The sequence below is a fragment of the Crotalus tigris genome, unplaced genomic scaffold (assembly GCF_016545835.1).
Source record: "Crotalus tigris isolate CLP2741 ecotype Arizona unplaced genomic scaffold, ASM1654583v1 scf7180000023639.2272817, whole genome shotgun sequence".
NCBI lineage: Eukaryota > Metazoa > Chordata > Lepidosauria > Squamata > Viperidae > Crotalus > Crotalus tigris.
The window spans coordinates 1,156,900-1,223,076 of NW_024100096.1; the positions used below are offsets into that span (position 1 = coordinate 1,156,900).

The 66,177-nt window shown below is 36.5% G+C and overlaps 1 protein-coding gene across 5 annotated transcripts; it reads right to left on the reverse strand.

Moving 5' to 3' along the window:
* Window positions 1-2,929: 2,929 nt before the first annotated feature.
* On the reverse strand, window positions 2,930-60,031 carry TASP1 (taspase 1). 5 transcript variants are annotated; one of them, XM_039320479.1, is made up of 14 exons: window positions 59,831-60,031; window positions 58,245-58,458; window positions 57,618-57,685; window positions 55,246-55,314; window positions 50,552-50,672; window positions 49,434-49,518; window positions 46,940-47,019; window positions 42,283-42,389; window positions 34,835-34,954; window positions 33,131-33,209; window positions 28,257-28,367; window positions 18,073-18,183; window positions 17,064-17,137; window positions 2,930-9,748 (listed from the first exon to the last, which is right to left on the reverse strand). In XM_039320479.1, the coding sequence occupies exons 2-14, from the start codon at window positions 58,384-58,386 to the stop codon at window positions 9,656-9,658; spliced, it is 1,260 nt and encodes a 419-aa protein (XP_039176413.1). In that variant the 5' UTR covers window positions 58,387-58,458; window positions 59,831-60,031; the 3' UTR covers window positions 2,930-9,655. The 5 variants fall into 5 exon arrangements, with proteins under 5 accessions (XP_039176413.1, XP_039176412.1, XP_039176414.1 ...); XM_039320478.1 differs by having other exon boundaries at window positions 59,782-60,031; XM_039320480.1 differs by lacking the exon at window positions 59,831-60,031 and adding an exon at window positions 59,543-59,758 and having other exon boundaries at window positions 17,064-17,134.
* Between the last annotated feature and the right edge of the window lie 6,146 nt (window positions 60,032-66,177).

Sequence of the window (66,177 nt, forward strand, 5' to 3'; positions counted from 1 at the left end):
TGTGCTATCTTTAAATAATATTAAATAATAAGTGAAAAATATGCAGGGAGCATACTCAACAATGTCCTAGAAGGGGCAAAGGGGGACTGCTACAAAGTTTAACTTGTTGCAGCTAGAGCATAAAGAGGCCACATAGTAAAATTTGGCTTAAAGAGAGCAATTTGCATCCTAAACATTGCTATTTCTAGACAGCATCACACCAAAACTAAACTATATTTAGGATCTATGTGTTTTATGATGTGCAGACTCAGGAGAATTAGATAGCTTTTATTTAACCTCATTAGAAGTTACCATATTTTAGACACTATTTTTTCCTGCAAACACCCTGTTCAAAAATCAAGTGCGTCTTATACAAGTGCAGTGTCTTATACATGGAAAAATAATGGTAACCTCCGCAGCCCAGGGCATCCCTGTGTGGGTTGCCATGCCACCTGGTGCAGGTGTCAAGCCCCTGTGGGCTTGACACTAATGGGAGGGGGCAAGATTGTCAGCCGGCTGAATTTCCAGATTTGCCGGCTGAGCTGTTCGGCACTCTGCCAAATAGCTGATCGGCGCAGAGAAACTCACATGTCAGAGCGTCTTATACAAGGGTGCGTCTTATAGACAGAAAAATACGGTACGTGTTTGCCTTAAAATTTAGTGACTGCCTGAATCCGCCCACAGAATCAGGATGATTCAGATCTCCAATCTATGCAGATTGTTGTAGTTAAATGCAGTTTGAGTCTAAATTAATTTTGCCAAACTTAATGCTTTCCAGAAAAAAAAGGTAAAGCCAGTATTTCAATTTGGCTAAACTTTGTAAATCACTTTTAATATCTGTACACAGAGGATGCTGTGTAGGAGTTGAAAATGTATAATTGGCTTACTTTATTATATTAAAGCTGGCCTCTGCTTTTATAAAGAAATAATGAAGAGAATGTCTTTCAAATACATCTGAATCCAGATGTGACTTTGAGCTTTATGCAACCATCCCCATTAAGGGAACATGATGTTCTCAAGGGGAAAGTTCAATTGAGGACAGACAAATGTGTTTTAACAGATTTGTTTCCCCCACTAAATACCATTAATCTTTATTTTTTAGGATTTAGCCAGAGTAGAATCATCTGGTATGTAGTTACTGTCTCTCCCCCCCCCATTTTACTTCTAAGGAAAACTGCTTCTAAATGAAAATATGGCTCTCATTAATACAAAATGAATACTGGAAGGGACCAAGTTTGAAGAATGTTTTTCCCTTAACTAAGAAGTTTTTGCCAAACTGCCCATCCTCATCAATTTAATGGATTAAAAATTTGGCCACACTGGCTGGTAATTTTGGTAGTTACAAGCAGAGTATGTCTAAAGATAATCTATCATTGGTACTAATCAACACAACTGATTCCCAGCAATGCATCCACACTATCATCAATACCTACTCCACAGATTATAAACCTCCTTGGAATATTACTCTTTTTGACACTTCTATATCCATGGACCAACCGCAGAATCACCCATCAGCTTCTATATTTTAATTTTTATTCATCATGCCCTGAATGTCTCAAACTGTGCTTCAAGATAAGGTGTTATTTTAAAGAGACAAGTATACAACTACTTTCTTTGGAGTACAGCACACAGTTTCAAAACAACATCTTAACACTGAAATATCAAAAATATTTCAGAGGTAATTGTATGCTGTCATAGCCCTTAGCAGTTGTGGATGTCAGGAAGATTATATACTTCTGCTTTCTCTCCAGGGCCTTGTCAAATATTTCATTTAATTATCATTCTGAAAAAAATACTTTTTCTTCAAGAGATACAGTAGTAAATGATTAGCTTTCACTCAACTGGCTTTCTTCCCTGTTTTCAGCAACTGCAGTTGGTTCCCCTTCCACTGTGGTCTTTTTCTCATAGTCATTATGCTCTGGTCAGAGTGAACCACCCTCAGTTTGGCTACTAGTTTTTTAAAGGGCTGTGAATGCTGGCATTTTAATCCTTCTGTGTGTTTCTTTGCCAGTTTTATATTTAATCCTTCCTCCTCTAGCAGACATGAGAGCCAGTATGATTTTCTTGATTTCTTCTCTGGCTGGGTGTAAGTAAGTGAGCAGATCTTGTTTTTTTTTTTTTCCCCATACAATTGGCTTCCTCAGTGAAAATGCAAACTGTTTTTGTCCAGATCAAAAACTGAGAATGATGTCCCTTTGGAACTTGGACAGACTGAAGCCAGCTTTTTAGATGAAGCATTTAAAGGATGGTGTGAAAATTAAAATGTAATTTCTCCAACCTCCAAATGTGCTGAGATTCCAACTTCCAGAACTCCCAATGGAAGTCTAGCTTCCAGCTAGACAGAATTCACAGCAAATGCTAATTCAGTAAATTGCAGCTAACCAAGTTGCATTCTAGTGACATACATCAAGTCAATATATGTTATGATCTAATGAAATTTTAAAACTGCATTGACTTACTATGATATGTGCTGGATCGGATAACTTGGTAATTCTATTGCAGAAGCTGGTTGCGATACTAATGGAATTCCAGGCTACAAATTATACACAGAGGAGAATATAGTATTTTAGAGTAACATGAAATAACTGTTTTGCTTTAAAAGTTTACCAGAATATAATCATAGCACAGAATAGGTAATACTCAGGACTGGTCTGCTTTGTTATTAACATTCTCTGAGTTAAATTTATGGGTTGCAAATATTTCATTACCATCTTCATCAGGCAGGACATTTGGTGTGTGAGATTCATTGGTTGGGAAGATTTATATGATATAATCTCAAAACATGCAGAAAATAAAACATTTTCTTCTGTGCATCAACATCCCCCAAATTATACTCACTGTTAGAAATATCATTTTAAATAGTATTTTAAAACACTATCATCCATCATTTATGTTTTAAAAACTTTAATATACATTCCATGAGATTTCCTTAGAATTCCATATTATTTTCTTTTTTTAACGTTCACATACATTTTTACTGTAGATAAAATAACATAGATTATATTCTTGTTAAAAAAAGTAACAGAATATTACAGCTCCAACCTGTCTACTGCCTCTACCAGTGTAATTGTTCGATTACCCTAAATCAACAGTTCACAAACAATGTGTATTTACAATGCAACTTCACATATTGTCATTCCTTTAGCATTTCAATTTTCAAGTACAATTTTTCATTGAATTACATGTTATTTGTTTAGAGTAAAAAAAAATGACACGCTATTAGAGACTGTGTGGCTCCCTTCTGTTGGAATTCATTCATCTTTGATATTTTTGTCTTGTTCTTAACATTAAAAGACAATCCCTGGGGGTCCATGACAGTTCGCCACGGCTAACTCACCATGGCCAATTTGCCATGGACAATTCGCCCACGGCCAGGTTGCCACAGAACAATTCAGTGCGGGACGAGAGTTACACTAATATCAAAGAAATAGTGGAATAGATTGTTAAAGAAAGGATGCAAAAGGAGAGACAGAATGAAATGTGAATGGCAAAAATTAAAATAATTTTTATTTTAAATAAGAATTGTTAAATTGTCCTGCAGCGAGTTGTCCCATGGCGAGTTGTCCCATTCCCCAATCCCTGGACCCTTTAACTTAAAAAAACAAAGCTAGCAGTAATTTTACTAATTTTCCAGTTGAAGCTCTATGTATCACAGCACCAGGCCTATTCTTTAGGCTTCCCTTACCTAAATTCGCATCCTGAAGGAGGGTCTAAAATTACTAGTTTCATTTCCTCATTAGCAGAAACAAGTGTCCCTTCCCCATCGCTGGGGAGGACCACCACTGGAGAGACCTCAGGACCTTTGGTGGCACCTTCACTCTTTGGTTTGAGGAGCCTATCCCCACTCTTTGGAACGGAAGTAGGAATCACTGGAGATCTCTGGAGAGTAGCCTTGCCCAAGGTACGATTGTGAGGCATGACACCATCTTTCCTAGCAGCTGTGAGAGTGTAGCCAGCGTTGAGGACCGTTTCCTTCGGATGAGCCTGACCAGGGTTCGAATGCTGTGTTGACGGTCCTGAGAGAGATGCACCGTGCACTTTTGTGTGTCTATGACCGCTCCCAGATGAAGAAGACAGTTTGAGGGAACGGTCTGACTAAAAGTTTACTGAGAACCCGTGGTCTTGAAGGATTTTCAGAGTCAGTGCCAGGTCTGACTGTGCTGTCTGGGCCGATGAGGATTGGATAAGAATGTTGTCCAGATAGCATTGGATGCGCACCGGAATTGTTCTCAAGTGCACGGCGATTGTTGCCAATACCTTTGTGAACACCCTGGGAACTGAAGAAAGTCCAAAAGGTAGGGCCCTGTATTGGAAGTGTTGACCTGTGTGGTAGAACCTGAGGAACCTCCGGTGATCCGGAAGTATGGGAATGTGAAGGTAGGCCTCCGTCAGATCTATGGACGTCAGAAGGTCCCCCTTCCTAATGCTTGCTAATATCGAGCGAAGGGTTTGCATTTTGAATTTTTTATACTCCAGGTGTCTATTCAGACTCTTTAGGTCTAGTATTACTCTCCACCCCCGCCCCCAATTCTTTGGGACTATGAATAGGATGGAATAGAATCCTTGTCCCCACTGATCTCTTTCTACTGGTTCTATAGCTTGAATGTCCAGGAGGTGTTGGATGGCCTCCTTGGTGAGGTTCTTCTTGATCAGATCTTTTGGAGATAGGCAAGGAATGAACCGGTTCGGGGGTGTTGAGAGGAATTCTAGGGATAGGCCAAATCTGATAGTATTTAGGACCCAGAGGTCCGTAGTGGTGGCTTGCCATTTGTGAGCAAAAAGGGCTAGTCGGCCACCAATGGGGGGCCCCCTGGGCCGTCACTTGGATCTGCGGTAGGGATGCCCCCCGGCTCCTCAAAAGGGCCGTCTTGCTTGGGCCTGTTGTCTGAACCTGTCCCTGTTATTGTTTCTCTCACCTTGACGGTCCGATCTGGGCTGATAGGGACGGGAAAAGGTCCCCTGATCCATGCCTGCATCAGGTCGGAAGGCCGGTCTGCGGGAATAGGAGGGAGCTCTCCTCTCCATCCTTTTTGTCAGGTGGGCCAGGATCTTGCGTTTGTCCTTATTTTCAATTAGGTAAGGGTCAAGCACCTCGCCAAAGAGCCGGCCACCCTTATAGGGTGCCGCCGCTAAACGCCATTTAGCCTTCATGTCCGCTCTCCAATGCTTGAGCCACAGCAATCTGCATGCACCATTGTACGCTATTGCTCTGGCAGAGAAATTGGTTGCGTGTAAGGAGGAATCTGACATGAGCTTCACTGCCGCCACTAACTTTCTTAAATTCTGGTGAGTTTTCTCCTCCACTGGGGGAACTCTTGACTGGAGTTGGCGCAGCCAAAGAAGAGATGTCCTGGCGAAAAAGGAAGCAGTGATGCCTGCCTTGATTGCCCACGCCGAGGCCTGGTGTGCCCTGCGGAAGATGAGGTCCATCTTCTTGTCTTCTGATTTCAGGGCCTCCGCTGCATCCCCGGCTATCGAGGGTGGAGAAAAGAGGGTTGAAATGGGTTCATCTATTGTTGGCACTTCTATTATCTCTGATAGTGCCGGATTTATGTTGAACATTTTCTTGTCTGCCTCCCTCCCCATTGGGAGGAAGGAATCTGGTGCCCCCATGTTGTTCTGAACAGAATCAAAGAAGAGAGGTGGACAGGGGACAAAGTGTTGGGTATAGGTGGGCTGTGAAAACACTTTGTTGTTTGTGACCTTACTAGTTGAGGGATTGGTGGAGGTTTCTTTCTGCGGAATCGGGGTCCTCTCTATATTTGCAGTGCCACTGGCTTTATGTAGCAGCGTCTTGAATAAGGACAGAACAGTCCTACAAACGGGAGAGGATCTGGAGATACATCCTCTTCGTCAGACAGTCTCTGATCTGTCAGCTCATGGTCCTCTGCAGGAGATCTCCTGCCTCTGGAGGACCTGGAGGAGGAAATAGAGTCTTGGTACTCAGAGGCTCCCCTTGAGAAAAGCAGGAGCCATCCCTAGAGGCCACAGACCTTGTTCTGGAACAATGGTGTCTTGAGGAGGCCATGGCCTGTGCGACAGCCTGAGATATCAGGGATTGAAGGTGCTCTGAAGACATTGCTCCATGATTATCTGAGCGATGGGTGACTGCTTCTGAACCCAGATCTCCAGGCCCTTTGCTTAGGGGAGAGCCGTCCCCCTGTTCCGTATCAGCCTCTGTTTCCAGAGGTTCCTGGCTGGGCTATCTTGTGCCAAAAATTTCCTCCTCCCTGTAATTGGGTGGCTCCAATTCATCTTCAGTGGAGTTTTGTCTCCTTTCGGCTCGCGAGAATTGTCTCTCTAGAGCCTGGTGATGTCGCTTAGCCTCCCTATCCGCTGTTTTGGAAGGCCTTTTGGCCTTCCAAAAGGCCTTCCAAAGATGTTGCCTTGGCCTTGATCTTCCTAGCCACCTCCTGCTTGGGTGATCTCTGTCTTTTACGAGCAGGTGGGCTGGTGGTGGCAGGTTCCTGCACTGTTTGAACTGTGCTGGTATCTGCCATTCTTAACTGGAATAAAATTCAATTCCGGTCTGGTTCAGGGTAATTGTGAGCTGATCTATGTCTTATGCTCTTCAATTATTACTATTATTATTAATATCAATTTTTTATTTTTTTAATTATTATTATTACTTTAATTATTATTATTATTCCTATGTGGCTAGGAAGAAGGATTGAGCTTGGGTGAGTTGAGGTTGTTATTGGTCAAACCCAAGTCTCTCTCGTGTCTCCCTCAACTGAATTTCCTGGAGACTGCCCAAAGAAAAAAACAACTGTGCTTGTATTCAGTGGAATACGGTCAGCGTGAGTTGCAAGGGAGTTGCAGAGATGCAGGGAAACTCTGTGAGGGAGCTGCGGAGTTTAAAAGTCCTCCGCCGACCAGCTAATCCCCGCTTCAGGCAATGGAAAATAACAGGAACCTTCGAGGTCTTTAGTTGAATTTAGGGCAAGAGCCTTGGAGAGCTATGATATTCCTCTGCAGCTCACCAGCCCCCTATTGTTCCCACGCGGCTCGCCAACTTCCATATGATCTGCGGGAGGTTTAAATTGCCCGCTGATCAGCTATGCTAATGTATTCCGAATTTGCTTTGGCTATCCTGGCTAGCTTTGTGGGACGATTGGTTTGGGGGGGGGGAAATGAGATTGTCTCTCCCTTTGTTCAGGGTCACACTTGGTGACCGGGAAATGGCGTCCGGTTCCTTGTTTGTCTGGTGATCGGCTGGGCTCAGGCCAGCCTCGTGGTTGAACTGCAATCCGGCAGCAGAAAGGGCTCAAATGAACAGCCGTTCCTTCTTGCAGTACCTCCCCCACCACGGATTGACCAAAATATACGACCTTAAAGAAGAATCACTTCAGGAGTCAAGAATTCAGTCTAAACGGGCTCAAGACTAGTCGAGACTGGGTCAGGGAGGTTCCAAGAGGAGAGGTGGAGAAAAATTGGACGACTAGTCTGCGGGCAGAAGACGAAGTTAACCCATTGGTGGATTCTCCACTCGTCACGCTGGAGAATGAACTTTTACAACCTTTATAATGATTTAGCTTTCTTTTTTAAAAAAATGTTTCAGGACCAAATATTTTAGTTCAATGTTGAATAATCTGTTTACTAATGAACAGAGGGGGATAGGATCCTATCACCTACACTTGGTAACTTTTTCTGCTACACATCCATTCCTTTTTCATGGATATTTTCATAATACTATAAACCCATCAGATTATCTACCTTGAAGTGTAATTTAATGACATACATACCAAAGTGCTCAAAACAGATGACGATACTATCCTAGTAGTGACGTGTACATTTTCAATATTTTTAAGATACTGAATAAAAAAAAAATATTTGCCATTATGAGAGTAGAAATATCATCAAAGTAAGAATCTGTGGTTGGATCGGGTTTTCTATGGTGAGTTGTCTTCATATAATGTATAACTGGGCAAGTGATAAAGTCACGATGCAAGAATTAAGCAAATATAGCATGTGTCATATTTTTGGTCCAGAGGTAAGGGCTACTATTAGGAAAATCCAAACTATGTGCATAGTAAATTAAGTAGCATAACATATAATTCTCTCCCTGTCTGCCATCTACATATTTCTAAGGGTGTGTTAAACTAACTACTTTACTTTTGATCAGTATTAAAATAGACACAATAAAGGATCAATCTTTTTTTTTCTTCAAAAACTAGCTTTTCTCAAACTATAAAGAACTACTTCCTCTGAAGCATGAATGATTGAAAGAATGAGTGGCACAGTTGTAATGTACACTTTCAAATGAGTCTAGTGATAAAATATTGAATTTATGGACATACTGTGTTTCTGGACAGCTATTTGTGGCAACAATTTGTAAGCCATCTGTGCCTCTGCTGAAATGACTAGAAATCATAGTGAATTGTATTGCTTAAAAAATTCAGATATCAACAATAAAACGAGTTCATCTTTTTTACGAAATTAGAAACAGTTGTAAACAATATTTTCTTCTAATTATATAAAACTGTTTGTTGACACTTCAGTTAGAGAGGACAAGTACAGTGCAGATGTTTAACAATAGTTTGGAGGTTGTTGAGCAAGTACTTCTAAAGAATGGCTATATCATCTCTTGGTAATATTCAAATAGCTCATTTGCTAGACTTTTTTTTTTTAAGGGATTGTCTTACAGCCATTACACCCAAATACATATCGAAAGAAACCTGAAGATCCTGAAACAATTTCAGAAAAATCCAACCATATTTACAACATACATTATATGAAAATATGTACCATCCATAGATTCTGGCTGCATAAATTATTTAAAAGGCCACTTGTAACACCACTTACATTACATGTAAATTTAATTGCACACATGCATACCCATTTACCTTAACTTTGAAATTTAAGGAACAGAAGAAAGCTAGAATTAGGTTCCTCTACATCACCACTTTAATACATTTTGCATTGTCCAGTAATAGTTTATTTCTATATTATTCTTTCATAATATATTTAAACCAAAGAATAGTACTAACTCTTTCAATAAATGTTGTTCTTATGTACATCCCAATATGCAGTTATACAAAGTAAAGACTGTACGTTACCGTTACAAAGCCTTTCATAATACATAAAAGCTTTAAGCTATGTAACATTTAAGCCAAAATAAGTACAACTGAATAACTGAACATAAAAAGTCTGGCTGAAACCCTGTCCTAGACTGTTTCACTGGAATCAATCCCTCTTTGCTAGAAAGAAATTATTATATCCCATTGGAAAATCAGGGTATGCGTAAGCAATCATGGGACCATCCTGAGACTATCAAATAGTATTGAGTACATTCTGATACTTGTTTATTTCAACTCACTTCGTAGTCTGTATGTTCTCAATATAGCATTTGTGATCAGCATACCTTCTATTTTTTAAAACCATTTCTTTCTGGGACGTTATTGTCTTACAGACTGATTAAGTAGCTCATAAAATCTTTTCTAACATTAAAATATTTCAAGCAAGCGAGAACCGAATTTCTTTTCTCCTGGGAGATGTGTTCTCATATACATTCAAACAAATTTTTAGAATCTAAAGCTACAGCAGCACTTGTTTCAAGTTAGGGTGCATGTGGTTGCAATAAAGTATATAAAATAATAGAAATCTCACTCTCTCTTAAAACACAAAGGATCTTATTATACAAATAGCATTTGTGCTGACCCCATGACATAGTGGTTCAGTTCACTGGGCTTTCCAATCGACAAACTCCTCCTTCAATTGCTACCGACTGTCCTGCCACAGCTCCATGTGGAAGCCTTGAAATGTGAGTCTGTAAAGAAACATGTGAGAATTTGAGAACTTAACAAATAAAACGGGACAAAAAAAAAACCCTGATTAACAAGAATGAACAAATAAGCCTACATTCTTAAATATGCTGCAAGTAACTGCGACTATTCCACTCAAAGCGGCTGAGACGAGGCTGCGTTACAATTCTAGATGCTACCTGAAGGACAATTGAGTATTTGGAGGAATAGGGGACTAGGGTCACCTTGTGAGTGATAAATGAATTGGCAAGACCATCTCAGCCTGTTGTAGTAAATACAAACCAGCTTCTGATATCATGATGATGGAATGCCTAAAAGTAGATGTATAAGAGGCATCCTGGTAGTTAAGGGAGAACAGAGTCATTATGGAAGTGCTTCTTGAGTCCAGGGGATAGGGGAAGCATGAGATAAAGACTCAGAATAATCCCACCTTAATTGCACTAGATATAAGTTGTGCAGGGAAATTATATTGCTATATCTCCCTACTAGCAAAAAAGATCTTTCCAGAAATCCAAATGGTACTTTTTTTCTGAGTTTGCCAATCCTTCAGAGCTTGACAATTCTTCTGAATTGTGTTCTTTTAAGAATTTTCCAATGGTTTTTTTCGTTGTATCAGAAGTAGTGTCAAGAAACTGATGCTGGGTTACTATTCTTTAGCAACTAGGTCATTGGCTTACAAAGTCCCATAAAATTCCAACTTGACTCTCCAGGTTTTGAAGTCAGTGCCATCTAATTCCAGAGAAATACTGAATACTTTTTAACATTGCCTAAATTCAGTGGTGGATTAGATGAGGGAAAATAAGATGAAATTTAATCCAAACAGAATGAAGATTCCTTTGGTCAATAGAAAACTAGATTAGGGGATTGGAGTTCAGCTTGTTCTGGATAGGTTTGCATTTTCCTCTGCAAAAAGAGAACCACGGCCAAGGAGTGCAATTTGATCCTCAGCCCTAACTTGATAAATAACTAAGGAATTATGACAAGGAGCATAATTGCATCTGGCATGCAAACTATAACCATTCCTGGGCTGGTCTCATTGCATAGTAGTTACCCATAACCAAGTTGCTTTCTGTCTTGAGTGCTGCAATGCATTCTTATATGGGCTAGTCCTGAAAAGTATCCAGAACTTGCAATTGGTAAAAAATATAGGAATGAGACTGTGAGATTTCAGGGCGACATAATAGCAACACCAAAATATCAGCACTGGTTGTGAGATGCCATTTAAAATGTCAAACTTTGCAGCCCTAAATGATTACCTGATGCACCACCTATAGAATATAGAGGGAATGGCCATGAGGGACAGGAGGAAGAGCCACCACCTAGGCAATGGTTAGATAAAAGCAGCTTGAGTTTGGGGCAAGAATGTAACATGATTAAATATTTTGGACAGTTCACATGAAAGGAGTGGGAGCACATTCAGACTTGGAATATTTTGTTACTATAGCTTTACAATATAAGTCAGTGGTTCTCAACCTTTTTAATGCCGCGACCCCCAACCGGTCGTAAGTCAAGGACTACTCAACTGGTCGTAAGTCGAGGACTACTCAACCGGTGCAGCACCGTTTGCAGAATGGGACTTTTGGCAGGCTCAGCAGGGCAGAGACAGCCTGGACAATTCCTATTGGATTTTGAACGCCAATAGAATTAGACTCTATTCAAGAGAGTCTATTCTATTGGCTTTCAAAAGCCAATAGAATAAAAGGGAGTAGCACAGCTAAGGAAAAGGGGGGGGGGAAATGGCGGACTGCGTTGTTTGGCGACCCCCGTGAAATGGTTGTTTGACCCCAAATGGGGTCCCGACCTACAGGTTGAGAACCACTGATATAAGTTGTATTAACCTACATGTCATTGGTTTTCTAGTTTGGTCTATCTTGAAAGGATGACATAACCTTTCACATTACAAATCTGTCCAGACAGTAAGATCTCTAGAAAGTCCTTCTGTCCTGGAGAGCAGAAATTGCTCCTGCCATCAAAAATTATGTATTGTGTATAAAAAAACAGACTCCCTCTCTAGGGAAAATGCTATGGAATGCATTCTCCCTAGAACTCACTGCTTCCTAAAAATTTGTAAAAAAAAACAAAAACAAAACCCACCAGTTCTTTAGAGGTTAATGCCTTCATTGTCTGCATTTTGTTCATTTCATTAATTTTACTTATTGTGCTTTTTGTAAATTTGTGTGCAATTATAAATTGCAATCCTTTTAAGGGTTCATTTTAAACATAAAGTTGGCAATAAATAAGAAATATACATGCATTTGAAATCAAAAGGATAAATTTAAGGTTCTGAATTATATTTCCTATTCATTAATACAGAATCTTAAGACTTTAGAATTGAACAATGATTATTCAATAACTATGTAACATTGTAGCTGATTAAAAAAAGCTGAACACACAAACCACACAATTTGTTGTAAGCAATATTAAAAAACAATATTGTTATAGACTTATAAATGCAGATATGACTTGGATGGAATTTTATGGAATTTTCTACTGTAAATGTCTACTTTTCTTAAGGTAAAACAATACGCTAAAAGAATGCAAGTTTTATCAAAGTAAGCACTGGACAAAAAAGTTACACAATACAGTGCAACTTGACAGTTCTGACGCCATAGGGCAGAAATGTAAATGTATTCTGCATATTTAAAAAAAATATGTTTAATGCTTCATGACAGACAAGTCTTTTGGCTGACTTTTGCAGAAGTACAACACACATCCATATAAACCAATGCCAATGCATTGCTGAGAGATGAGGCACTACGTCACCTGCAAGCTGACAGAAAAACAAAGACTTTTGGTGGTTAGCTGTTTAATTGTAGTGTAGTCACATTGGGGCATTACCCATAAATACCAGCAAATGAAAGTACTTCAAAACATCTTGCACTTAAAGCATTCAAAGAACACTGAGGAAAACATTTCGGATGTTTTGATAACACAAATGCCCTTCAATAATAAACTACCAATAATAAATTACCAGTTAATAATACAGAGTACTCATCAAGCCAATCTCGGGTATAAAACCTCCAGAATTAATGATCTATGCATTGTTGTCATTGAGACATTTCCTTTTTCACCTAGTTCTAGAGAAGGAAGCAACTTTATGCCAGCACTCTGTTCATTATATGATCCACCATTGCACGTTTGACAGACCCTCTCCAGGCTCCATATGAAACCCTCTAGTGAAGGGGAACTTAGCACATCATGTGAAATCCTGCTACAATAGTTGACCGTTTATGTGATCAGGAATTTCCTCTTGATATTTACCCTGAACTTCCTCTTCTGCATTTTTAACTTTCTTTGATCCTTCGCTCTGAGGTAAAAGCGAAATCAGTCCACTCCTGTGTAATAGTTCTTCTGATATTTGAAAACTGCTATTGTAGTTCAGCCACTTTTTCTCTCAGCTAACTATAACCAGATCCTTTAACCTTCTTCATAGGGTTTAGTTTCCCTAATTCTAATCAGCCAAAGCTTGACGAGTAAACATTACTGAACCCTGGGCCATAGGGCCCTTAGTGGGTGTGGACATTTTCCCACATCTAGCTTTGGGGCTTACATTATAGTTTTTCTTTTCATGGAAATGCCCATGTTCTCATATATTTTGGTGATTATTCAATCTTCAGTTGTTTGTAGGGATACACAGCTTTCCACTGCAAACACAGTGGCATACAATGTTGTCGTTCATTTGAATTTTTTCAACAGTCTAATATTAAAATTGTTTTGAAGAATGGAAAAATATATACATTTCACAACATAAAACAATTAAAAACTAGGGACAGATTCAGGATTCATAGCATTAGCTCAAAGAATAAGGAATATGTTTAAAATTGGCTATTACATTTAGAAACCCAGCAGTTTTAGTAACTAAGCACTCAAAAATTAGATTCTAAATGAATTAGTTTAGAACTTGAAATTCTAGAGAGTATAAATTTTGGAAAACCAAGTATAAAAATCCAAGGGGAATAAAAGAAGTGAATATGATACTCTTAACATGGATTTTAGAAATTTATCTTATCTTTGACGAAACAAGAGTTCTATAGTTGAAGCAGAAAGTATAAGTTATAAACAATACACATTTAGAAAAAAACACCATTAGAATTCATGAAGTCGTTACTGAATAAATAGTTAAGACTGAAACTCAAAGAAAGTATTAAAGCAGAGATAAAACTGAGTTAGCTCCATTACGATGAGTGATTCTCCTTCTGGCAACCATGTACAGCATTTGAGAAACAAAAGAGTGTGTACCCCACAATAATAAGTACTTCCATTCCTACCACCCATACATAAACCCACAATGAAATTATACCACAAATTCTTCCCTCAAGTGCTCACTTAAGTCTCTCTATAATCTCCAAGAAGATCTGAATACAGATTTTTCTACATTACTTTTTCAATATGGTTTCAAAGAAACACACTGCTAATTTTAGGAAGCATCACATTGAAAGAGAGAAATGGTACAAATGAGTTAAATTGAACTGTGGCCCAAAATAACATTTCTGCAAGCAAATGGATTCTTTCCTTCCAGCCAGCCATTTTTCATCTTCCTCCTCAAAATGTATTTTAAGACTGCCTAAATATGGTTGATGGAAAAGATACAATAGTTACACTTACAAACTCTGTGAGTTATTATTTTAAGTGAAATCATGATTGTGAACCATTTTATAAATTAAGCAACTCTTAATGCCATCTTCTGTTACACTTTCCTGGAAAGCTATTATTGCCAAGTGATAAACTGCCAACCATGGAGAGTCAAAGACAAAGAAAGCAGGTACTTGAAAATAAAGTGACAGTATGGTAAGCATTCAAGAAAAAGAAAAATCAATAATCCTGTGAAGTGCAATTCGTTAATTGACACATACAAAAATTACTAGATTTCCCCCCCCCCCTCTAAAATTCCCCAGTCAGTTCCAGAATGTAATATATATTCTTCTAAGTTACATAGAAGAAAAAATAGTTTGGCTAATAACTCCAAGACATGTTGGTACAATACCTAAATATCACTTTAAGAATAAAAATCCCATCTGCTGAATTTTCAGAAGTCCAGCAAGTACTTGTCTAAGAAACCTGAGAGACGTTAAAGAGTACAATAGATATATCACATATATGGATGGTAGAATCAAATAGATTCCTAATTATATTTAAATAGGAACGTTTGTTCAAATATAAATCACACACACTACATACAGATGGGTGAGAGATACAGGTTCATCATCTGTTTCACAGTAAGTATGTGTTAGTTGCAATGGGAATTAGTGTTTTAAAAACAATTATTGAGCACTATTACGGCAGTCGGCATGACGCTTCTGTTTTATCCTGATATACTTACTTTCTGGGTTTTCATCTGGGGTTTTTAAAATAGTACAGTGTAAGTTGAACCTTCCTTGTTATCACTAAGTTTTCACATCTTCCAAGATCATAGAATTCTACCTTTTCCAAGAGCATCTTATTTGTTGATCTCCATCGGGACCAAGCATAGCATTTGTGGTTCAAGAAAACATTTGCAACCACAGGTTCAAAGAAAGAGAAGAAAGAGGGATTAACACTGCTGAGGGAAGGTCGTAAACATAATTTAAAAGTGAACCAAGAAGAGCAGCTGCATCTTTCAGTCCAATCAACCTGGCCAGCTGGAGAATTTGCCAGCAGTATGAAAACAATGCACACCAGATGTCCAATGAAAGATCTACAAGTAAGAAAATAAAAGATCTCTGGGCATAACCCTGAGCTATTAGTCTTTTTAGCATCAAGGTCGCAGTGGGCATCATCAAAACAGATACAACTTTAGCAATTGCATTACTTCTAATCTAATATTTAATTTAGCTCTGTGCCAATAAAGTATTAATGCTTTTCTCCCACAGCATATACGTAAAACCCCTATTACGCTCCAAAATTAATTTTTTTTTTTAATATCGATGTATACCATGAAATACTGAAAGAAATCATAAAGGGGGAGAATGTGATTTGCAAGCTTTGTTTTCTAAGTTTATGAGAAATAATTTTTAAAAACCCAGCTAAAAACCCAGTGCCTGCATGAGAAGCAATATACAGTTAGTCCTTGATTTACCAGTTTGTTTAGTGATCATTTAAATTTACAACAGCACTGAAAAAAGTGACTTATGACCATTTTTCACACGACCATAACAGCATCCCCATGATCATGTGATCAAATTTCAGATGCTTGACAAATGACTTGTACTTATGCAATATCTGGGTTCATGTGATCACCTTTTGTGATCTTCTGACAAGCAGAGTCAATGGGGAAGCCAGATTCACCTTAACAACTGCAGTAATTCACTTAACAACTGTGGCAAGAAAGGTTGTAAAATGGGGCAAAACTCACTTAACAATTATCTCGCTTACCAACAGAAATGTTGGACTCAATTGTGGTCATAAGTTGAGGACTACCTGTATTGTAGTGTAATACTACAAACAAACAAGGCAATTACAAATGGCCAAATTGAATAATTGGAAACTGAAATGATTCTAGTTTGCAGCTTTAGTAATTTGAACAACAACTTGCAAATCTAAAATTGTGCCTTAGACATGCCCACAATCTGATGATGTTGAACTACATCTTCAGCATCCACAGTATTAGTTATGCTGAGACTGCTGGGAGTTGTGGTTGGCAACATCTGGAGGCCACATATTGTGCATCCATGCTATAAAGAACCTGGCCACAACGGCCTGTTTAATGGGCCATTCTGTGGACAAGTTTATTTTTCTTAGCCATTCTGAAAGCAAGTCTATTTTTTTCTTCACCAATCCACTGTTTCGTCCAGCTCATAAAACTTCATGACCTCAATTTCACCTCAGTTATGCATCTACTTTCGATAGCATTTCCTCCCTCTCATGCAAAGCATAGTTTGTGGTCAAAGTTCTGGAGTAGTCTAAACTTGAGCAAGTAGTGATGGCAAAAAAAAAAAAAAAGCTTTCTGCACAACCCTTTTAGTGTAACCTTTTTAGCTATTCATTTTCCATTTGTTTATTCTAGCTATTTCAATTATGCTATCGAAAACAGGCCAGTTCAAACATCATGGTTTGGCAACTTGGAGTATTCTGTGGGTACAACCATGAAAGAGAGGCGAAACAGCATGAGCCACTTGGCATCTTACAAACATAAACCATAGTTTGGCCATGCTACCTGAGTTGCACAAGAGTTTCTGTGGCCATGGAAAGCCACGTGACAAATTAAACAATGGAATTAATTTTTCTTCAGTTACTTTATTTTTACTTCAGTATAGGAATAACTTAAAACCAGCCTGTTGAATAAAGTAAGGAATTCATTTTTAAGTGGCAACTAGTTTTCACAAGTTATTCTTTGTGGCTTACCTTAGCTTTGCCATCCTGTGCTGACATATATCCCACACACATGCTTTCTGTTGTATGACTCCACAGGAACTCTACTATGAGGAGAAAAAAAAGTGTTTATTTACTAACTGAAGTATCCTGTCTATTTTCCCAATAAATTGCTTAAAAACAAGAAGAAAGAGCCTCTTATTCTTTGAAATAAAATGGATGTTTGTTTGAAAGGTGTATGAAAGACATCCAATTTACTAGAGAGAGAAATATGTGGACTATTGGCTAAAGAAAATCCCCGTTAGTTCCATGTTCCAGTGCTTGAATGCCAGAAACACCAAAGCTCCTTTTGCTTCCCTGTGCCATCCAAGGCAATTTTTAGACAGCGAGGAAATGTTTCTGCTGTCTGCATTAGCAGCTGGGGAGGGCCAAGTCCTTATTTGCTGGAAGGAAAAGATCTTATGGCTCCTTTTTTTAAATGAGAACTTGCCCCCAAATCATCATGCTGTCCCTCCTTCTATTTCTCCCCTATAAAGAAAGAGGGAATGATTTTTATTCTAGAAAAGTGATTCAAAATTATCAGTCTGCCTCAGTCAATGGTTATGTGCGAGTGGCAGGCACACACACCTACCGCTCGCACAAATGAACTTATGTGTATGTTCTCACCCGCCTCTTCTGTGCCCCGGTTCCAAACAGGCTGCGGCATGCTAGTGGGGCACAGCCCAGGGGTTGGAGATCTCTGAGCAAGGGGAATAGCAAACTTCTCCAGAAGGCCTTGGTGATATTCAATACATTAGCTTACACAGTACCTCCCATTTAGTATTCTGTTCTCCACCTCCCGCTTTATACCTATTTCAGAAACCTAGATGTAATTAAAATGTAGTAAGATTTCTTCAGAAAAGAAATTAATAGGCTATCAATTGGTAAGTATTTAAATTCTGCACTGTTTTTATTTTGGTTTTTCAAGTCATAGAGGTAAAATGTAATTATTATATTTAATAATAACTGGATAACTTATTCAAAGCTTACTTCTCATACTTACCTAATAGAGACTGTTTATCCTGTGAAGAGTTAGGCTCTGCAGAACACCTACAAGAGCGGAGAACTATCACTCCTCCCAGAACACCATCTTCATTGGCTAAAAAAGGTGAACCTATGGAGAAATGGGAGGCAAGAAGAGAATCATGGAAAATTAATCTTATTTCTTTTTTTTTTAAATGGATGCTGGCTGTCCCCCATAATATGTAAGAAATATAACCACTGCCTTACTCCACCTGCAATGGATCAGACTGAAAGATGCCCTTCCTCTCACTGATTTTTTTTTTTTTACATCAGATAATTGCAAAAATGAAACCATTGCTAACTAACCATACATTTTCGTTGTGTAGTAGTTCTAAGACAGGCAAGATATTTCAATATGGCCTAAAATTCATCTTGTCATAACAATGTTTGATAAAAATATAATAACAATATTTTGTCTTTTGTTTTCTTCTGTATGTTTAATTTGCCTATTTCAAAAGTGTGAATCAAATACTGTCAGTTACTATAGTATCAAAAAACCCAAGCTTTTCCTGTCAAGATGTACTAAAAGATATGGTCTTCAGAGGAAGATGATAGCTACTATACCACAAAAAGGACAATTCATCTGAAGTTAAACAATAGACTGTAATACACTGGGCCTAGTATGTGAACTTTAAAAAAAGCTGTCCAAAGCCCCTGCTATTTGTAATACTGTGCCCATTATGCTGAGAAATCCCTTTGAAACCCTGGAAAATGAGCAAAACACAACTGCTTAACAAATGTTCCTTTCAAATTTGAAACATACTTTTAAAAGGTGCTACACCAGAAGTTGTAATTAATTTTAAATTAGCCAACTAAAACTTATGCATACCACTTTTTATTTTTGGTTCAGCTTCAAATTAATGTCATATATTTTAAAATGTGGAAAGAATTTTATGGTCACGCCACAAGATTAAATGCAAATGTAACAAGTCAGTTAAGGGCAGAGAGTCTTTGATCGCACATTTGTTTAATATTTATTGCCCACATATCAAGCAACAATAGTAGAAGACTATATATATATTCCACTGATTTTAATGACACTTTTAAATCACAACCAACTTCAGCTGCATCGACTAATTTTACCTGCAGTGGTTAGATTGAAAGATGCCCTTTCACTCACAGTGTGTGTGCTTTCTTTTACATCAGATAATTGCAACAATGAAATTATTGCTAACTAACTATACATTTTTGTCAGGTTGTACTCATAGTTTTAAGATAGGCAATACATTTCAATATGATCTAGAATTCATCTTGTGTTGAAATTATATTTTTTCTTATGTTTGTTTTCCTCCTTATGTTTAATTTGCTTTAATCACTGTATTTTTTTATACTATAGTATCAGTGATGTATTTTTTCTTTGCTACACAAACAAAACAGTCTTGTTATGTGTTATTTACTTACAACAATAGTAGAAGGATGTGCTAAACATTTGACCTTCATCTCATGTGGCTGAGCAAGGAAACATTTCATCATTTTAAAACCGTAAAATGTGCATTAAGAAGACAGGAAAAAGAGGCTACCAGAAGGCCATGGCAGAACATGAGAGAATAAGGACCAAAACAACAGTGATGTTGTATGGAGCTTAGTGAAACCCAGCAGCAATTCGAAAGTATTTTATTAACCTAGTTTTTCAAATATACTCAGTTTCTAATAAAAGCAGTATTTAAACATTTCAAAAATTGTAAGACAATTATTTCATCCACATTTGCAAGAAGTCCCATAAGTCAGGGGTCCCCAACCCCCGGTCCGTGGACTGGTAAAAGGCTGCAGCATGCCGGCAACCTGTCCGCACAAGCCCCATCTGTGGGATGCAGGTAGCACACAAAACCACACACTGTCTGGTCCGTGGAAAAACCTTTCTCTATGGAACCGGTTCCTGGTGCCCAAAATGTTGGGGACCTCTGCCATAAGTTTTAGAGCAACTAGGTTTCCCCAAAGGCCGACTAGGCAATTCTTTCTCCACTATCTATACTTAAATAGTTTATGAACTGAATACAGTAAGGTGTAACTATTATCCAATGATATTTTCTTTCTGCTCCTCTGCAGAAATACATATACAGGTAGTCTTCAAGGTACGAAGGTAATTGGGACTGGAATTTCCATTGCTAAACAGCGGGGTTGAAAAGCGCAGTGTCACACAATTGCATTGCTTAGTGACAGAAATCCCAGCAATCCCCATTGTCATCATTAACCAATTCCCGCTGATCATTAGGCAACGTCCATCCCAATCCAAGTCATTTCTGGCTTGGGACTTCCTAGCCCTGAGCCTCAAAATGTAACAGGTTACCTCTTTTTGAACTCCCACTTACCTATCTCCCCTCGCTCCCTCTGTGCTCTTTTGGCCACCCTGTGAGCAGCAGGCCATAGTGGGTGATGGCAGCACCAATGGTGCTGGAGCTGAAGGGACATTTGAGGCCTTTAGCAGTCTCAGCCAGCTGCCGCTGCCATCCCTCAGATTTCTACTTGATGAATGGGCTGCCAAGAATCTGAATTTTGATCACATGACCCTGGGGTGCTGCAATGGCTGTAGCTTAGAGGCCATTTGCTCAGTGCTGCTATAACTTCAGATGGTCATCAAACAAATAGATATTAAAGAAAGATGACCTGTACTCAATTTTAGAAATAATCACTGAACTATTTTTTGGAAATAACCTCATTCTCCCCTCCCCCTGAAGAATAAAAATGCAATAGAGGTAGACTCTGGCCTAAGGAGGTTATAAACACTATTTTTGAGGTTAAGGTACTAAACATTTCTGGATTGCATTATAAACTATCAGACCAATGAAAAGAAGACACTCAGGTTGCCTTGGTAATGTTGGAAAGGATATTTACTATTTATGTAAGTAAATACACAATCTTTGACAGCCAGTTTGGCACAGTGATTAAGGCATCAAGCAAGAAACCCGAAGACTGTAAAGTTTTGTCCCCCATAGCAAACTGCAAGGACTAGTCCAGTAGCCATCAGGAGTCAACCGTCACTCAAAAGCTCAATATATGTAAATATATAAAATGTATCTACCTCTGAACTCTATATTACTTCACTTTTTCAAAGCTTCTAGGCATATTCAAATCTATTAACAAGGAACCTGAAGCATGAGTATTTTTTGCATCGTGCAAATGTTCCACACTCTAATTCATACGCAAGAGATTATCAAAAATGTTTTTTGCAAAACAGTGCATGCATTATTAAAGCAAAATAGCTGAGGTTTTTAAAAGTTTGAAAATACTTTACATGTAGTTTTAAAGAATTACACATATTTCAATTGTTAGGCTCCCAAATCAGCCTGCAAATAAAATAAACATTTACTGAGAAGCTTGCATTCCACAAACTTGGCTGAATTTGAAAGGAATAGATGAGGTATAAAATCCTCTGTTCTGTCCGAAAGATACTTATGTTTACAGAACACTATTTTCATTCTACATCAGTGTGTGGATTCCATCTTTTATCTTTATTAAACCAAAGGTAACTACACAAAACAGTGTAATTCATGTATTCCGCTTCCAATCCAACCACTACTTAAGTCAAATGTCCTATTAGCTATAAAAATAAGATGAAGAAAACACAGCTGCTACTAGGCTGGTCTTTCATGCACTTTTTAATAAAATTCTGAACATCCATTCAAGTATTCCCAAGAAGGAATATTTAAATGTCTCTCTGGGGAGTTTTATTTTGTGATAATAAGTAGATAAGAAATAAGACTCTAATGTTAAAGAGAACAAAAGTCATAATGTTAAGGGCAGGCTATTAACCTACTTTATTCATCAGAGATGTAAAATTTACACTATAAATTACAGTTCAAACAACTACTGTATCAGTAAAAATCAATATTTAGAATATGTCCAGCATTTTAGCTTTACCATTTAGGTGTACTTTTGCAAAATGAGGTGTTGATTTTGAGATCTGACAGCTCTTAACAAACCCCATGCAGTAGATGTAGGATTTTTTGGATACAGATGGCATGTCTTTAAACACATTAATATTGATTGATGTCATGCATAAAATAACTTTTTTTTAGGCATTTCAGTTCTTTTAACTGTTTACCACTTGTATAATATAGCTCAGGGGTGCAAAAACTCGCCGAGTCACGTGACATGTCACGATGTATCGTGACTTTTTTCCCTTATCAAAGCTGGGATGGGCACAGCTTCCGCGTGACGCATCCAGCCCGCGGGCTGGTAGTTTGACACCCCTGATCTAGCTTACTAAAAAGGTACGGTTGTATTTATATAGACTGAGTTATTTCTCTACAATTACTTTTAAAGCTAGTCCTTGACTATCCAAAATGTGATCACATGACCAAGGGGATATTGCAGTGATTCTAAGTTCCAGGAGTGGTTGTATGTCACTTTTCAGTGCCATCATAATTTGGAATGGTAGTTATACAAATAGCGGCAAGTTGAAGACTACCTATATTAAAAATATGCTAATGTTTGGACTTCCAGTTCCAGGTTACGGCACTCCTAGTCGCACAAAGAGACTCGACTCCTCGTCGGCTAGCCTCCCTCCACCGGTAGACCCTTATGCGGGTCTAAAGTCGCCCTGGAGGGTGTGACTTCTGTCGAAGAGGCTTCGCTCGGCTGTGGAGGAGCAGCGGCTCCTCCAGCTGTCCGGGCCAAACTCTTGAGGGCTGACGGAGAAGAAGATCGGCCAGTAAAATGGCCGATCACTTAGCCGCTAGAAACCGCAAGTCAAAGAACAGCTAAGCTTGAAAACCCACCGTGGTGAATCCGGGTGAGATCTTTTTTCTTTTGTTCCTCTCTTTATGCCTTTTTGCCTTTTTTTTTTTTTTTGCCTGTAAGAGCCCTGTTGGAATTATTTCCCTGGCTTGGAAAGGCAGCTTCTACATGTTTGGGAAGAAAGGCGAACAAAAGAATAGAACAAAGCTTTAAAGACTACATTATATATACATACATACATATATATATATAAATTTTTCTTAAGAATTCTACTATCAGTCTATGCTGTTTTGCCTTTTGTTGAGTATTTCTTCCTCCACCTTTTCCTGAAAAAATAGAAAAAAAGGGAAAAGGAAAAAAAATGACTTTTGAAAAAGATTTCTTAGCTCACTGAGGACATCTACTGGTTAAAAGCTAATACTGTAATTGGAAAGGAGATGGTTTTGGCCTTCAAACTGTTCTTTAAGAGAAAGATAATTTGATGTAGCTGAACAATTTTTAAAATGGAGTTGCACTCATATTTAAATTGTAAACTTATTCTGGAAAAGATGTATGAGGCTAAAGAAGAAATATGTCATACAATGAAAGAGCTTACTACAGGATTAAGAGCCAGAATTTCTCCTTCAAACTTCAAAATTGACTTTCAGACTACACCTGATTCTTTTATAAAACAGATTATACAAGAAGAGGACTTAACTGAGAATAAAGAGAAATTGATTTTGCCTTATAAGCAATTCACTTATGGTGTTGAGGACCAGAAAAAGCAAAGACTGAGACTTGAAATGTTAAAGCAACGAGACTTTATGGTTAAGAGAATCAGAGGGCCAATGCAGAGGCCAAGATGGTTCTCACTGATCCAAATGATACTACAAGCAATAAAGAGAGACTTATCAGCTGGAAGGGAAGCTCTGCTATGGAAACCTACTTGGCATAAGAAGAAACCCAGAATAAGATTGAAAAAAAGTGAAAGTTAACAGTTTTATGTAATGAACTAAAGGCAACCTAGAATTATGGACTGATTTAAGGGCTAACATTATGAGTTAGATGTAAGAGAAATGGGCGACTAATGGAAGATATATAAAGTTTATCTATATGATAAGTACTATTTCTAACAAGATGATTTATTTGTTTGATGCTCAATGAATTGAAATAATTTAAGGTTTGATGCTATCTTGTCAACCTAAAGAGATTGATTGATGGATTAGATAGCTCTAGGATAGATCAATATTTTAGCTTAAAAAGGAGATATTTTTAGGTAATGGATTAAAGGTAATCTAGAATTATGGGTTGATTTTAGGATTAAGACTGTAAGTTAGAAGTAAGAGAAAAAGGGGTGATTAATAGAATATATATTAAATTGATTAAGAGTGTGTTCTTTTTTCTTTTTTAGGACAATAGGGTTACTTGTAAGAAAATTATTATGTAATGTTGAGTTAATCTAATAAAATGATTTGTTTGTTTGATAACACGGATGTTATTAGTTATGACAATTAATTGGATGTAATTTGAATTCTGTTATTGGATCGAAATGACTTAAGGTCTATTTTCTTCTGTCAGCTTAAAGAGATTGATTAATTGATGGACTACATACGTATAGGATAGATTAATATTTTATTTTAATTAAGGGATATTAGTGGAAGAAGAATTAAATAAGATTTATGATAAAATCAAGGAACTAGAATATATTTGGAAGGGATACCCGAATTGATAATGTTTGTCCTTAAAGTTAATTTGATTATGGTAGTGTAAATTTCTAAAGCTTTAAAAATAGGTATAGGTTGAATAAATTTAAGTTAGAATTGGACTATTTTAAATAAATTATGTTACCTAAAGGAAAAAGAGAGGAAATACTAGATGTATTGATTGAATTATGTATATATGTTTTGTTTTTGGATGTTTGTCTACCCTAACACCACGATGTGCCTTGAGCACTTGTAAAAACTAAAAAACCAATAAAATTTCTTTTACAAAAAATATGCTAATGTTTTACAATTAGGATAGAGAACAGCTATTTTATCTATAGATCGATAAATTAATTACTATGATAGTAGATAAAGTAGAGATTACAGATGAGAATTGATATTTCATAGATTTTAGATCATTAGAACAAAAAAAGAGAAACAAAACCACATTTAAAAAGAGAACCAAAACCACATTTAAAAAGCATACTTAGACAAAATAATTCACACATTCATATTATACCTTTTAATTGTTCTTAGCTCTTCTGCCTAGAAAACTTTTTAAAGAATATTTTCTTTTTACAAAGTTTTTACAGAAAATGGAAGTAAAGCATGTGAGAGTAAATGGACTGTGTTCGGAATGATTAGTGCTGAACAGGGTAAGGCAACAATGTATAGTGTCTCCTTATTATTGTATAAATCTGTATATGAAAATATGAGAAATGTTAAAGCATTTCAATGTTGTTAGAAAAGTAGTATATCTTATGCAGTCTGTCATGTAGAATGAATGTTGGGTGAAAAGCAGAATTATGTAGCCCACTTTGTTGAGTGGAAATGAGAATTGGTGTATCAGGAGAAATGTTAAAGTAAGCTGAATTCAAAGGGACTAGGGAATTTAGATATACTGTATACCAAGAATGAATAGATTTTGTGAACCGAACACAAAAGTGTATTCACTTCACAACAATAAAAAAATTACGGATTTTAATTTTGTTCATATCAAGAGAATGTAAAATAATCAAACTGCAAAACATACAAAGGAGAGGAAGACTGAGAAAGTCATGCTTGAATAGAGGTAATAAGATTTTCAAAAAGAGACATTTTTTTAAAAAAAAATAATGTATGAATTGGTAAAAGCAGGGATAATTTGCAAGGATAGAAAATTATGGAGCAATATATGAATAGTGTTGATGTAAACAAGATTTAGTTCCATTTCCTTTTCTTTTCTCTATTGCCTTTTGTTTGTTTACTACTTCTTTTTCTGCATAATCTGCTTATTCTGAAATTGAATAGAATAACAGATGTCTATGTATATATATTGTACTAAAAACTCATTTATGTGTTTAGATTTTTCATCTTTTATACTAATTTGAATATTTTTCTAAGACTTTGATATAAACAACGTAATACACACAGCTCAATCTCCCAGTCTTCCATTTTCTTCCAACACTGCCCTTAGAATTTCATCCTTTTGTAACATTTATTTAGATTTTATAGTGAATCTTTCATTCATTTAAACACATATGGCTGCTACTTTGTACCAGCCCTGTGATTCCGAGGTTGACTGACTTACGTTCAGTAAATGTGAATTGAGTAATCTGAAGTTTCAATCCTTCATTTCACTATCTTCCAGATAATCTATAGCTATAAGTGCCTTACTGTTTAAGAGGAAAGCATTTGTAGGCAGAGACCCTTCTAGGAGGCTTGATGCAGGTTTTCATACAAGCGGAGGAATGAATATTATCTTTTATCATTGGTAGGCAACACATAAACAATGTGGTAGTCTCACATTGCAATGAACAAGGACATGCATTCAATTTTGAGTTACTATGATTGTTGGCCGAGCAGGGACAAAACTAGCCAGAGAAATGATTGAAGGAGTGCTGGTTTACTACCAGCCTATCAGGTTCTTAGGAGCTAAGGTGCTGCGGCACAAGGAAACAACAACTAGCGACTTAGTAGCCAGCCATGAATATTCTAATTAACAACAAAAAGCTACATATAACCAGGAACTATATACATACAATACACGGAACAGACCCGAGCACATATTCTAGAGGGAGAGAAATTCTCTGAGGATGGGCTCCAGTACGAGCCAAAAGCTTGGAAGAATAAACCTTTGGTCTTGGTGATCAAGTCAGATTGGATTCTTCAACATTATCCTGGTACACATATATTTATCTTCATTCCCAATACATAAACTGTACGTGACCCAAAATGTTTCAAGACTGTACTTCAAAATAGCCAATAATTGTCATTTGTCTGCTTATTAGGTGGTTTTAAAAATTGAATGGAAGTAATTTGCCTCAGGGAGACCTCCCTCTGTCATGCCCACGCTTACATTGCTACAAAAGGTATGACTTAGTTTGATCTTATAATTTATATTGTCTACTGAGCATATGAACTTGACTATAGTCAATGACTATAATAAAACTGAACTACTTTGGGGGTATAAAGGGAACTGTAAGGAATTTTCTTCATACATAGCAAGCCATCTTGTGATGTATAGAAATCAATGGCCTACATTTATTTTGCATGATATTATCAGAGGCAGCAGCCATATTCCAAAAAGAAAAATGTAAGTTGACTTCAAAATGAAGGAATGAGTTGCAAAGCAGTGGATTACAGTGGAAATAGTAGGATTTAGGGACAGGAGTTTGAATGTTAAAATAAGGATCAGTAGAAAGGTTTTGTCTGCAGCAGTACCGGAATCAGGAAGGATTAAAACATAGACTCTCTCTTCAAAGGCTTGAAAACATTCCTGTTCAGTTGAGTCAGAACTAACATAGAGCAGATCAGCAAAGACACAACATCCATTCACTCTGTGACTAGAGAGCTCTAGCAAACTGTTTCACTTCATTAGAAGGCAAGTTTATCAATCACCGCATTCCCTTCTCTCTTTTTGCTTTATCTATATATATAGAAAAGCAAAATTAAAAGCCCTTTAAAATGGTGCACGTGGAAGAGACTGTATATATGTAATACCAGCTGCTTTGGAAAGAATCCTCCTCTGATTTAAGAATTAAAGAATATTTCCAAAGTGACCTATCTGGAATAAGAGTCATTTTAATCTGGTGCATAAAGCTTAAATTTACTTACTGAACTTCTATAACAAAAGAACCAATTTAGAAAACAAAAGGAAGGACAGAAATAACTGAATTAAAAATAATGGGTATTTAAATTCTATGGAAGGTTTCTCCTTCAATTACCTGCACTTTTAAAAAATCTCATCAGAAAACACATTCTACCAATATTTAAGAAAATGGAAAAACACCCTCTTTTCCCAAGTTTTTAATTGTTAAATCAATTTATAATAATTTTGAATTTAAGTCTAATTATATTTCTGTTGTTTTATACTTTCTTTTATTTTCTAAGCTGTCTCGAGTGTATAGATAAGTAGATCAACAAAATAAGCAGAGCGACAAGGCATTAATTTCACAACAGTGCAAAGCTTACATTATTAAAGAACAGGGGAAGAAACAGTACATTGATGAAATCTCATACAAGCATTATTAAGTCATTTGTTTCTTAGTACCAAAGCATCTCATACATATGATTGTTATGCAGGCTGAAGATGGTGCCACATGACTCTTAAGATACCAAAAGTATTATTCTGCAACAGAATTATTTTTGTGTTAAAAGAAACTGAATACACCCTAACGACCAGCAAAAATATTAGGGAATAATCTTTTTTAGATTTAAAAAAAATCATGTCCTGGCCTACAAAGTAGCACAGAACTCTTGTTTTCACTGCATTAACATGGCTAAAAACAATTAGAAGCCAGTCTCAATTAAATTTTATACTTACTAATAAACTTGTTTTGCATAGTTTCTAGCAGAGCTTGATGAGCATCTTCATTCTGCAAAGCACATGAACAGTCTCTGGCCAGTAATGTCCGCACAAGATGCTCTCCACAACCTACAGAAAGAATATATGCATATAAGCATGGTTGATATACATGTGACAAACAGAGAAATATCTTTATCTTAACTAATAGTTGTATGGAACTGCTATAGTACTTTTTTCAGAGAACAAATCTCAAAAATTCCAATGATCTAGAAAGAACGTGAAAACAAAACAAACAAAAAAAATCAGAACCCATAATTTAGGAACTGAACAGAGAGTATCCGTGCTTCACCATTTAGTCTCCCAGGATTATTTTTTAATATAGTAAAGGTTATTATTTCAAACATGATCCATTGGTTTTACATTCAAAAAAAGCATATGTGTATTTAAGATTCAGTTAGCAACACGTAGGGGGCAATTTTTTCTCACTCATGCTTATTTAAATTTCAAGCCACTTGTGTTATGTTATAAATCAATAATGAAGAACAATGTTATGACATATAAACACCAAAGCCAAACTCAACAACATAGTATATCTTTTTTTTCCCCCCTATGGGGCTGAACCTTATAATAATTCACTTTTTAACGTTTTCAGTCATTAAGAAAACTGAATACCTTATTCCTGCATTGCATATCTACAAAAAATAGTATTCGAGTTAATAACATTTTTCCCTATTTCTTCCTCTTAACAGAAACTTCACTGAAGAGACAGGACAGAGTATATGTCTAATACACTCCCTTGTCTCTTCAGTAAAGTTTCTGTTTTGGTGAATTTGGTGAATTCTTGAATTTCCAAGAGTCCTGTCATTTTTTCCATCGCACTTAGGGAAAACTGTGTGATCAACCGTAGCATACTTCTCTATGTTCTCTGAAAGAAAGCACCAATGTTAACTACTACAGACATTATGTCAAGATATTTTACTGTAGAGATTTACACAAAGAACCTACTTTATCATAAACAGATGCTAACCCAACAGTGTAGTACTTAACGAAGGATCACACTTGCCCCAGTCATCTTTTCAAAGTGCTAAAAGGTCACTCCAGAATATATCTTGCTGAAAACAGACTAGCACCTTTACAGTGACAGTACCCAACTCCTACCCTCCAAACAGTTTAAAATTGTCATTCTGGAATAGTTTACAATACCATCACTACATGCTGCTGACTAACATCCATAGATACTTCCACTATTTTTGTTCCAATGTTATTTTTAAAATAAGGCAAGGAGGCATGAATAGACCCATGGGGAGCTGTATAACACGGACTCCTACCGCTTATTAAAGCCCCTCAAAGAAAAAGTGTTTCTCAAACTATATGCAAACAAGGAAAAATCACATAACTTTAACCAGTTCTAAACTTCAAGGTGTCAGGTGAACGTTCTTTGCCTACAAGTTTGCTGGGATTGTTTAGGAGGCTAAATTTATTTATTTATTTTTATTTATTTATGAGACTTATATACCGCTTTAAGTGCAAGCACTCTCTAAGCGGTGTACACCAGTAAGCAATGTAAAAATATATATATATTTTTACATTGCCCCCAACAATCTGGGTCCTCATTTTACCTACCTCGGAAGGATGGAAGGCTGAGTCAACCTTGAACCGGTGAGATTTGAACCGCTGACCTGCTGAACACAGTCAGCTAAAGTGGCCTGCAGTACTGCACTGTAACTGCTGCGCCACCTCGGCTTGTCAATAAGGATACACTAATTTCACTGGCAACTCACTGACTAATGGACGCATCTTTATGATGCTTGTTTTCTCTTTTGTCAACCTAAAAATGTAAAGGTAAAGGAGTCACTGTGGATTTTACTCTGTGGTCGTTCAGGCAATGCTTATCTGCCTGAAGACATTTCCATGGTCATTTGGCCAGCATGACATCAGTGAGCACTGTTACCTTCCCACTGAAGTGGTACCTATTTATTTACTCGCATTTGCATACTTCCAAACTGCTAGATTGGTAGGAGCCAGGGACAGGAGCTCACCCTGTCTCGAACCTCTTTAAATAGTCTGATAGTTTCTCTCGAGCCCTCAGTAGGATTATTGACAAGATTAAATACTGCTGACTGATGTACTACATCTGTACCATTTTAGGTAAAAGCTCAGATGTCTCGCAGGGTCCGACACTCCCATACAAAAAAATCTCCATGCACATGCTAGTCTTTTAGCCTCATCCATCTCTACCACCATAGTTTATTACACAAATAGAACTTGTTCAATGAAGAGGAATGTTTATTGATTGTTTTGACCATGTATGCGTGTAGGAGAGGGACTGAGGCTGGGCAAACGAATCTGGAATCTTTTTGCCATCAGCGGGGATCCTGTGAAAGAGAGGCAACAGACACAACTGGATGGCTACCAAGGGCCACTCTTGAAAGGGCTGAAAGGGATGTATGAAAGTGCCTTTTACCCCCTCATGACTATATTTCCCATTGGCCTTTTTCATAGAGTAACAGGAATGTGATGAAAACAAGGAAGGGAAAACAATGTTGAGGACAGGAAAGAAGAGAAACGTTATAGGACTGAGCAGTTAGCCTTTCCTCCAATGATTGAGAAGGTCCACATTCAAAAATAAACATAATCAATATTAACTGGACCATATAAAAAATAATCTAATGGTTTCCTAGATTCAGCTGTGGATCACCTGTATCATATGTCACTAGGGCCTCATATTTTCACTGTACAATTATTTCTAAAGCTAAGAAACATTTTTAAAAGCATTTATGTGCATTGCAGTAGTACTCCAAGGTTAGGAAGTCTTTTAGGAGGTGCATGATTTTGTGCTGGCATTCTTCCTGGAATCTTAGAATTAAACATGAAAAGCCCGAAAACTTCAAGGGCTCTTGATAACTTTCTTATCAGTTTACATGACCTTTGGTTACTACTATATGCAATATTTTTCATTTCAGCTTATCACAAAGCCCAGCACCTACCCAAATCCCCTTTAAGCAGATTTCTTAAAAAATTAAAATAACCTCAAAAGTCTTTAAAAAAAACCCCACAATATTGGGCAAAGTAAAACTTATTATTCAAGTCTAGCATCTTAGAATCATCTACCAATGGAACCAAGATGGCATAGCAAAGAACTTCTGTAAACAAGGCATTTCTGAGCAGTGTGTCAAAGAAATTGTTTCTGCTTCTTTTGATGAGATTTCCTTTCAAGTCAGGAAATTAGAAGCAGGTGTGACAGAGGGCATCTGCATTCATACAGCACACTGAAAAACACACGTTTTCAATTTTCAGACATGAAAGCAACTGCTATTGAGTGGAGGAGAAATGAAAAGCCAGGCTTCTTTCTGCAAGCCACATGCAAAAAAGAAGGAAGCTCGGAGCAAGTTACACCGCATGAACTATTGTTAAATGATCAGCCACAGCAGAAAAATTCCTGGAGGATCTAGAGAAATTCATCTCTCCCGGTTAGCAGTACCATTATCTACTGTGCAGCAGTATGGACAATTTTGAGCCTGTATTCCAAAATGGCACCCATCAATATTTCAAAACTTTGTAGTAACTATTCAGTCACATACAAGGAAATGACAACTGAGATTAGAATGAACTGAAGAACTGGATTCAAACAGACAAAAGCAGATGTTTTTGAACGTGAAGTAGAGAGCTAATTCTCTGGATCACAAAATGGCAGAGTTAAAAGTCATACTGACCGACTCAGATGGAAAAAAAAAATCAACCAGCTTGAAAATTGTGATAAACAACAAGTCTTGGATGTTATATCTGTGTTGCGGATACAATAAATAAAGATGCTCATGGTGAAATGATCTGTTTACACGTTCTGATTCAGAGATATTAGAGTTGCTCAATATTCCTAATAATGGTGAGCAATTTACAGCAGTCTTTATGAAGTACTTGTGAGATTTTTTTTTTTTTTTACTGCAGTTGGAACATATACTGGAAACTGAAGCCCCTTACCATGAGTGTTTCTGTTTCCATTAGTCCTATAGTGGTTAGATTTTAAAATCTACATCGGATCATATCCTACACTAATCTTAGAAGGTGGGATTTTCTGAATGGAATGTAAAGAAGATAGTATTTTTCCCAAGTCTCTTCCCAAAATGTTCAGAAACTCAATTTTAAAATAAAGCTTGTTTGGCAGCAAAATGAAATACAAACTTTTTAAAAACATTTTTTAAAGATTTTTTTTATCCTGTCTTTATTACTTTTTTATAAAAAAAACTCTACAAAATAAATTGGGTTAACATATATCAGTGGGAACTTAAAATCTGCTAACTTAGATTGGCAAGTCTTCAAAATTGTAAAGGAACAAGAAACAAATGATCCAGAGAGACTTTTAACTGCAGTGACTCACTTTAAAACCATTGCAAAAACAGTCATAAAATAGAATTCAGTCATGTGGTAATTCAACTTATGAAATCATACTTTTCCCATTTTACTTAAGCCAGCTCCCAAAAGAAAGCAAATAAGCAACTTCAATGAAGTTTGGAAAGTGTATATCAAGTATAAATAACTAAATTTAGCAATTCTGTTTCAAAATGTAATTTTGTTTGTGGGAAATCACTATTAGATCCTAAATTATTGTCAGAGGAACAGTCTATGTTAAGTATGTATTATCTGAATGGGAGGGGCAAACATTCTGTAACTGTAGATAGGTGATACAGAGACAGATCGATTGATAGACAGACATGCTTTATTTCTGAAATATACAATTAAATTAATTGCCCCACCTCCCACATTAAGTAGCTGAAGATTTCCAGCTGAAGTAAAGCACATTAGAAATATTTAGACATTTCAAGATATGCAGCATCAATATATCTCAAGTATTAGCATATAAATTTCAGACAAATATTTATAGGAATAGTAAATACCTGAGGTACTCACAGCTGTAGAGTAAGGATTCTGAAATCCCATATTTTCAGCCCAGCAACCACATCCATAAAGAGCTGCCTGATAGAATAGGAAGAGGATTTAATGTCAAATCAGAGTTTAATCAAATGTTAGAAAAGGAGTTTCAATACAAACACTAGGCTTGTGCAAATCATCTGACAAGGTCCCTTATTTCTAAGCCTTCTACTTCCCTCAGCCTTGAACCCATGAACACTACAGCTTCCCTGCAGAAGACATGCTGAATCTTTTTTTTTAAATACTTGATAGAAAAATCCATAATAAAATAACTCATAAAAACAATACTCAACAAATACAATAAAACAAAATATTATAAACTTAAATATTGGACAAGAATACATTACAGTCCTGAGAAATGTAATCTTTAGGATCTTCACTAATAAAATTCATAAAAGGATGCTACATTTCATAAAAAAAACCCCTCTTGGTTCTGCATTATCTTTTAATATGCTTCTGTATTAAATTTTCCATAGATACCATAAACTTTTATTTTATAATGGCACATTTTCAATATGATTTACAATATTGGTATATTATCAGCAGGTAATTAACTCATAACATTCTTAAACTGTACTCAGAAAAGATTGTCATCAAGCATAATTTTACTTCTTCTACAAATTGCTTGGAATTAATATTGGTAATTACCCCTCTCTCCATATTCCAAAAAGTATTTATCTAAGACACCCCTACCAAAGATCTAAAATACCTCTTTTTCACTGCCTTTCCAACAAATTGGGGGGGGGGTATGATCCTGTAAATCTATTATGTATACAGCAGTACAGTACAATTTATAAATTAACTTTAATTAACTTCCTACATTCCAACAAATGTAGGAATGACTCAGAAGGGTTATTTCTGCCAAATCCTTTCCCACATTGGTTGATCCATGTTTTTTTTAAATCTGCCTCTAGAAGTTATTTAAAGAATTGCTTAAGATGTTACACAATTATTTTAAGAATGATGTAAATTTTAAAGCAAATTTGCTGAAACACTGGCAAGAAAATGGGAGAAATATCCCATCCACTGACTTTTATAGTGAATCTTAATTCAGAGATATATGCAGGAAGAGGACAAATGGCAAAATGAGTGTCATGCCACAAGCTCTGCCACTTTTTATAAAGACATTGGGATATCATGTATAATCATGATATAAATCATGTATAAAAGGGGCAGAGTTTATGTTGCTGCTCCAATGCTCGCTTCATCATTTTGCAAAATTATCAGATTTTCCCCACGTTTCTGTTTTAGTTGTTCAGACTGTATCTCAAAACCTTTTTCATAAATCATGAAAACTCAGAAAATTAATGATATCAGTCTGTAGGCTTATGTATTGTATACTTGTAAATGGATTGGTTTGCTTCGTATCTTGCCATTTCTTCCAGAGCTCAAGGGAGCTTATACGGAGATTTTATCTCATTTTATCTCCACAACATCCACCATCCATGTAAGCTATGCTGGACTGAGAGAGTGGCTGTTCCAACATCAGCCAGTGAGTTCTCATGGTTGAGATGGAATTGAACCTGGGGTTCCTGGTTCTGGTCAAGTATCTTAGTCATTATGCAACACTGATACAGAGAAGCCACTGAGAGTAGATTATCATATAAGTGTCTAATCAGAACCAGCATCATTTTCATCATGTTGAAGATGCACTATCCGATTAAACCTACCTGACCAACTCTCCCAGGATGTTTCAAAGCTAAGCCTCCACTGGACACGGCGGCAGCAACATTTCCTTCTTGATCAATAACAATTGCTCCAACGGTGTCCAACGTTTCTGACTCATTTTCCTATACAACAGGAAAACAAAGAAAATGAAAAGATATCTTAGTGGTAAGATATTTTTGCAGTTGAAGATATATGGAGCCTAGAGCCAAGTAATTATCAATGGGGGACAGGATTATTCACTTTTCTTGAACAGATTGTACGTGCTCTACATCCAATCATTGAGATTACTTGCTAAGGTCAGTTTTTGCATCTAAGATATGAAGTTAATCTACAAGACAGAAGGCTGACTCAGCAGTGGCTCCAGTCAGGGAAATAGCTTTTATCAGTTTGTTCCAAATAAAACTTGATTAATACCGAAACACTTCTAATGTAGTATTTTCTTCCTCTGAATAAGCAAAATAAGACAGAGCTTTACTCAAAATGTATACAAGTCCCCAAGTTAAAAATGTCCCAGTTTAAGGACATCTTATGGTTATGTTAAGAATGGAGCCTATGTAGCAAAATTCCAGTTAAATGCACAATGATTCAAATTCACAATACTACTTATACGGTAGTTTAATATTGTTCCAGCCTACATACCAATTCAATTTAAGGACAGACTTTGGGAATGGAGCTCATTCTTAAACTGGGGGTTACCTGTAGTGTGAAGATACGTATGCAATGCCTTTTACCACATTAAGTACATCACAGTGGCATTTCAAGAGTAATTTTTTAAAAATTACATTTTTTTCTGCTAATAGTGACTAGGGTTAAAATAAGCAAAGTTGTTATTCTCTTTCTGATTCTCCATTTTCTTTTTCTCTTTTGGATACTGTTTGCTGTCTCTTATTCTTTACATAGCAGGGTACCATGGATGAGATACCTAGGAGTGGTCTGGATCAGGGGGTCTCCAACCCCCGGTCCATGGACCGGTACTGGGCCGCAGCATGCCAGCAAGCGGTCTGCAGAAAAAAGCAAAGCCCCAACCATGGAATGCAAGCAGCACACAAAACCACACACTTTCCAGTCCCCGGAAAAATCTTTCTCCATGGAACCAGTCCCTGGTGCCCAAAAAGTTGGGGACCTCTGGTCTGGATCATTACCAAAATACTTTCAAAATAAGGCTCAAGATCAAATGAAATTAAGTCATGGGCTGCAAATTGCCCAGTTCTGAAATATATTTTTAATAAAATGTAAGCTCTATTGGACTCAGATGGAACTTACTGCTCAATGCAAACAGACAGAACAGCAGTGAAAGGGGTATGTTTTTACAATTAATCCCTAAGTACCCCAATTTAGGGCTACGTTTTTCTGAATATACATTCACTGATAACTGAATGAGATTTAATATATTCCTGGATTTTTATCTTGTTTTATCCTTGTTTTAAGATTACGCCAAAATCTGATATAAACAAATACACAATGCATTTATTTTTAAAGTAATCATTTTTAGAAGCTACGGCTATTGGCAAAAACAAAGACTAGAGTTCCAAGCACCATTTTACTAATTATTTATCAGCTGGACTTTCAAAGGATCTTCTGCCAGAGCTTCCCATTACAAGCAAGTACTGCACATGAGTTTCCCATCCAAATTAATATAGAGGAAAGTATAGCTATGTATATACTTCTTTCTAATGAAGATTAAAGTCATTAGAACAAAAGCACTCCAAGAAGCAACCAAAGGCCATCATAAATCCTCTTTAAACTGAATGACTTTGGTTCCAAGAGAGAATAAAAGTTGTAAATCTAGTTCATTGCATTTTGCCATGCAGAAGCTCCAATAAGTTATGGAAAACGAAGTGTTTATGAAAACATATGAGAAGCAATTGTAAACCATTTTGGACAACTGAAGCCTCTATGGCTCTTGTGACCTTCTTGCTTTGCAAGTTCTCGAGATTTCTCATCAAAATGCCAAAAATAAAATAAAATAAAATGAAAACACCATTTCCTGCCATTTTGAACTGAGAATCAGGTAAAAGCTGCAATGCAAGTCTTAAACTGCCCCTTCCTGCAACTCCCTCTGAAATCCAGGGGGAATAACAGTGGTGTCAATACTAGGGACATGATCCTATCTATATTCCAATGACATCTCTCATGCATTAATAAGACTTCGATCTGCCAAAACATATTAAATTCAGCTCTTGGAAACCTTGCTTTACTTAAAGCTATTGTAGCTTTGGATAAATCTAACTTTTTTCATTCAAAAGAATGGTGTTTTTCTTATGCATTTGTCCTAGATGATTGTTGGTCTGCTAGTTTTTAAGGCAAAGTTATCAATGTGTGATGCCTCAAACTGTTTTGTTTATCAGCCATCCTGCTTGGAGCCAGATGCAGATTTGGGCTGAAGACTGACTGACCTTAAATCACCCAGCTGCTTTCTATGTTTAAAGGAGGACTAGAACCTGGCTTTTTCTACCTCTAATCTAAAACCACTAACCCCTAAAACCACTCTATCATGGTGGCTCTTTTTCCGCTCCTTTTATTTCCAAGTGATTTTTTTTCCCAAAATCATTTTCATCATTGGATTCTGAAAAAAATAAAATTTCCCTATTAAAAATCACTCTATGGACACCAAGTTTATTGTACACATATGGAAACTAAAAATAAATGGATCTAATACCAAAGAACTAAGCAAAATAGAGGAAGGGAGGCGTATATTTCTAATAATGGAACATACCAAGGGCAACCACAGCATATACATTCCTAAGATCCCCAAACTTCAGGAGCTGAAGCAGGGAGGGCAATAGGAATACTCTAATCCACACACACACACACACACACACACACAAAATGAAAAAATGCTCACAGCTGTTAGACTGCAACCCTTCAGTGAAACATCTGCATCCTGAAGACAAGTATCTAAGGGCACTGTTTTTAAGGCTCCTGCAGCATTCAATATTGTGCCAAACATTTGGCAGTTATGATTTTTAAAATTATACTGATTTAATGGCCTAATTTAATGGCCTAATATTTAATTTAAATTATTAAATATTTTAATTTAGATCAGTTGTTATATTTAATACTTAAACTTTCAAATTCCTTTGAACATATATATTAATTCATCAACAGCTCTTACCCCTTGAACATTCCTGTAAAATTGTCCCCTAATCCTCCACAGTATTCAACATTTATTTCCTGTCCATTCCAATGGCATCCCTAGCCATGCCTCTTGCAGTTCTCACACCTAGCTCTAACCCTTTATATAAAAATACATTGGATCTCAAGAATAGGAAGTAAAAAGACAACATAGCCCATTCTAAGATTAGCAATCAGAGATATATTGTCTACAAAATAACATTAAAAAGATATGTATATTTATAAAGATGCCCGTTATGTATTTTCCATGTCACCATCTAAATAAGGGAGATCAACCTTATGATTTACAATTCCGAATCCCCATGATTGAAACACATTCAACAGTAAAAGGAAGTTTTGTTCATTCCTTTCTCCCAAAGCGATGACTAAAAAAAATGTTCCGGAAGTATTAAAGCAGGGTGGATAATAACCGATGATTTAAAAAAAAAAAAAAATGGATTTTTCTGATTTAAATTGGATTTTTTTTATTTTTATCAAATTTATTTTAATAAAATGCTTTTGGAGTAAAAATCTATCTAAATATAGTTTTCTATTTAATATACATTAATAATTTAGTTTATTCAGCATGAAATGGAGCTTAGCTATATAGCATGAGGCTGTATATTCTGCAATATTTGCATTTTTGGTAAACTCATTCAATCAATCCAAGCTCTGCAAACTGAGATAACATGCACTGCATTGATGCATTCACACAGTTTCACAGAAACCATGAGACAAATCATAAAACAAAGTTCAGGAATATTCCTTTATCCCATTGTTTTGCAAATCTATGTACCTTACAAACTGTATGATTGTTTGAAGAGAAAGGCATCTGTACCAGGTTCTAAGTGTTTTAGTTAAAAAGAAGAATTTGAGTAGTTTTCCAACTATGTGTGATTAACCTATTAACCTAAAATCGGTTCTGATATCACTGTTTTACTAACCTGACAGCTTATTATTCTAAATAGGAAACCTTCATTCTGTTTGCAAATAATAATATTAAAGATTCTAACTACCAGCAAGAATGAGTCCTTATATTTGAACAGCACCTGTCATTTCAGATGCATCATGGCAGCGCCTGTTAGCGGGCATCCACTCACCAGCTGCCCGCCACCTCTCTCACCTTGTTGTGTCACTGCCGCATCATCAGCAGTCCCATTAAAGTGAATGGGACTGTCGGTGAGTCAACAGCAGGTCAGAGGAGAAGCTGCTGCGGGACAGAGATGACAGCTGCTCTTTAAAAATTATGATTTAAACCGAGTTGATTTAAACCAATCCTTTTTACTAGTGATTTAAATCAAGATTTGAATCGGGATTTAAATCGACTTGATTTAAATCAAATCCATCCTGCATTAAAGATTCCAAAACTGAGGGGCATTTTATCTAAGAAACAGAGACAAACGGTATCTCTGGGAGCCAATGATTCAGTGACTGCCTGGACTAGTCCCTTTGGTTTTTGGAAATGGTTTCCCATTACTTGCTTCCTAGAAGAAAGTGACTGGTCCAAGGTCACCCAGCTATTTTTGTGTACAAAGCAGGACCTGAAGTTACAGTCTTCTGATTTCTAATCTGGTGTCTCAACCACCATACCAAACTCATTGCTTTCCAATTTCCTCAACAGTAGCGGGAACTAAATTATATTTTTGCAAAGGGAAACAATTATTCCTTTTACAGAACAGCAATTCTGTTCCTTCCTCGTATCAATTAAAGGGGGGGGGATTTTTTTTTTTTAGCTAAGAAATCACTTGTATTTCAGCAGCCATAAAACTTCATCCACTTACTATAAAGTTCAATTATACTGCTTATTATGAATTGTTCAAGTAAAACAATCCAGATTTTCATTTAATTATGCAACATAGCCATATGACTAGAATATTGTTTTAGGTCAAATTCAACATCTGGCATCAAATCATAAAAGAGGTGAAAATGCTATCAAGTACATTTTCTTGGCAAAGTTACAGAAGTGGCTTGCATTGCTTTCTGGGATGGCTTTTCAACTCTCTCCATCTATGACTCCAGAAATAATTGGATTATTGTAAAACAAAGAGGAGACATACACAAAGCATTGCTGGAAGTACTTTATAAAGCATGTGTCTCAAACATCTGGCCTGTGGGCCACAGCTGGAGCACTGAGGTCTTTTAGTCTTCTAAGGCACTACCAGAACCCATCCTGCCTCATTGCCTTGTCACATGTGCAGGTGCCATGCCGGTGATGTCACCATTTGTCTGTGCTAGCAGCCCATATCTTTGTATGCAGAGCAACACAACGGTGATGTATGGGAGAACAAAAGAGTTGGAGGCTGCAACCAGGGCAATGCAGCATTCTACTACATTATAGTAAGCAACATATTTTTGTTTTTAGTAACAATTACTGTCATGTAGTTTATGTATTTTGTTTATAAAAACACATAATTTAAATTATTAATAAAAATAATATTTCTCGCATTTTGCAGAAGTTCAAATACTGCCCACTAATTAGCTCATTTTACGCAATGTGGTGTTCAGATTCATTTACATTTGACACTCCTTGGTATAAGGAAAGGGTAGACAATCTTGGCTCTTTATGACTCGTGGACTTCAACTCCCAGACTTCCTGAGCCAACATGGTTCAGCATGGAAACCTCTCCCTTTTTCCTCAGCATGGCTGGCTCAGGAATTCTGGGAGTTGAAGTCCACGAGTCATAAAAGAGCCAAGTTTGCCTACCCCTGATATAAGGTATCAGAACAGAATCTTGACAACTCAGGTACTGATATTGCAGTTCTACACATACATTTTATAGCATTTCTCAATTCAGTTGTGAATGTGGCATTCTCCCATTCAATGTTATAACAAGATATATGAAATCTCAAATAACAGGTTGATAAGCTCATGTTCTGGCATATTGGAAGCATTGACTTGCCCTTTATAATATGAATTAATATCATTATCAACCTTCCTGTAATACTTCTAAGGATCATTGTTTTCTTTAGATATTTCTTTTTTTAAAAAAAACCCCAAAATAAATACCTGAATAATAGATGAACTTTTTCTCTGAATCACTTTCCCCACAAAAAGAGATCACAAAGCAATATGTTCTGCAGATGTTCTTGCATATCTTAATTCCTCATAGCAAAATACGCTAAATATATATTCAAAAGCTATATTCAGCAACAAGAAAATCAGGATGCTGAAATTAATCTTAGTAAACAAATATCAACCTGCCTTTTGACTAGAGGACTATTCTGGATCAGTCAATGCTAGATAAATGCCCAGACATGTTTACCTACCTGGTATTTAAGGTTTCAGCCCTTTCCAGATCCACAGAATATGCTTTAAACTGAGAAATTTTCATCAAAATCTTAAACTGGAGAAAATGTCTCAACAGATATTTATCTTTTCATTTTGCATTTGTCATGCACATTCTGAAAAAGTGAAAATAGTAAAATATATCATCAAGCTATAATGGTGCAGTAGACTTGCTCTCAGATAAAATAATGGCTTGGATTCAAATATGCGTGTAATGGCAGCTCAGAAAAAAACAATGATACTTAAAATTAATCATAACAATGGCTTGCAGTTATGATTAAAATGCACATGTTTTAATGGATCTACTCACATACGTTTTTTTAAACCTAGCATATTATATTTCCTTCATTTTTTTCCCACTTATTTCTTACTCAAATTTAGGCATGCACACGCACACACACACACGCCACAATGCTCACTTTCAAGATAAATGGCATTATTCAGAATGCAGAAAGGCTTGACAGGAGAAAATATAGTTAAATTTAAATACTGATGTAGGCTTTCACAGCTGGTTATCTGTTGGGCAGCGTTGGACTTCAGGATTTAGTGACCATGGACTAGACAATAGATTTCATGATGTTTCCTACTGAGTAAAAAGAGTACTGGTCAGTACTGACCTATTTTGGTTAATAGATTACAAGCATAACTAACATTCAGTGTAATCCCAGGTAAACTAGATATCTAATCTAGGAACTATTTTGGAAACCAACATATTGTTGTCTGTATTTTACCAATTGTAAATAGGGAACATACTGACACACACAGGTATAAGAATATACGATAGATTATTCCACATATTATATTGCCTAGACCCATGTCCATGTATGCAAGGACTTTTCACAAATACAATCTGACTGATTGTTCCTCAAATAAATAAACACTCCAAAGAAACATTAAATTAATTAGAAGAATGTAGTATATGAAAAAAACCACATACGCAAGTACACACATATACACATTACATTATTTTCAGTTTATTGAGCTGTTAACCTTTGTTGAACTTTGTTGAAGTATTAAGAATGACTAACATCTTTCTCCCCAGATACTGACCTTTTCACTTGTTTGTCGTCTTTTCTTCAGCTGAAAAAGATTTGTTTCTACTTTTTCAGCCAGCTCTAGTTTCCTCTTGTTCCTTTTAAAAGCTGCTAAACTAAGTCCTGTAAAACATTTAATAGCATTTACATTTCTGAAGAACTAAAACTATTAACTTTAGTAAATGCAACTCTTTTGATTTTCACTCAACAAACTCAAGCATATATCCAGCATCTGTCTATTGATCTAAATATTTCTTAACTAGCAAATTCCTACACAATTTTAACCAAGAGACATCGCTTTTAGACAATCAGAAAAAAAGAAGAAACATGTGATCCTGATATATATAATTTCATAAAATTAGGACATGAGCAGTGCTATAGTTGATACATTTAAGAAAATAAAAGTAAATTAAGCAGATAATAACCGCAATCTCAAATGCAGTGAAATAAATTGGTTAGCCAGACTCTGAATTTTTCTTCTCCAGCCTTCAAACACTGAAATAGTAAATGGGTGTTCTCAAAGACAATCTCTAATAACCCTTTCAGCTCTAATTATGTCCATTTGTCTGAGTGATGCAATTTTAATAGGGGCGTTAAGAAATTGTTACTTCCACTAAACACAAGATTGCCTGCCAACTTTTAAGGATCTGAATTGCTACCTTGCCCTCTTTTAGAAAAACCCTTCCCAGACTAAAATTATCATGTGTACATGTCATTGCAACTGTTTATATTTTCTCAAGTATTTCTCTCCTAACAAAAACCGAAGAAATTCAGCTAGGAACCATAAGCAGTCTACCACTTAGACACGGAAGAGATCCATCTTTACTAAGTTCTTAACATACTGTGTCATCATGGGTCGTCAGGGGATGCCTTGAGATCAGTGGGGACTTTCCAAACTCTTCTTTATTATTGAATAAGAGTGTTTTGATCTTTTCTCTCAACACTTTGTTTTTTTCTCACAAATATCTAGGTGAGCAACCCTGTTTAGTCTTTTTGAGTCTCTCAGCATCTCATGGTGTTAATAAAATCCTTAAAATGAAATTTCCTTAATTGGGACAAACTTAAGGTTTTTAATTTACATGAATAGCTGCTCCCTATAAGGTTGCCTATTTTCCCAAGCAATCAAACCACACTGCAGTTTTATGCAACTTTCAGCAATAGTCATAAATCTGAAATATTTATAAACCCTGAAACCTAAATGATTTTACGCATATTCCCTTCCCCCATGAGTAAAGTGATGTCATTCCATTTTCAAAGAACGATTCGCTGGATAAAAGACCTGCTGTTTAAACTCAGGTATTTCACTGACTGCTTTATTGATATAAACAAGTTAAGCGTTTTATTCTATAATGAACAGAAAAATTTGGAAAATTGCCTTTGGTGAAAAATAAACACGACCATACAAATTCTTTGTAGTGAGATAAAAGCCTACTATTTCACTATAGAATATGGAACTTTATGTCCTGAGTAATTCAACAGAATCATGTTGTAATCTTCTTCCAAGATCCTCAAGCCCAATTAACATCAGCTTGATTATGTCCTTAGATGCTGTTTTCCTTTAGTTTTTGAATGCTGCAATTTCTGGTACAAATGCATATTAATTTATCTTTTTGCACACTATCTGTGCTATACAGTATAAAGGAAAAGGTGCATTGCTAGCAAATGCTAATGCATAATCAATAACTGATGAGAAAGGGAATAAACTCTTGATGTTACTCTTACAATCCTGTAAGAGTATTGCCTATTTACATATACAGATTTGACATCTGGCCCAATTGCAACTTTGAATTTTATGCCATTTTATATACTCAAGATGGACAGTATTTAATATTTATTTTTATGTATATGTAGGGTGTGGGTCTATACATATGTTGTACATAGTATGTTTTAGGTATGTGTCACACTTTGAGAGCAGGCAACTAAATTTCATTTTTGATGTGTGCTGTTGTGCCCACAGTAAAAAATGACAATAAAGGTTATCTTATCTTATCTTATCATCTTATCTTATGTGTCCTTGTCGTGAATATGTTTTAGGTTGAGGCGTTGTGGAAACAATTACTTTGCCTGAGGAAATTGAACAAGAAATCCTCTGAACAGATTTCCATCTTGTTTCAGTTGCTTTTGTTGCATTCCTACCGAGACTGGCCATCTTGCAATATTGCTCCCAGCCGCATATGCCAAATACACAGAACTTAACTCATCTGAAGAGGAGGTGTCATCTTCTCTGCGCTCTACTCAACAGAAAATTGGCTATCTGCTAGAATGCCATTTCTATTTTTCTAGAGGCCATTATATTAGGAATTCTCTTTGTTTACCCACTCAGTTGCCAGGCAGACTTTAATAGATCGTAAGAAAAAGGTGAGGTGAATCATATCATCAGTCTTAGTTCTCATATACAGTGCATCACAGTCTACAGTATATGGAGAGGGGAAAAATGGAAGGTTGGCACCAGCTTTGAGAAGAACAGAATTCAGCACCTTCCTATTTTGGTTTGAAGAGAAGACAGTGGTCTCTAATTTTGTCCCAGATTGAGATTAAAGGTTCTGCCAATGCAGCCAGCAACTGCTATTTCTTCTATATACTTGATCATTCTTACAGTGCTAATTTCCAAAATTCTACTTGAAATAATATATACTTTTCTTTGTTCCTCTACCTTCAATCAAGTCAACTGAATAAATGTTAAGAAATGCAATTCAGATTCGTTGTATCTGCAGTATACTGAAATTTAAAAGAAGAAATTTAATTATAAATTTAACAATATTAGAAATCATGAATGATCACCCTGCTTATTTTATTAACAGCATTAAAGCAATTATACTTCTATACTTGTGTAATATAACCATTTAAAGTTTTTAAAGCCCTAAAAAATTTAGGAGTAATCACAAAAAAGGGGGCATATATCTAATCCTCAGTAAAGCAGTCCAGTTCTGATCAATCACAGAGCACCCCCTGGCAGTCATTTTTGGTGTATGCTCAAAAGGCTCTGAAGATGAAATAATATGAAATTCTCTTTCAAAGACAAAGAGTGGGAAAGCAAAACTACATAGAAAACACTATATATGACAATTAATGCAATAAAAAAATATTTTTATCACAATCATAAACTCATAATGCCTCTATACCAATGAGAGATTTAAATATTTTAAGGTAACATAATGGTACTCTCTTGTTGCTAACATTTCAGTAGGCTGGCTCAAAATGACAGATTCCAATCTCAAAACTGTTTTGATCCAACAAACCAGAGAATGATTCTTGATTATCTATTTAAGTAATATCACGTTCAATTTAATGCGGAAAGTCAGGAAAGATACAGCATCTATCTAATGCAAGGAACACTTTCAAAGAAGAAATTATTTTTCTCTTCTCTTATACAATTACCATGATGTAAGGAGATAAAGTGAAAATAAAAACCAAACATAATAAAGGAAATTATAACAGAAAATTAGCAGCTAATATCCATTTGTGCAGAATGCTGTGAGTACAGTTAAATACTACTGGGATGGGATAGTCTACAATGAAATGATTTTTAAAGAATCAGAAAATATGCAGTCATAAATTAGAAATAATTCTATATAGACTGGTGTAAATAAATTATACAAATTATATACAAATACATCATTATTATTATTATTATTATTATTACGGAAAGTTAAAATTCCCCAAACATAAATAGCAATGGCACTTTCAATAATCTCAAACAAAATATTTGTTTTGCAGTAGTTGTAACCTGCCTCATCCCAAAGGATTCTGAATGGTACATAATATCAAGCAAATTTAACGAAGACAAGATATTTAACAGAAATCTTCATATCTGCAGTGTTTTAAAGATCTGTAAGATATAACTGTAAATCTTACATGTCTTTTTCCTTTCTACTTTTGCAAGCCTGTGATCTTCAAACATTTTCTCAGTAGTAATTGAAAAATCTGCTCTATATTATCCATAATTTAACCACAAGCTGAATAAATCACCACTTCCAATCAAATAAAACACCACCAGTGATAATTGCAATAATTAATTATTCATTAAATGTATATGTCGCCCAACTCTCAAAGGCTCTGGGCAGTTAACCATCATGAAAAACAATAAAACAGAAAAGGACAAAAATGGAGAGATAACAAATCCAAATGGGAACAAAGAAAAATAAGAAAACGGGTTTTTGCTTACACTCGCCAAAGTCCTTTGTGAAAAGCCAGAGCTTTAGGACCCTTCAAATTACTAGTTCTGTGGGACTTCTCGGATCACAGAGGAACCTCACTCCAGAAGACTACAAAGGTGGTGGGCTTCCAGAGTCCAGAAAGATGGCATTGTTTAATTGAAGAAATCTGGAGCACAAACCAGTCCTGCCAGATCAAATTGGCCATACTATCAGGCAGATACTATGGCAGACAAGCAGTCTGTCGAGTAATCAGGTTCTATGCCAAGTAGGCCTTTATAGGGAGCAACCCACAGCTTGAATTTTAATATTCAAAAATTACTATTATTTACTATATTTACTATAATGACTTTGAAATAATACTTACGGTGCAATCTCCCTATAAAAAGGCTGATGTGACTATGGTCCCCTATAAAAAGGCTGATGTGACTTGTTTAGGTACCTAAACAATTCCATTTCACTGTTTTCGAGTGTCCCTTTAACACTTTCAATTGTAATTTCCAATAAAAAGATACTTACTTGTTGCCATGACACCTGGAGGACAGGCTGATATCCCATGATCCACTGCCCATCTGAAGGCTCCCTCAGCAACTAGGAAACTGCAAAAAAAGAGAGAACGAACAAGTGGCTGGGATAAGACACTCTGGCAGGAACTATTTTCATATCTTTCAGTATAACGGCAAATTATTTAACTACTTTCTAGCTAGTAGAATTGTTCTAATTAAGTCAAAGCAAAATTGCAGGAAACGACAGAAAACATGATATTCTTTAGTGTTAAATGATGCACAGCAGGTTTGTTTTAGAAGTAAACTGATTATCACTGGCATCTACTCTTTTTAATAATCCCATGATCTAAGCTGCATTTTTGAATCTATGAAGAAATACTACAGGTCCAAAATATTTAACTGAGATGCAAATTAAATTTTACTAATGTTGAAAGGAGCAGCTATCACATGCCTTGGCTTGATTTGACCTTCCCAAACCAAAGAATAGCTTTCTTCAGAGCCAGATTTAACATTCTTCCTCAGCATTCCTACAGGGCAGGTATAAGAGAACACCAACAGCAGAACGGGTATGTATATGTGCTAAAGGAGAAGTCAAAGACATCTCACATGTTTTATTGTACTGTGAGTTATACCGAGTTTATAGGACAGCATATATTCTCTCCTTATTAGAGAGATTGCCAGGGAGGGCAGACAACTTTTATGTAGGCTTTCTCCTCCAGGTCTCAAACCCTTCTATCACGCATGCAGTGGCAAAATACTGTGTTGCAGCAATGTCCACAAGAAAAAAAATGGTTACAGATTTATAGCCATCAACTTGTGCCAATTTTTTGGAGATATCTCTAATAATGTTTGGAACATTATATTTACTCACACATTAATCGGCTATCCACTCACGTAAACTAGGGAGTGACCCTAACATTTTGAGAACATGTATTTTCTTAACAGGGATGTTATTATTTACTATTAATGTCAGTACTATTTTTATTTTATTTTTTTCTTAATATATTGTAAAAAGTGATGTCTATTGCTGGTCAATGGCCGTAATAAAGTTGTTGTTGTTGTTGTTAATAATAATAATAATAATAATAATAATATTCCAATGGGCAGCACAACTCACTCCACTTATGTAATTTTTTATGTAGCTCAATAAAATAGCTTGCATTTTTGTAGATTTTTGGGAATGCACTCTCATTAGAATTGGATATTCAGAAAATTATTTTTTTCCCTCATACTTGGAACACCTCTATAGAAAATAGGCATAATTATAGTTTATGTTCAATTGCTTATGAAAATTAAATCAGTTAGAAAATATTATTTCCAGAATAAAAATTATCATGACCATATACACTTCAACCTCAAATCAGCCAATTCTTGAAACATGTGTTTTGTTTTGAACTTAGAACACTCAAACAGCTTTTTTGAATGTTCCAAGCTCAAAAAAACATGTGCATTCCAAGAGTTTTGTTCCAAGGTAAAATATGCTAATTTAAAAAATTTAAATCTGCCAAATTGTTGCTTGTAAGAGTCTATGCTGACTTTCTGCACTAAAGTTACAGAGAAAATGACCAATGGATTGAGTATTTTTTACAGGAAGGGACACAGAAAATATAATTTCTGTCTGCCCAGATGGCTGTTTATCTCCAAGCCTAAACAGAAAATGGCTGAAATTGTAGCTATTTCACCTTGTTGAAATGTTAGGTAAACACCACAAGTTCTTAAAAGATGCTGGGGTATGGAGGCATATTGATAATTTTTTGTTTCCTAAAAGGAATTGTTAATTTTTCCCCCCAATATCAATTTAAATAGGTTACTTTTGGTAACTGTCATCTACTTGGATTTGGGCCTTAGGGAATGAAAGGTATAAGTTTGTTCTGATACCCATTATTTTTGATGCGAATATAGGGTGATGTTCAAATTTGGTTCTCTTGGAATACTTGAACCTTTTCAAGTTATTGTGTCAAAACGCAGCCAATAGAGAAATGTTCTGATGAAATGTTTAGCAGGGCTATTTTGTTCTGCGTTCAAAATGAAATATATTTTCCATTTTGTCTATAAATGGAAGCATATGTTAAAATTTTATAAATCTGGAAGTTAAAGGAGATGAAGACATCTATGTTTTTAAAACAATATTTAGTTTGACATTTACTGGACTTAAAGCTTAAACATCACAATAGAAGTTTTGCAATTGTGTAAATATATATATATAAACAACCACAGTGAAAGAAATTATGAGTAGAAATATCCTTAATTATGAATTCTATTTACAGCCATAGTGAAAACATAAGATGTTCCAAGACCAATAAACTAATCCAGCCCTCATCTAAACAGTATGTTATTGCTGATATATATATATATATATATATATATATATATATATATATATATATATATATATATATATATATATAAAAACAAGCTTCTATCAATAAGAATAACTTTCAAAAATTGCATTACAATTAAGGAGGACGAAGAAACAATAAGAAGAAAAAGCAGAATAAAGTAATTACCAAGGCGGAATTCTGCCAGCAGATAGTTTTCCCTTCTGCCCTTCACATAATAATTTATTTGCCACGGAGACAGGATTTTTGATTCCTGAAAAACACAGTTTATCTAAGAGAATAGCAACATTGTGTTATAGACGAATGGCAGTACATTAAACATATGCCTTACTTTTTTTTCAGATTTTGGTGTTGAAAGAAACTAATATTAACTAATAAGAAAAAAGTCAGACAAAAATTTATTCACTGAATCCTATGTTAAAATGATGATCCAAATCATGTCACCCACACTAGGGCCCTTTTTCTCAACAGAAACATATATTAAAGGATGGGTTCACTTGTCAATATTAAAGATCAGAATATAATTTTCTTTCTTAAAACAAATTGAAATATACAATCATATACATATAAACAAATATCATTTCCCCTAAATGAATATCGCAATGTTAACTTACACTATAAGAAAAAGTTTTACATATATACACTATTAAAGTGATACATATTCAAGAATTCTATCTACTTTTACTGTATTCATTTTCAAAGATATACCAAAATAACTGTAATATGACCCCTGCATTTATTTATTTTTTAAAAAAGGCCAATGAATATGAACAGTATGATTCTAGGTAGTATTAATATGTTCCAAAAACAGGTATATTAAGCCAAAACAAAGAAAAACCAATTGCTACCCTGATTATCTAAAATCATGCTTATTTCAATGGGAAACATTCTACTGATTTAATATTTCTTCTATGTTCTGGATTCAGACTATATTTTTCTGCTTCTCTCTCTCTCTCTATCATAATAGCATACCTATTTCAGGAAATTTCATCTACCACGAATCATTGCCAAGAACATTTCAAATGCATTTATTTGTTTGTTTGTTTTTTTAAAAAGGCCAATGAACATGAACAGTGTGATTCTAGGCAACGTATAAAAAATCCAAAATAAAGCAGCAGTTGGCAATAACAGTAATAATCACTAGTATGTGACTTGGCTCACATTTCTATCCTTTATCAACTTACTCATCTTGGCCTCAATGTGAGATTGGTTGTGACATGACTAAATATATAGTCAAAGATCCTTCTGGTATCAATGTTACATCTTTGAGACCCTAATTTACATACCACTGAGAGCTCCCACTGCTCCAAAATTTAGTGATTTTCCATCCATAATACTGGCATCACATTCAATTTCACCTAAGAGGTTTAGATTAGATCCCATTCCTGCATTTGTAAAGGATGAATCCTATAAAGAAGTTTAAAGAAAAAACATATAAACAAAACATTCATATTATCACAACACACAACTTGGGTCAAATTATTGTTATTGAGCCAATGTGTTGCCAATACTCAGCCTGCTAATTTTAATTCATGATCACCTACAGAAAACAGAAGAGGATAGGAGTAAGACAGAAAAGAAAAAAAAAACCTGAGGGCAAGTGAAAGCAGAACTATAAAGCGAATAAAAGTGGCGAATGTTTTGATTTGATACACATTTATTCATCTGAGATACAGATTCCACACAGGTATGTTCTGGGTTTTCTTTAAAAATCCCATTTTTACCATTCCTTTTCATCTAGGCAATATAGGTAGTGAGACCTCTATTGTTGTCACACACTGCAATTAAGGGACAGGATATCAAGTGAAGAGCCTCCCAGATGACAATAGTAACTGCCAAACAATTGCACAAAAGCAAGAGGAGGAACAAGGATGGGAAAGGAGGTGTGAAACTTCCAATCTTTTACCCTATGAGCTCCACCATGTGGCTATAATCAGAAATTGTATATAAGCACTGGATCTAGAGAAAGTAGTTCTGGAACATGCGTGCACATGCGTGCATCCACACACATCATTCATCAGGGGCTTCATTTTTCTCCTTCCTAAATGAGAGATACATCTACATCTATAGAAAGTCCCTGTGAAGAGAAACAAAAGGAAACTCTACTGCTTGTTGAAGTTTCAAAATAAAAAAATTGGCTTTGGCTAAATGAAATGCAACCAAAATTTTGTAGTACAGTCAGCAGGAACAGAATTATTCAAGCAATCCTCTTTGGATCTATATGGGTATGGAAACAGTTTTCAGATATGCACATAAAATAATTCATGTACATAAATTTGCCGAAGTGTATGGATTTGTTCTCGGTTCCCTGAACACAACAGAAATGCATATCTGAGGCTACACATTGTATAAGAAGCTCTCAAAATGCAGACTCCAATGTAAATTGGCCTGAGAGCATTGTGCAAAATAAATGTGATTCTTTTTGGTTCAAGATGAAAATATTGCTTAGAATCCTCACTGATATATATATATATAGATAGATAGAGAGAGAGAGAGAGAGAGAGAGAGAGAGAGAGAGAGAGAGAGAGAGAGAGAGAGAGAGAGAGAGAGAGAGAGCAGTGAGGATTCTAAGCAATATTTTCATCTTGAACCAAAAAGAATCACATTTATTTTGGTTTATTTATTTATATGGTTTGCAACCCTTCAGAGCAACAGCCCATGAGATATGAGCAGCTGCTACCAGAAGAAAACAGTCTCCTTCCCTGATTCATAAGTAGTGCATGCAGATAGAGTTCAACCCCTATTTAATTCCATTGTGCTATTCTCAATTTTATGTTGAATTAAGACAGGTTTTTCAAAATTTCTTGTTAATAACTTGCTCAGCATTGGAAAAATGAAAAAAAAAAACACGATTGGATAAAGAGATAATCAAGAAAATACTGGACTGTGCTGAAATGGATAGACTTATATTGAGAATCAAAGAAAAAGAAGACACAGAATATTTTCAAACATGGAACTTATTTTATCAATGGCTGGAAAAACGAGAAAGAGAGTAAAAATTTAACTTCTATTACCAAGCAAAAAATCAACCCAGACAACACGTTGTTCATTAAGCACTAATGAATTGTAATAATAGAAAATTAATAAAATACTTTTTTAAAAAAATTTCTTGTTAACAACTGTTGAAACCAAAGGACAAAATACTGGAAAGCAGAAAACCCCCCCAAACTCTACTTCTTTGCTTACTGAATTCATTCAGATGTACAATAAACTGTATTATCAGCAGGCAGACGAAATATCTAGATTGCTGTTTATACCCTCAGTTAAAGGAAGATTTACTCTACTGTTCTAAATTCTGTTTTCATCCAAAGTTTGACCTATGGTCAAATGTTATTAAAAGAATTTCATACGAGCCATTAAGTATACAACTGAATGTACCTTGTTAGAACCTAATGAGAATCTCTGCTATTTCCTTATAAATTGTCTTTTACATCTGTACATAAACACAAGCTCCTGTTCTAGGTATTTACACCGGGGATGCAATCAATAAAAGAAAATACCTTAAAATCAATATACTATAAATCCACAAGCTTCCACTGCATTCTATACCAGTAGAATTAATTACTCATAGGCATTGATTGAGAAGGAAAAAAACACATTCAAACTGCAGGTAGTCCTCAGCTTACGACCACAATTGAGCCCAACATTTCTGTTGCTAAAGTGAGATATTTGTGAGGCGAGTTTTGCCCCACTTTACAACCTTCCTTGCCATAGCTGTTAAGTGAATCACTGCACTTGTTAAGTTAGTAACACGGTTGTTGGCTTCCCCATTGACTGTGCTTGTCAGACGGTCACAAAAGGTGATCGCGTGATCCCAGGGCCCAGCAACCATCATAAATACGAGTCAGTTGCCAAGCATCTGAATTTTGATCACGGGACCATGGGAATGCTGCCCTAATTATTTCATCCACTACGAGCCATGGACAATTTAATTGAGTCCAACATTCAGATACAACTTGCATCTAAGTCCTTCAGGGATATAAGATCCATCTTGCTCCAAAGCCAGCTGTACAACTTCACTAGAATCTGATCCATGGCAATTCCTTATTCTAAAAGCTTAAACATGACTCCTAAATTTGAGGGAAATATTGATTTCCTCCCTTTTTTTTCCTGACAGCAATTATATGTGGAGCTGCACATTTGGGAAAATGTTAAATGAATTAGATATGCTTTATGCCAACAGAGTGGAAACTAAAGAGGTGACTCCTTTCCTCCTCCAATTAATTCCAGTTTTGATCTGTTTATTACCTAACTGCTTCTGGCATTTGCTAATCACTAAAAAAATTAGATGGCATGCCTGGTCATAATCCAGATGAGTTTATGGTTTAAGAATTGCATTATACTTCATGACATTCTTTTTACAAAACACAGTTGTAGAATCTGGGTTAAGTAAACAGCCCATATATACTGTAGGATATAAAAGTGTCTATACTTTCTTTATTCTAATGACCTGGGGAAATAGAAGAACTCAGTTGCCATAGAACAGTGATGGCAAACCTTTTAGAGACTGAGTGCCCAAAAACTGGCCCCGCCCCTGCTCCACCCCTTGCCCTGCCCCCGCTCCACGCCCATCCCTCACCCCACCTGCCCACAGGACCACTCACCGCCTCCAGGGCCCACTGCAGATCGCCCAGGCAGCCCAGCAGTGCTATGGTGGCCACACCATCTGCCCTCGCCCTGCAGCATCAATTGCATGATAGGGTGTGAAGGCACAGTCTTGTCTACGCTGCCTGGCTGTCATGTCCTTGGCTGCGCTGCTCCGTGTGGGTCACGCTCAAGGGCGACTCTCCTTCAGGGGAGCTGCTGGAGAGGAGGGGGTCACAGGGAGAGGCAAGGCTGGGGCAACGGCACGTGTGTCCACAGAGAGGGCTCCAAGTGCCGCCTCTGGCACCCATGCCATGGGTTTGCCACCACTGCCATAGAATTTTGCCAGTGTGAGAAACTAGTCAAACCTTTAGCAACGTGCAGGAAAACAAACATCTTGGGAAGAAGGGGGCTGCATAAGTCTTCTTAAAAATCCCTATTTGATGTTTAAAAAACCAACCTAATTTGGTGGAGAAATTATGCTTCATGAACACTGAATTATCAAAAGAGATCAGTTAATTCATATGGAGCAAGCATGTAGAAATAAAGCCAAAACAAGAAGCTATCTGGCTACCAGCTCTATTTATCCACTTATCTCCATAAAAATCCAAATCAAATAATAGATCCTATTTCGTTTTAAAATCAGTTAATCCTGAAGCTTTCAGATTGCCACTCTCTGACTTGAACATTGTTAACTGATAAGGTACTGGTAATCTGTCTCATATGTAACCTGCATCTGCATGACCCATCTGCCTTCTTTCCTTTCTTTCCCTCCTTGCCTCACTCCAACTTAAATTCTGTATCAGTATAGCCACTCTATGAATCTCACAAAGTGAGCTGCACTTCACAAAAGCTTGGACCTTTTAATAAACTTTATTAGTTGTAAAAGGGGCTACCAGAGTCTGATATTTTTTTTTTTTGTCACCATAGACTAACATGGCTCTCCTCCTACAACTTTATATTTTTAAACTACCGTAGCAAAATCAGTTGATCCAAATCTTAACTAAAGGTGTCATTATAGTTGCCATGAATTTTTTATACTGAAAAATAAATGCATACTTTTCCTAAGAAAACATATTCAGGTTCCCTAATGACTTCCTCATCTGATGTGAAGCACACATAAAGGAGTTTAGCCCCAGTTATCAATGAGAGAAGAAAACTGGAATGCTCCCAAGATAATCAGCCCATCACTTTCTTTGAAAACAGAGGAAACCAAATGCAACAAAGGAGCAATAAGACGTTTCCAGAATATGAACGGCCTAAGAGTTCTATTAAAATACATCTTACATATTAAAAAATTATATGTTGTCAATCAATACATTTAATACAAGACAAAAATGAACAGCAAAATACAGTCAAACTGCCATCAAAAGAAGTCCTGAATAAGTGCAAGTACCTCTAGTTCAACTAGCGCTGCAGTCACTGCATCTGTTACAAGAGCCCCAGCCTGTAGCTTTTCAATTGCCTAGAAGACAGAATTTTAGGTATAAAGTATTGCCTCGTAAATATTTTACATACTAATTTTTTTCTACACAATAAGGCCCAGTGAGTCATTTGGTCCCAAAAGAGAATTGTTCAAAGTTTCAAAGAGTGGATAATGACTATCCTTAGGCAAAACAAAGGACCCATACTTTCCTTACATTTGTAGTGTCACTTTATCTAACGTATCTGACTACATTGAGAACATCCTTGTTTCAAAGAAGAAATGTCGTTAGGATAGGAATATCAAACTGAATTTAATGAATTTAATTTAATTGAAGTTGATGGAACTGACTAAGATGGCAAAAGGAACTACCTTGATTAAAGGAAAGTCTTTGTCTAGCTCTTCCACATAGCTTTTCTATGTGGCAACCACTTTTGGACTTTTTGCTGAAAACTAAGAAATATTAATTTGCAGATTTGATGATGAGAATTGTTCACGATTACAATAATACTGTGTATTATTGAATTTTAGATCAAAAGGTTAATGTATTTTAATTTGTAACTGCAGCGAGGAAAGTTAAGTTATCCTTTTCCTACTTTTCTTTCTTTATTCCCCTGTACTTTTCTTTCCATATTTTCCTTAATTCCTTTTTTATATTTTATCTTTTTGTAGATATTTAATAAAGCGTATTTTAAAGGGATATGAATAATAATCCTATCCTGTATTTGCACCAAATAAGTGCAAATATTTCCTATTACATGAAATGGGAAGCAAAGCAGAAAATTACTAATTGATTACAGATGTTTTTAAAATAAATTTCTGTTCATAAACTGATTTTTTTTTACCAAGCTCACTGCATTAACCTAGCACCACATTCAGCAAAAATCTTGTCCATTTGACATTTATTGTGCTACTTTCTGAGCAGGCAACTATACGGTATCCCAAAAACAGAAGCTGAAAATTATCGAAGCAGTTGATAAAATAGAGAAAGAGATATCCCTGGGAATATTTTACTCCAATGTTTCACATCTTCATTAAATCCCTAGGGTGTGGAAGATGCAACTGACGATACTACCGCTATCCTAAAATATTGATAATAACCTGGAACTCATTTCCTATTCCATATCTAGTCGGATTTCTACTGGTCCGTTAAGTGTAGCCTCCTAATTATATAATCAAGCGACACATTTTCAAATACTGCTTATCATTTTGGGAATTCTTTCATTTGGTATGTTTGACTTGCAACAGAAGTTATACAAGATTGTTACTTATGAAGGAAAGCACTTTTACAGCTAAGTCAATATTATTTCTAAGTCAAGAATAAGTAACCAACCACCACCAGCCAGAATTTGTTGGGCTAAATAGTTCTTCTTTCCAGACCACAAGCCATGAGAGCTGCTGTCCATCACTATCTGGAAGACCATAGACTTTACACTGCCATCCTACACAATTACTGCATATTGAGATGAAACCATCATGGCAGAGAACCTTACAAAATCTAATAAAGTTATATACTGATAAAATTGAAGTTCAAAGCAGGTTATAATTAATCTATCACTACTTATGACATATATTACACCAAATCCATGGTGAAAAACATTAACCAAAACCATTAATTGTGCAAACCTCTTTACTGCATATTCTTATACTTGGGTAGAAGTCTCATTACATCCAGCAGCACTTACACTCAGATAAATGCATATAAGATTGTAGGACTAATAAAGTGTGCTGTTTTCTTATTTCAAAACATATTAAACTTGCAGATTGGAAAAATAAAACAGTTGAAAGATCAAGGCATCGCCAGATGTTCCAGCAGCTAAACAAACAAACTCCATAATCTATAGTAAGAATAGGCACTCTAGTACCCTCCAGATGTCTGTATTCAACTTCCACCGATCCAGACAAGTATGGCCAATGGCAAGAGATTGGGAAGGGGGGCTCCAATATAAAGCAGCTGGAGAACATTAGGATGCCCAGTCATGGTCTAAACTTTCAACACAACAAAGACTGCATTAATACAAGTTATTTCTTCCATAAGGGCCAAGTGTCTCCTGAACTCTACAAGGGAGTATTGATTAACAAGTTCAAACTTGCTATTGTGCTGATTACATGTTTCATGCAATACAGAATACAAATAACTTTTCTTATATACAATTTGTTAAATAATTAAATGGAATTATTTAACAAATTGTATATAAGAAAAATTATTTGAATATATGAATATATATGGCCTAAAATTTTAAATATTTTTTTTTCTTTAAAAAATAGTGCAATTAGGAATTGTTTAAGAATGAAGTATAAGTAAAGAGATAACATTTCTAACAATTACCTTCTAACAATCTTACCTTCCGACAGGCTCTTTTGCACACATGTTTATATTCTTTGGCTTTGGATTCAGAATGATAACCTGCACCTGTTATCAAGGAATATGTAAGAGAAGAGGGGTAAAAGTACTGTAAGCAGAATAATTTTGTTTTAAAGCTTTTTCTAAAATAAACCTTTCCATATCAAAAATATTTCTACCTTGTAAGAAGACTACAAATGCACACTCTTCAGAGGGCAGCGCCTGTTTTCTGATGAAGGGATTATAGCCTTCAACTTAAATTCCTACTAAGTCTTTTTTCTAAAAGCATGTTTTCATGCATCATGCTATAAATCAATCTATCAAAAAGGCAAATTTAAAAAGGAGGCAGCCTTCTGATTAGCTGTTTCCTGCCAAATGAAAGCAAGCATAGACATTATACTTCCTAATTTAAATAAAAAAGCTAACTGGATTACCATAACTGGAAGGAAATGAGCAGATTATAGTTCAGCCACAATTGGCCTAAGAAACATGTCATGAAATATAAATATATATTCACCATTCTTTTCCCAATTTACCTGTGCTTCACATGTTTCCCACCTCTCTCAAAGTACCATATATGGTACTAAAACATTAACAACATCTACTGTTGTGATATTCTGACATGTACCTGCATGTACAAGTACAAATCCCACTCGTCTCACTTTTTGAGCTGGTTTGGCTTCATGTTCTTTTACCATCGTCCTTACTGTAGTGGCATGAGCTGACATAGGAGGAACTTCTACTGAGCTTATTCCCTTTTCCATGATCATACTTCAAGGCTATCGTTTCTTGTGGAACAGAGCATGCTTCCATCCAAGGGAAAACATGGGAAAAGAATCTTCCTGAAAATAAAATCAAGCAAAACTATCTCATTATTTTATCTATTTTTGGCTAAGGAGGATTCCATTCAAGAAACACATTCTGTTCAGAGCAGCTGCGTTGGAACCAAACACTACCCGGGTGCAAGAATTTATTTTCATATCCATGACTACCATAACATCCTGACAAAAATCCATATATTCAGCAAAATTATACAATACAAGCATGTATTAATTTGCTACTTATTAAGCTGTATAACCTATTTTAACCTTAAAATGAACTAGTGATAATGTTAAATTTTTATAAGCCTCCACAGATTTATTAGGAGTCTTTCGCGCTGGCAGAGATTAGGAAAAATCAGTTCCAGGCAGAATAGTATGATTCCTTTAACAACTAAAATAAGGCTATCTCCCGAAGTGTCCTTTTCCCCTACTCTCTCTAACTTGTATTCTTTCGCAAGATTTAATAGTGCCACAAAACTGCAGAGTCCTGAGTATAAGCAATCATTTAGAAGCTGAGAACATTCCCACCTCCACATAATTTTGTGCAAGAATTACCAGATTGCTCTAGGGAAACTCAAACAGGCTATTATTTTATATTTGCACTGAAATCAATCCTAACATTAGGATTTCAATCCTATGCCCTTAATAAGAAAGACACCTACATCAGAGTATAGTGTCTGTGGAGACAGCGTTAAGTGTGTCTCAACAACTGGTTATGGAGCCACAGAACAAGGCCAGGGAAAGTTCATGCCCAAGAGACCTTAAACACAATCTGTTGTTTGTCTCCTTGTTCTCATCAAGCATCTTACTCAGAATCAAACAGGCTGAGCCCACATTCTAATAAAAAAACACCAGACAATGATGGATATTTTACATCCTTCCTTCATAAAGCTTTTTTAGGAACACGGAAGCAGCAAAGGATTCGTTCCCCAATATTGTCATAGCAACCAGAAACATGGGGGCCCAGAGCCGGAAAATCTCCAGCCCGCTATTTGGGTTTGGTAATCTAAGGAACTGCCTTGCTGAACAACAAGAACGCATGCAAGTGAAGAAGAAAGTCTCCTCATCTCCCGCTTTAGATGAAAAATTTGGCCATCAGCTCTACCTCCATTTCCGTGAGGCTTCACTCACGGCCAGGTTCGACCCTCGACTAGGCAGGTAAGTCCCCGAGACGAGACACACCATTAGCTTCCTCCCATCACCCTCATGCTTTGCCTCCGCCCCACATGGCTGCAGTCTCAGGCATCCCGCAGGAGAGTTGCGGACCCCTTTCTCTCTCCCTCTCCAGCCGGGCACAGGGCAGGAGTCGCACTCTGATCACATCACTATCAACGCGCCCCTTGCCTCGGAGCGTGACGTCATTGCCCGCACCCCCAGGAGAGTGGGGAAATACCCTGCTGCCTTGCCGGCGGGGGTCGCTCCTTCGTTCTTCAGCTCCAGCCAGGTGTCGTTTCCAGGCTCGTCTCGTCCTGGATGCGGGCGGGCGGGCGCGCACACCCACGCATTTATCATCAGCCTCTCAGCGTTTTTTTATATCGGGATGGGGGGGGGACCTAGGTGTGCACATACATACACACACACACACACATATATAAAGAAAAACGACCAAGTCTATTTTCCGATCACTTCCGGTTCCGAATTGAATGTTTCCATCAGGTGCGAGGGCTAGAGTGGCGGAAGCCGAAACAATCTGAGCCGCTTTTTTCTTGATAGAAGAAAAGGCGGGGAATTTAAAAAGTTTCCCTTTTTACTCTATTAAAACAAACCCTACCTCTTTTCCAAAGGAGAAGAAAAGAAAAGGGGAGAGTAATTTTTCAGTTCCAGAATGTGTTTCCATGTTCTCTGCAGGACTGTTGGAGAAGGCTGATTTTTTTCTTTTTAGATAGATCAATCCACAAATACACTTCGCACACAAACACATACATCCATTTCAAGAGATTAGTCTTTCTTAAATAAAAAAAATATTTTTATTGGGACTGCATAAAGAGTTGGCCACAAAAGGAAGAAACTTAAATAGAGTAATGCTACATTTCTATGCAAATTTACCTGAAAGGAATCCTCCAGGGAACAAGGTAATGATGTACTATATATATATGTACTTACAAGCAGTTTCCTCCCTCACAATAAGTTGCATTGAAATGTCACTGAAATACTACAGTAGCCTTGTTTTCTTTTGACAAACCTTTGCTGGGAATCCAACTATCTCCTACTTGCAATCTAATAGCATAATATTCTAAAACTAAGTGCAGCATTTCAACCTGCAGCAATAGTATTATCCATTTTAATTCTTTGGTATTCTATTTTCATATGGTAGAGTCCCTGATGCTCTCCGAGTTTGGTTGTTTGTAGGTAGATGTTTTGTCACCAAACCAGGTAACATCTTCAGTACTAGAAGGCAGTAGGGTTTGCACTCAGTTGTTGGTGAAATGCTTTCTCCTTGGTAGTTCCTTGATTGGGGTATCATTTACTGCTTGACTGTTTGCCTGGTATTAATCCTGGGCCTAACCCCAATTCATCTGTTGATTGCTGGTGAGGAAGCATCTGATCTTTTTGTTTCCTTTTTAACTTTTTTATTGATTTTTTTGAATGATATGTAAACATTGCTTATGTACCTGTTGATGGCTGATTTGTCTGAGCGCCAAGCTTCCAGGAATTTCCTAGTGTTTTGGGATTTAGCTAGTCTAGAATACTCACAGTTCTCAGTAGAAATTATGGTTAAATCTGTTCATGTGAAATTAAGATGTCTTCTGGTATCTTCTGACTGCTAGTTGGTGTTCATGGATGCACTCTGCTAGTGTTCGGCCTGTCCTACATAGTGCCGTGTGAAGGTGCTTTTTCATAAGGCAACTGGACTTTCTTGCTTTTCTTTGAAGACTTCTCATCCAAGAAGCTTCCTCAGCTCTGAATGGATAGTGGAGAATGGAAGGATTTATACTCCTTGCAGAGAGCTGGTCATTTACATTCTTCTAAAGAGTGGTTGAGGCCACCTGGAGGTTTATCTATGTGATCAGGGTCACCTGAGTAGTGCAAATGGGTGTGGAGCCTTCTTGGAACTGCTGAAAGGACTGTGTTGTAGACTGGAGATAGATGATGGTGTATCCCTCCCCCTCTTTTGAGAGAGGTCTGTTCAGTTTTGACATAGATGGCCTCTTTAACCCTTCTTTCAAACCAGTGGTCCTCTCTGTCCAAAATGTGAACTTTGCTGGTCTTCAAAAACATGGCCTTTGTCTTTTTAACAGCCGATGGATTGCTGAATCTTGTCCTGATGCCATGCATTTATGAAGTGGTTGTTTTGTTTCCCCAATGTACAGATCTGCACATGGCTCACTGTGTTGTACTGCATTGTACTGCATATACCAAAACTGAGCAACATGGTATAGAGAGGACTGCTGATTTGAAAGAGGGGTCAAAGAGGCCATCTATGTCAAAACTGAACAGCTCTCTCTCAACAGAGGGGGAGGGATACAACATCATCTATCTCCAGTCTACAACATAGTCCTTTCAGCAGTTGTAGCTGGATAGGCATGGCCCGGTAGGTATATAGCAAGTTACATTAGACAAAGAAAATTGCCATACAATATAGTATGTGTGTTATGGGGATTCTCAGTGATCCAGATCATGGTTGTCCCAAAGGTACTTTTTCAAAAGGCAACTGGACTTCATTTTTCGTTGAAGATATTTCACTTCTCCCCAAAGAAGCTTCTTCAGTTCGCTTCAGTTTGCTTCTGAGAAGTGAAAGATCTTCATGGAAAAACAAAGTCCAGTTGCCTTTTGAAAAAGCATTGTATGGATGGCTGCCTTCTACTGGGCCAGCAATAAGACAAAATGAAGCAAGAACTTCTGTTAATACTCCTTGTTCATAGTAGCTAAACATTAAGAAACTTAATGTCCAACTCACTCTGGCAAATGAAAAAGTTTATGGAAGTTTGGAAAGTAGATCTTGCTCTGGCCCGCAAATCAGGTTGCTTTCAGATTGGAAATGATTTGCTGTACTTAAAAAAAAATGGCAATCTGGTGAATTAGCATAACCACTCCGGCAGGCAAGCAACGTATGAAATGGAAGAAACCAGGAAGCCGCTCAGAGTTGCCCTATTGTGGAGATGGGCAGCACATAAATTTAATAAATAAATAACAAACCAGGAAGAAAAATAAAAAGATATACTGTAGATCACCGGATCTTTAGTGCTGTCCTGATTTGGCTTTGCATGAATATTCATTCTACTCTCCTGACTCAGTCAATCCATTCATGCATACATTCTCTAATAATTGATTATCTTTTGGAAAATCTATCTTCCTTTTCTTGATCTTCTACTTTAGCTTTCGGGTCTGGTTTCCTCTTATTATCTCTACCCTCCAAGGTGATTCTTGCCAGCCTTATTTTCCAATTACGTAAGAACTGTGTCCCTAAACACATATGCAACAATCAATGTTCTCTCTTTCATGCTCAGTTCATGTCACATATTTTCTTTTTAGCGCCCTTTGAATTATAGTCAGTCCTCGACTTATTACCACAATCGAAGCTAAAAAATTTCCATTGCTGAACAAGACAGCTATTTTGGCCACATTTTCGACCTTTGTTGACACAGTTCTTAAGTGAATTAGTTAAGCAGTTGTTAAGTTAGTAACCCTTTTAAGTGAGTCTGTCTTTCCCAGACTTTGCTTGTTGGAAGGTCGCAAAAGGTGATCGTATGACCCTGGGACACTGCAACCGTCATAAATCCATGCCAGTTGCCAAGCGGTCCAAATTTTAATCATGTGACCATGGGGATGCTGCAACAGTCAGTCCTAAGTGTGAAAAATGATCAAGTCACTTTTTCATTGCCGTTGTAGCTTTGAACAGTCACTAAAGGAATAGTTGTAAGTCGAGGACTACCTGTTAAATCCCAACTGTAGCCAAATGTCAAGTCACGTTGAACACAACTGCCCCCCTTCAACATCTTTCCTTCTTTCTTCCCATACCCTAAATTAGGTACAAAATCCCCCAATCTACTTTTTGCCCATTAAATGCTACAAGCAGCAATACACACACACACACACACACACACACACACACACATATATATACACATACATACATACATGGTGCCATACAAATAGCAATAGTTGTTTATAATAGCAGATTGTGAAGTAGTAAATGCAAATGATGGTGTGTGTTGTTTTAATTTGTTTTTTTTAAAATTACACTCCCTTCTATGCAGTGAGACATGGGGCTGCCCTACCCTTCAAACATCAGAGTTTCCAGTGGCTAAACAGCCATCTGAATGGATGAATAAAGTTGCTACAGTATATTTTGGCTTCCTCTTGATTTGAAACCTTGTTCGGTTGGGAATCCAGAGCAATGAAAGGGATCTCTAACATCCATCTTTAATGGTGTGCATAGTCCGTAAGGATCACTTTCAGGTGAACAAGATTCCTACATTTGTAAATGCTCTGTGCAGGATAGAATATTGACTGCAACAGATTATTATGCAAACTTCATTTTGCCTCCCTCTTCCAGGGGACAGCAATACTCAGGAGTTAGTAGAAACCAAAGTATAAACTAAGTATACCTGTAATTTAAAAAAAAATCAAGTTCTTTCAATATGATTTCTGTGACTACAGTTGGTTGCTGTTATTGCAATCATTTATACAGTTAATATTCAGTGTTTAATTATTTAAAAATGAAGTGTGAACATTTAACATCAACATGCAACACCATTTTAGTCATCTCAAATACTGTAAAACTTTAAGCAGAAAAGGCAGGTTGCAAGGCCTGTAACATTTTTAGCACTTTGTATTTTATATTCATTCTTTAGTACCATTATTTATTTGAACTATGTGTCAGTGTGGCTTAGTCATGTTGTTTTTGGAGGCTGTGGGAAAGGGAATAAAAACCAACTGTCGCAGTTGATTGGAAATAATACATTTAATTCTGGAGGGCAGAAATAATAAAAAGCATGTGGGCCTATTTATCTCTGCTTGTCTGATCTTTTTCTTTGTATTATTATTACTAAATAAATCAAAACTTCTTGTGGTTCCAATCGTAACAACATCTGTAAGCATCTGATTTACATATTTAGTAATCACTATTATGGCTGCCAACTTTGAAAGGAAATGGCTGGATGCTAAATCACACTTTAAATGCATAAGCATGCACATTTTCATGGTTACTTTTCACTGAGTTTTTAACATTGATTAAGCTATCTGGCTATTCTTTTTCTCTTATTTCCTCAGTTTAGAAAACAATTCACTTCTTTATGGCTGCAGCAACAGGGAAACAGAAGCACAGCATTCTTGCTAAACAAAATATTAACTGTATTTGCCAAATATTGGTTAACTTGATAGCCCAATTCAGCTAAAGCAAATGAGACTTTGAAGTAAACAAGATTCTGTGAGGTTTGAAAAACAGGACAGCTTCCAAGCATGAAATACAAGCTGAAAATAGCATAAAGCTATTTCACCTCATTATTCTGCTTTCCTTGAGGACAAGCAAGACTTGGCATTCTCTGGTTCTCTGAACCCTCCTTTAGAGGCCTATTGGAGAATCATACTGAGGGAAGTCAGCTCCCCAAAGAAGGAAATATGAAAAGGGCAGAAAAATATATTTCCTCAAAAGGATTTTAAAAAGCAAAAACCAACCCTGCCCCCAAGTCTCTCTGTCCCAAGCAGAAGCCAGCCCTATACAAATGCAGATGTAAACCATCATTAAGGCCCCAGCTAGGAGATCAAGAAGACAAAGACATCTAAAATCTGCATACCCACCCAAACTCTAGGAGTCATTAGCCCCATCACCTGGGAAGCAGGATATGATAATAGGACTAACCCATCACCATCAAGAATACCAGAAAGGCACACCCAGACTCAGGTCAAAATACGTGACACAGGAAATACAAAGCCTAAAACAGGAACAGGAAACTATTCCAAACAAAAGGCTTCAGTGATTATAAAAACCTACTTCCCATATGTGCTCGGCCTTCTTCTTTTTCTCTCCTCTTTCCTGCAAGAACCATCTTTCTGGCTCTTCAATAAACTGCAACCTTCTTTCTAAAGCAGTCGCCATGTTGTTTATTTATCCCCGGCTTGGATGAACCAGGATGAAGACTTTTCTTTCAACAATACTTTATTAGAAGGAAACAGTTGAAATTATTAGTCAGTCCAAAGCCAGTACAAAGGTGACACAACCTTGAATTAATGAACGCCTCAATGATGATTGGAGATCTGAAGCTGCCAGTCCAATGAAGTTGAATAGCTGAGTGAGTAAGCACGTAGGGTAGCTGGCCATAGTCTTCCAATTATTGTGAGATGCATTGTATTGTTATTGTTTGATTGTTTGAATTTGCTTGTTGTCCCATTCAAGATGACTTTGGGCAACTTTACAGAATTAAACAATACACGAGAAAAAACTCCCATAGTAACAAAAATAGTGATCACTCAGGAAGCACAAATCCTCTATCCATATTCCTCACAATGCATTTGCCCATCCACCTATCTAACCCAAGGCATGTCCAACACTGAATATTTTTAAAAAGAGATTGGACAACTATTTGTCTGAAATGGTATAGGCCAGGTTTCCTGCTTGAGCAGGGGATTGGACCAGAAGGCCGCCAAGGTCCCTTCCATCTCTGTTGTTTTGTTTTTTCTGAAAATCCAGGTTTTTAAAGAATACTTAAAGATGGGCAAGGTGGGAACAACATGGATTTTTAGAAAATATTGTTCCAAAAGGCATGTGCCCCAACATAGATGGTTTGCCTTCTAGGTTCC

Coding starts and splice junctions, on each gene's coding strand:
- TASP1 (XM_039320479.1), bottom strand. CDS start 58,386: ATGATCATGGAAAAGGGAATAAGCTCAGTAGAAGTTCCTCCTATGTCA. Junction 42,390..46,939: donor TCCAGGTGTCATGGCAACAA/GTAAGTATCTTT, acceptor AATGTTTTACAG/GACTTAGTTTAGCAGCTTTT. Junction 9,749..17,063: donor CACAGGATGGCAAAGCTAAG/GTAAGCCACAAA, acceptor GTTTCTTTACAG/ACTCACATTTCAAGGCTTCC.